The sequence below is a fragment of the Stenella coeruleoalba genome (genome assembly GCF_951394435.1).
Source record: "Stenella coeruleoalba genome assembly, chromosome: 4".
NCBI classification, from domain to species: Eukaryota; Metazoa; Chordata; class Mammalia; order Artiodactyla; family Delphinidae; genus Stenella; species Stenella coeruleoalba.
The window spans coordinates 111943841-112004163 of NC_137149.1; the positions used below are offsets into that span (position 1 = coordinate 111943841).

Genomic DNA, 60323 nt, shown 5'->3' on the forward strand with positions numbered 1-60323 from the left:
CAGTTTCAATACTATATAAAACAATAAATGAACTACTAACCAAAATGTGGTACAATACAAACCACTGGAATATTGTTATCCCTGAACAGTTCTTATTTTCTTACATTAAGAAAATTTTAACCTCCTACTGATCTAAAATGCCATATTGTTTCTTTTTATTTATGTCACTAATTTTCTTGGTTATTATGAAACTTCATTTCTGAATAAAATTTTATTTTTTAGTATTATTATTTAAGTTTCTAGGGAAATTATTCTCAGTAATGTTTTAAAATATTCATTAAATTCCTATTTACTTTAAATGTTAGCATTCTTTAAGTGCTCAATACAGTTTACACAACTAGAAGTTTAATCTGAAAATCTATAGGCTTTTAGTGTCTTTCATTTGAATTAACATTCCCTCATAATAAAAACTTAATGAAAGTTAATGGTATTGATATCTGATAATTTCTTTTTTTTTTTTTTTTTTGCGGCACGCGGGCCTCTCACTGTCGCGGCCTCTCCCGTTGCAGAGCACAGGCTCCGGACGCACAGGCTCAGCGGCCACGGCCCACGGGCCCAGCCGCTCCGCGTCACGCGGGATCCTCCCGGACCGGGGCACGAACCCGTGTCCCCTGGATCGGCAGGCGGACTCTCAACCACTGCGCCACCAGGGAAGCCCGATATCTGATAATTTCTAAAGAAATATGGGGAAAGCATACACTTTAAATAGACAAATACATTCAGGAGAATATTACCTGGCTTGATTCTCCCCTTTGGATCTCAGAAAGTAAATAGCACTGTATTTTCATCCAGCTCTGAGAACTCAGCTTTATTTCTGCTATAGGCAAAGAGGTGATTTCATTCAACTAGACAATTCAATCAGCACAGCTTGCTGTAAACAGGAAATAATATATTATTTAGCGTAGCAAGATGAAAATCCCATTTGAGGGAAATGACTTGCTGGGTCTTTGCAAACACCTCAATTTCCCTTTTCATTGACCTCACAAGCAATGCTAAGGAATTAGTATTTAGATTTCTTTTTAGAAGGTCCCAAACGCAGGTCACCTCTATATTCTCTTTTGAGTGCTACAACCTAGACTGGTAAGGAAAGCAGAGATTTCTTCTTATATGCCAACCAAGTGAAATGTTAACTCATCATTATCAGCCTCATCCATGTTAACCTTCTCACAAACATGAGGTGGGGAAACAAACGGCTCAAGGTAGGAAGTAAGTGAAAACAATGAACATTTATTAAGTCTTTTCTTATGTGCCATATTCTTTATATTAATTAACTAACTTCAATTCTCACAACTCAGAGGTGATAACAGTTAATCCACTATGCATGATAAATTAGAAGAAAATGTTCAGAATGCTTAAGTCAATATTTAATGTGAAATCTATGACACACACACTTAAGATCTCACATTCATAAAAGTAGCTGTACATTTTTCTATTTTTCCTTTTACTTCCCTGGAATTTGCAAATATCTTTTAAGCCCTGAATAGAATTCAATACAATAAATACTTAATCTTTTCTGTTTGGTACTGTGGGGGACACACAAATGAACTAAGGGAGGCCCTAAATCCCATACTGATACTGCTGGTAATTAGTTCAATTTCACGACAGATTCTCCTAGTTCCAGTAGTATAAAAAGGCTTCCAGTTTTATTTATGAAATTTTTAAATTTATCTGTAGCACTGATGTGATCTTACAAAGTGATCCACGACATCTTTCTTACCTTGCACATCCACTGCAGCAAGAAGGCTAATCCTCAGAGTGTGAAACCTCCTGAGTAACTGTCTGAAAGCCTAAGTTCCATAACCCGCTGGGTGCTCTGACATTCTAATACTAGACACGGGCATTTGACTAACTCCATAAATACTATGAATTATTTTTTTCATTTTGAAGATCTAATGAGGTTAATTGTTTCTAATAACAAACAGCTATTTCTTAAAGGAAAGATAATCTCTGGGAAACAATACATGATTTTAGGATCTGAGAAGTAAAATGTGTTTTTAAGGTTGATATAATACAGAGGTCTTGACAGAATTTACAGTTCTCTGAGGTCACATGAGAGCATGAACATGAGCATCTGAATTCTAGAGGTAGAGAGACTTCATTAGCTCTAATCCCAGCTCAGTCACATGCTAAATGAGTGGCAAGTTCTTTGATTTCTCTGAGTCTCAGTATTTTTATCTGCAAAATGAAGCTAATAACACGTACTCTGAATAGTTGTTGTAAAGATCAAAAATAATACTTGTAAAGATCCAGTAGAGAGGATACAACAGGTACTTCATAAATAGTAACTTTTTTCTCATCTATCATTGCATTGCATCATTGGCTGCAGTAGCATTTCAACTCTGAGAGCATATATTTGGTCTGTGATAAACTAGTTGACCAGTTCAAGTATGAGTCCGATTAATGAGGATATGCAGAGATCAAATAAATAGATTCTTTGGACATTTTCTACAAATTACCTTCCCATACAGCTGTCTTCTAAATATAAGGTAGATGACTCTGGATTAGCTAAGAGGACAAAAATTGCCATTATCATCTTTATGGCTTTAGTTTGGGAAATAAAAATAGTGATAATGACCTTGGACTCTTGTGGAATTTCCATAAGTAATGTATATAATTACCATGAAATGGACATCTTTTGATATCAATGAAATAGTAAAGTGAGATAGAATTTAGGAAGACACATTTCAGAGGTCTGCTCATTATAAAGCGCCTATGACTGTCACTTAAGCAAAAACAGATAAAGTATACTCATATTAAAACATATGGCAACATTCTTAAAGAAAATGCCTCAATGATTGCATGATTCTACTGAACTACTGCCTCGGTTGACCAAAAGTCTAACTTGCACAGTGCAAATGCAACTACTTTGAGCTAAAGATTAGTTTTAGAAGAAATAATATTTGCATACTCCCCAGTGACCATTCATTTTAAAACCCGAATCTAGAGGTGCAATCATTCGCAAAATCAATTATTTCATGATTATGGTACCTAGATGGTTTTCTTTTTATATTGGAGAATAAACATACTAATAACATGCACAGGTTAGGGAAAGTGATCATGGATCATCAGACTATACAAATGATCAGGACATGAAAAAGGGTTATGTATTTCACTGGTAAAAGCAATATGATTATTCGCTCTTCATTTGAAGCAGTTTATCTACAGTTCAAAAATGCTTTCAATGCTTTCACTGATTAAACTGTAAAGCATCTTTTTCATTGTCAGCAGAAGTGACCGGCATTTAATTATTAAAATAGACTCTTCTAACTATAAATAATTGAATTAATAGTTTTAAATTTAGTTTGGCTAAAATTGGTGAATTGATAAATAACTAAATAATGCAAGAATAAGAATTATCAAAACACTTTTGAGAACACAGTTCTGCTTGGAGGGCTCCATGGAGGAAGTGCCTCATTTTCAAGAAAGGGATGATGTTTCTTTTGTTTCCGTTCAATTCTTTCCTTCCTTTCTTTTTTTTCCTAAAGAGAAAATAGAAAACTATTTATATATAAATTTATATACAAATATGACCATTATTTTCAAATCAAGTTTCTTGCTGAAGAACAAAATAATCATTATAAGGTATTTAAATGTCATTTGCTAGCTTAATTGGTTATAAAGTAATTAACAGCTAGGGAATATTGCTAATTTATGAGCATACTATTAATAGGCGTTAACGCACCACTTAATTTTTAAAATATTAAAAGTGATAATATTTAAAAATTATGTAAAATAGGAAAAAAAGACCTGTAATCCCATAATTCAAAGAGAATAATTATTAGAAGTTAGTGATGACTTTCTGAGAACAGAGTCTCAGAAATAAATTTACTGGGTGCAAAGGTTGAATATGTGATGGCAGCAGAGGATACTTCACAGTGTTTAAAAATATTTGAATATTGAGGTTCATGTTTCTTTGCTTGTTATTGAGCTTGAGTACGTTTTCATTTCTTTAGTGCTTTTGTGAAGTTTTTGCTCTGTTATTTGGCTCTTCTAACTGTATGGTTACTGGTGCTTGTAATTTTTAGCAATTTACATTTTCATATAATAAATATTATCCTTGCAGCATTTTATCTACATTATTTTTAGTCCTTAATTTTTTACCAAAAAATTAATAGTTCAACCACAGACAACTAAACTGTTTAAAGAGTAATATAGTCAAAATTTGTGTACCCACTACCTGCCTTTTGAAATAAAACATGACCAATACTTGTGCAGCCCTTGTACCCACTCCCTCACCACACCTGCTTTCTCTCCACCATCCAGAGATAACCATTACTGAATTTAGTGCTTATAGTTGCAGTGCATCCCTTAATACCTTTATCACACACACGTATTCATCCCCAAACAACAAATAATTTTGTTTTGCAGGTTTTCCGAGTTTTGCAGGTTTTTTGAGTTTATGCTAAAAGGTACCATGCTATATATTCTTTTGCATCTGTCTTTTATTTATGACCATATTTCTAAGATCCATCTATATGGAGCTGTAGCTCTCGTTCATTGATGCACAGAATTCCAGTATATCAACATATCACAGTTTACTAATCAATTTTGGTGTTGAAGACATGATGTTCTAATGTTTTTTCCACACAAAGACAATGCTGCTGTAAATATATCCCTGTTTGATTCCTTGTGCTTACAAGCCAAGATTTTCTCTCCAAGTATATGCCTAGGAGTGAAATTGCCAGTTTGTAGGGTATGAATATGTTCGAATTTGCTGGACAATAATGATTTATTCTCCAAAGTTGTAGGAAATTACCCTCCAGCCGGCAAATATACTGATTTTTTATTAGTAATATGCTGTATTCTATTGTTTGGCATTTTATATTTAATGTTTAAATCTTCTGAAGTTTGTATTGCAGTAAAGTAATTGTTCGAAGTGATTTTATGTCCAAATGTCACAAATAATCCCAATTGTTATTGCCTCACATCCATTAATTTGTGTTCCTTTATTATATAGTACATCCTTACAGGTAATAGGTTCTGAAGCTATTATTCTACTTGTACTATACTATAATTTGTGCTCATTCATTCAATGTTAAGCACTGAGATCTTACTCTGGGTCAAGCAGTATACAGGGAGCCATGCATGAAGTGATTATAAAATACAAACACACAGGTTACTGTTCCTGTTCCTTAGGGAACTTTCAAAATCAATGGTTAATAAACAAGTACATAAACAACAGATAATTCCAAACTGTGTGAAATTCTATGAAACATATAAATAAGCTGTTGTGATTGATAAAAAATGAAAGGAAGTACTTACTTTCAAAGAAAAGTGGATTCAGGGAAAGTCACTTTGAGACGTGATGGGTAAGAGGAGCCACTGGTGATGTGCACTGAGGGGAGGGCACCCCACACAGACAGAAGAGTGTGTGTGAGGACTCTGACAAGTGGGGAAAACTTGGGATGGGAGAGGAAGCCAGAGAGCCAGTGTGAATAAAGCCTGGCGGGAGATGGGAGCGGGGTCCAGATGAGAATGACAAGGTATACGTGTAAGATCAGACGGGGCCTGGCAGGCCATGGTAACATTTAGAACACAGGTTTGGGGAAAAAAAAAAAAAAAGAGCTGTCAACAGGTGATTTGGAGAAGAAAGGCAGAATGCTGAGAGGTAAACCGGGGAACATGGCAGCAGAGGAGGAGACAGCTCAAGTGGAAGGGGAAATCGACTGTGCAGAATGCCCAGAGGTCTAGGAAACAGGGCAGAAAAGAATACATACCATAGTCTAGATGCTCTGGCAAAATCGTAACTCTCAAAGTTTAGTTTAGTTTCAGAAAAGGGATAAGATGGGGGTTTACTGAGGATGAAAAGGATATGAAGAACTAAGGAAGTGTAAACAAACTTTCCAGAAGTTTAGCTATTAAAAAAGATGAGGATCATAGCTGGAGGGAAATGAAGAATTAAGAGAGTTTATTTTTATTAAGATTACTTATCCTGAGACTTGATGGGAATAATCCAGGAGGGTAGGAGAATGCAGATTCACAGGAGAATGAAATGGTAAATTCATATTTCATTGCTTGATTGGTACAGTCCTGCTTCATATTATTTTGAAAATATTATCTTCCATCGTCTCACATTTTTATTATACCAGGTGAATTTTAGAACCATTTCGTTTCCCTGCTATACTCCCTTCCAAGAAATGACTGAGTATCTGAGGATTAATATGAAATCTAAACAATGATCTAGGAATACTTGAAATGTTAATAGCATTTGGCCTTTCATCCTGCAGCTTGGACTGTCTCTCCATTTCTTCAAGTTTCTGCTAAAACTATAAAGTTTAGTGGTTTCCTTGTATTCCAAAGAGCAGTGGTGTCACGGAACACTTGGACAACCCTGCCTCTGCAGGCTGAATGGCTTGGGAGGAGTGGTATTTGGTAAATTATTAGGTGTCTATGCTTCTTTCATCAGTACATAAATGGAATTGATAATATCACAAGAAGAATATGGTAATGTAAGGTTCCATTAACATGCAATTATTCACATACAACAGAAGGACTGAAGAGAGGTGTGAAATTTTCTTTTTGTCTTAACATTTTGCTCTTCGTAATGAGAATGTTTTCATCTTTGTTATTTCTAATAAACAGAGAACCTCCTTTCAGAATCCTAACTGAGAAAATAAAAGCTGTAATTGGACCACGGTCAATCATCTTATTACTTTAGAGAGAGGCAGGCCCTCTAGCTAGGTGAAAGAAAAGCAGTGACCATGCTGTGTCCTCAGAAACTGACTGAAAAAACCTCACTGTCCATTCCATTTAACATAGGGAGAGAGAGGAACTGGAAGCAACCTTGAGTTTGCTGGCAGGTGCTAAAAAGTTAGGGCAGAAAATAGGCAATTAATTATCAACCTTAATATCAATTTACATGAATCAATGTTATCTTGAGTAATAATTAAAAGAGGTTTCTTAAAAAGTCCTCTTGTCTGTTGTTTGTTGGGGTCTGAATCTTTTGCTTATTTTCTTATTAAAGGTAACTATGAATTAATCTGGGAACCAGCTTGAAGAAGCATCTTACCTGATCTTTGGCTACAATTTTCACTTAAAACAGTGACCCATCAATTGCTCACTCCCCAAACTAGGTTGTACATCAAAATTTTGAGATGTTACTTTACATGAAAATTGAAGTAATTAGCTCTTCTGTATAGGGGTATTTTTCCATTCTCTCTGCAAACGAATTTCAATAAGAAATTGGTAAGATGGGGAACAGAGCTGTAACATGTTGTACATGGATTTTTTTTTAGGTAGAGCTGTATTGTAGGGATATATTGTATACCAAAACAAGTTATTTTGTCTTAAGTCTTTGATGAGTTTTTATTTTCCAGAGGATTGATTAGAATGAGAAAGTGACTAACCACTGTAATGAAACATTGTGTACCTAACTATGACTTAGTCACTAAGGAAATTTTATCTCAATTTCAAGACAATGTGAAAATAAAACTGAAAACTGAAACATTTACATTCAGTTACTACTCTAAAAGATACTAGCAGAATTAGCATACGTCTCCTTAATATAAGAAGATTTTTAATTTTTCTTAGAACAAAGCATTATTTAAGAGTTTAATCTAAGGAAATCATCATAGAACACTACTATCCTCATTCAAATGACTGAACCAATTTTGATCGCCTTATTACTGTTTATCTGCATGTATTTAGCATTATAGCAGTACTAAAGTCAACACATAAACAACAATAAATTCTGTTGGTATTTTTATTAGGATTGCATTAAATTTGTAAATTACTTCAGGGAAAACTGACATCTTTATAGCATCATTATAAGATTGTTTCTATACAAGGACAGTTTTGTTCTAATTTCTCAGGTATTCATTTGTGTCCTTCAGAAGTTTTCTCTATATTGGTACTGCACATTTCCTAAGTTTATTCCTAAGTGTTGCATCTTTTTATCCTATCTTTAAATAGCCTGCTTTGGGTCCTGTGTGTGTCTCTAGCTACTACTGATTCTAAAATTTATGTGGAAAAAAACCCCCCAAGAATATTCAGAAATACATTGAATGAAGAGTTATGAAGGGAGATTAACCCAAACATATATGAAAATATATAAAGTCCTGACGATGAAACAGTGTTGTACTGGAGTATGTACAGTGAGATTGACCAATGGAACAGAAAGTTAAGAAATAAACAGACCTGAAAATATGGGAATGATCTAAGGTATCATACAATAAAGGCAGTACCTCAAATCAGTGGGTAAAAGTTGTGTTTTATGAAAGATGCATTTGGAAAAAATAAAGATGGAATCATATTTCCCATCATACACTAGGATAAATTCTAAGTGGAGCAAATGTTAAAATGTTAAATATAAAATCATAAAGTTATTAGAAGAAAAATGGGAGCTTTGACCCTAAGTTTTGGAGAAAGTCCTTTCAACTACACCTGAAAATCAGAAGCCATAAAAAAAGACTGACAGATTTGACACCTGAAAATAAAATAAAATTCTTCATGGAATAAAATGATATAAGACTTCCCTGGTGGCACAGTGGTTAAGAATCCACCTGCCAATGCAGAGGACACGGGTTTGAGCCCTGGTCCAGGAAGATTCCACATGCTGCAGAGCAACTAAGCCCATGTGCCACAACTACTGAGCCTGTTCTCTAGAACCCGTGAGCCAGAACTACTGAGCCCGCGTGCCACAACTACTAAAGTCCATGCACCCTAGAGCCCATGCTTCACAACAAGAGAAGCCACTGCTATGAGAAGCCCACACATCACAATGAAGAGTGGCCCCTGCTTGCCGCAACTAGAGAAAGCCTGTGTGCACAGGCGAAGACCCAATACAGCCAAAAATAAATAATAAATAAATAAATTTACTAAAATAATGATATAAGCAAAGTTGAGAGACCAAAAATACAATGGGAAAAAATTTGTAACTCATATCAGAAATGGTAGGCTAATTTCCCTAGTACATAAAAAAGCTTCTAGAAATCAGTAAGAAAAAGACCAACGAAAAAATGTTCAGTTTATGAATTGATACTTTACAGGAAAAATAATATAAATTATCCTCACACAAATGAAAGGATACTCAAGCTCAATCCTAACCAGAGAAATGCAAATAAAAAAATACTCTGGATGACATTTTTTTAACTTGCTGATAGACATGAATTCAAAAATCTTTGATAAGAAACCCTACTGGACCCTAAGCCCTGTGGAGAAATTTTGCACTTTTTGATTGCTGAACATGTGAATGTGTTAACTATTCACATAAAGTACTTATGCATCTGAAATGTATTACTTATTTACTTATTCAAAAATAAATGAATAAAATATATATTTATATTGATATTTTAAAATAGAAAACAGTATTTTGCTTGCCATCACTGAAAAGTAACTATAAACGTAAGTACATTGAAACAAAGAATATAAAGTCCTGCTAGATATCATTTCTCCCAACGTTCATACTTGATTGCTTTCATTAAAAAACCACTTAAATAAGACCTTCTCCTCGAGGTCATCAGAAAGATCAAAAGAAAATAAAAAATGGAATAACTTTCTCATTAAATACAATTTTACTGTGTGTCAGGACCAAGTTCCACCTAAATTAACCTGGTATACCTTCAGTAATACACTTGTCAGTACACTTTTTTATAATTTTAGGTAGGAGAATCATTGCAAAGGATGAATGGGCATGACTGGTAAGTGACTAAATGTGGGGATGCAGGTAAGGAACATTATTATGACTAAAGTTTTAAGCCTGAGTGTTTTAAGGAATAGTAGAATCATTAATAGAAATGATTAGATCAAATAAATTATGATATATGTAGGAGAGAATGAATTCAACAAGGTAGCTTCCAGGTAGAAATGGTCAGTAGGCATGGGACAAATAGAACTAGAATTAGGGACAGAAAAGTCAGAACAAGTACATTTAAAAGACACAGTGCATTAACAAATAACACCTACCAGCCATTTTTCATATTCATCAAGAGCTTGTTTATCTTTAGCTTTTTTCTCAGCTCTTTTCAGTTCTTCTTTTCTTTTCTCATTTATTTTCTCTTTTTCCTTTTCCTTGAAAACAGCTTCCTTTTTTTCATTCCTATGTAGGATAGTCAAAACACTGGCAAGTTAAAGGAGAATATATAATAAAGATTCCCTAATGTGTCTTTGCAATAATGAGACTAAGTGCATTAGTAACATTCAAGTAAATGAATTTTAGAAAAGCCTAAAGTGTTACTAATTTAAGATCTATCAAAACATTTATTATTTTGGATTACCATTTTTCAATAGCAGTTACGTTATCTTTCCTTTTCTCAGCAACAGTTTCTTCCTCTTTCTGTTTCTTTGCTCTTTCATATTCTTTCTCTTTTTTACTTTTCTCTTTAAGATATTCCATCTTTTTCTCTTTCCATTTTTCTAAAGACTGAAAAAGTTCAGTTACTTTATTTAATGTGAATATAATAAAATAGTAAAACCACAGTTAATCATTAATTTTCAAATATTTTAAAAATAATTAAGATATTCAAAACCATTGCATACTTGCAGTGCTTCTCTTTTTCTCACAGCATTTTCTTCTTCAGTTTTCTTCTTGGTTTTTTCCTCAAGCCTTTTTTTTGCAGCTACCTTCTTTGCTTCCTTTTCTTTCATGACTTTCCAGGCCTCAAATGATGCTAAGGCTTCTTCTCTCTTAGCAGCTCTTTTCTATTTTGGAAAAATAATAGACAGTAATATGTATATGTATAAATAGACAAATATAGATAGATATAGATATACATACATTCATTTTTTTAATTCCCTTCATATTCATCAAATTAGGTTTCAAAGCAATCTATTTAAAATAGATTTAGAGAAGTTAATTGATAAAGAATGTTATCTGAATTATTCACTGCATTTTAAAATGTCCTTTCTTAAACATTTATCAGATATTGATCTACTACCATGTATGGGAAGGAATTTTTTTTGGAAGTATACTGAACAAATGCTATGAAAATAAACTGTAAAAGGCTAATTGGTACTGCAAAGTGTTCATAATGCAATATTGCACTAAAAGAAAAATATCAGGAAAGTTACAGGCCAGAAAGGTAAAGTTATATACTTTACCTTTCTGGCCTGTAACTTTCCTGATATTTTAACTTTAACTTTACCTTTCTGGCCTGTCAGAGTAAGGTAAATTGGTCAAGTCACACAGTAAACTACAGATCTGTGCTTTAACCCTGAGTTTTGACTGACATCAGAGCATAAAATTCTTACTGCATAAACATATCCCAAGTGTTGAAAACATGTGCCAGATTAGAAAATATGTAGGTGAACATATAGCAAGTATGTTATTACTTTACTTACTTCAATCTAATCCCATAATATTCTATGTTTGCCTTATAAAATATTGCTTAGCATTAAATGATATAAAGCTTTATTATAGAGATAACATAATTTAGAAGTAAAAGTATGAGCTCCCTCACTGAGTTGTGAAGAGCAAATGAGGTGTCTGGCGCTGACTGTGGCAGGTAATGCTGCAAAGGCAGTGCCAGTGTCCAGGCACGTCCCCTGCAGGGCTGCTCCACACAGTGCTGTGCGCTGGGGAAATATGTTTCTATCCATGGTAGTATTAAAAGCACAATGGGGGCTTCCCTGGTGGCGCAGTGGTTGAGAGTCCGCCTGCCGATGCAGGGGACGCGGGTTCGTGCCCCGGTCCAGGAAGATCCCACATGCCGCGGAGGGAGAGGCCACAACAGTGAGAGGCCCGCATACCGCAAAAAAAAAAAAAAAGCACAATGAAGGGTTGTTTTTATTTTCTTTTGTTTTTTTCAGGGATTTTACTTTAGAAGATAGGAAAGAACTGGACCATGTTGTAGGAAGGAGTTAGAGGCAGAAGGTGAAGTACAGGAGAGACTGAAATGAGAGCCCAGCTCCAGTCAGTGGGAAGGATAGGGGCAAATACTCAGGTAGAGGCTGGTCTTGAAGATACATACAAAACTCAAGATAGAAAAGGGGAAAACTGAAGGTTAATGTCTGATGACCCTTTATATTCCTGGCTAAGTTGTAATATCAAAGTCAATTTTTAATAATGAAATAGGTACATGGTCACAAGAAAAAATAAGTTCATAATCAGTAGTGCCAAAGCTATTGCTCACATATAAATAATAAAAATCTCTGTGTATCCATGTTTTCATGTAAAACAGTTATATTTATATCAAACTAAAAATGTATAAAGTACCAGAGAAATAAAATCAGAAATCAATTCTTTTATATACAATTTATTTCACCATTTAAAAATCAGTTGATTTAAAAATATTAAACATTCAGACTATTTTACTGACTTAAAAATCCAGAATATTTTTTACTTCTATATTCAGAATACCTGTTCATTTTGAATCCTTAAGTTTTCACTTTCGATTCTTTTAATTCTGTGCATTTCATGTAAATAAACATTTTTCTTTTCTAACCACTCCTGTGGGAACAAGAAAAAGGCTATATGATATTCAAAGTTTTGCAAATGAATTAGAATTCTTATTTCTGAAATATATGATTAAAACTTTAAAAAAGCAAAACATAAAACTTATAGATTTTATATGTACTAGTATCATTCTTTTTCTGATAATATTCTAATATGTAAAGATGAGCAAGAATTAAGAAAATCATGTGTATATATGATTTATATATGTGTAATATAATGTGTAATGTAATGACTACATATATTAACATTTTCTCTGAAATTCACGTGGACAATTTTCCAAAGTGTACAATATTCTGTACAACAATTTTCCAAAGTGTACTATATTCTGTACAGCTATATATACTAACATTTTTCTCGGAAATTCACATGGACAATTTTCCAAAGTGTACTATATTCTGTACAACAAATAAGACAAAAAAAAAAGACTTCTTTTTTGGAATTGTGAAAAAATTAGGACAGCTTTCTTCTATGTAAGTTTAACTCAAATACAGAAAGTCTTAGGAAAGAAAAAAAAATTAAAACCCTTTTTGTTCATAACTATATAAACTTAAAGGAGAAAAAGTATAGAACATAGGTGTACCTCAACTACATTTTGCTTTTGCTGTATTTTTATCAATTGCCATGGCATATTCTCTTTCTTTAAAAACAACTAAGATCAGTTAAACAAAGCCTAGAAGGAGATAATTTAGTATACATATAAAAAAAAAAAGCTTTGGATTGCTCAGGTATTATAAAGGAAATAAATTAAACATTAAATCATCATCTCTGACAGGGTCATTTTACTTCCTGATAAACAAACCTTATGTAAGTGATTAATTCTTCTAATTTTTTAAAAAAATATTTTCCTTTTTACCTGATAAATAGCTGCCCTTATGTTATCTGCTCTGGCAGGTTTTGTACTCTGTTTCTGTGAGGGCTTTTGGTCCAAGACTCTCAAAGTCCCCAAATAGTGAGAAGTGGGAACTGTCAATGGAGTTCTCCTTAGAGAACCAGGTTTCCTTAAGAACTCAGAGGTCACTAATCTGAAAAGATCCAAATGAATCAAGATAAACTATTACAACTCCACTTGGTAGAGACAGATTCATTAGATTTTGCAAATACTATATTTGAAAACTACATCATAATTTAATAAATTATAATTACTTTGAAAATGATGTGTTCTTAGTATACAAAGACCCCTATTCAACCTAATTTAAATTTTATTACTTAAAGTTATATAGCTTCAATGCAATTTTTCTTTTAAGGTTTTGTAATTAAAACATTTTTAACAAACATGGACTCAAGTTACATGGGAAAAGACAATATTAATAAGTAGGTTTTAATAGTTTCTTATGTTATTTTGCTACATAAACCATCTTAAATATAAAGTTAGACTAGTAACCTCTATTTCAGGGTTGGTGGGAAAATCTGGCCCCCCATCTATTCTGGTATATAAAGTTTATTGCACCCTGGCTTTTTCATTTATTTGCATAATGCCAACAGTGTCTTCCCTGCTACAATAGCAGAACTGGGTAGTTACAACAGAGACCATATGGCCTACAAGACCTGACATATGTCCTAACTCACGAATTTACAGAAAATGTTTGCTGACCCCTGTTACATTTGACTAATGATAATTTAAAAGATTCAGAAGGTTTTGAATAGCATTTATGAATTCTTATCATTTTAATAAACCAACTTAGTCCATAGAACCTCTAAGTTTAAAGTACAATTTTTCATGTGTTGGACAAAGACATTTAATAGAGAAGGTGAATGCTGGACTTCAGCTTTATTACCACTGTATATCTTCTGTCTCAGGAAAAACAGGAGAAAGAAACTATATCCCAGGAGCAATGTAGAACATAGAGGATCCTTAATCAATTCCTTTTTATAAATGAATATATTCAACTAGGGGGATTTACCATGAAGTAACTACTTCATTCTTCTCATATGAAGAAAATTAAGTAACACCAAATGAAATTTACTGTACAGAAGTTAAACTAAAACTAGTTTTCTTGGAATGTAAACCCATAACTGATGGAAAATGATAACGTTATTACCTGCCAGATGCATTGGATGCTCTATTATTTGTTGACTTTTTATTCTTCATATTTCTATCTTGAATTATTTTCTATTAAATAGAAAAAGCCAAAGATGGATTACTCACTGTATCGATCAGTTAGACTTAGAGGCCAATCTTCCAGTAAATCGATGTTTTTTAAGCATCTACTATGTGTCAAGTATAGCTGGCACCAGGAACAAACAAGGATATTACATTTTAGGGAGGTTGACTGGCAATAAACACGTAAACTAATGTCACTCACGAAGGAGATAAACTAGGGTCCAGTGACAGTGACAGAGTGGAGTTGACGAGCCACAATAATGAATTTGGTCAGGGAAGGCCTCCCTGAAGGCTCGACATCAGAGCTCAGACAAATGATGAATAACAAAGGGCCACATGATGTTCTATGGAGAGCTTGATAATTTTGAGAAACCAAAAAAGGTGAAAGATGCTGAAGCACAGTGAATGGCAGGGAAAGCTGAGGAGTATAAGGTCCGGGAAGAATCGTATAAGATCTCCAGTGGTGAGGAGTCTGCTTTTTACTCCATGGGGAGAATCCAACAAAGAGACCTTAGAGGGGAATGATTAATCAGACTTCAGATCACTCAGTAGAGAGTAAGAGTAAAGCCAAGGATTCATTCAAAAGAAATATGCTATAATCTTACTTGTTATATATAAATCACCTGTTCTAATTTAGAATTACCTCTGTTAAACATTTCTAAGACCTGTCTATAAATTCCAGAATACCCTTCTTCCTTTTAAGGAAAAACTTTTCTACTTTACACGGACAGATGGGTGCTAACACTAAAGTGAGAGCAGATGTAAACACATCCCTAACTTGGCATTAGAGCTTTTTCGTAAGGAAACTGGTTAAGGACAATATACCTGGAATGTGGCTTAATGAACCTTCTCCATAAAATTTAATGAAAATTTAATACTCTGTTTATAAAAGTCCTGTTCAACCACAAGTTTTCAGCTGTTATCTTCCCTAGTAATAAGTATACATAGCCACCAATTAACTGCAGGAGAAACTGCATAAAGAAAATTTAGGAGAAATAGGGCTTCCCTGGTGGCACAGTGGTTGAGAGCCCGCCTGCCGATGCAGGGGACACGGGTTCGTGTCCCGGTCCGGGAAGATCCCACATGCCATGGAGCGGCTAGGCCATGAGCCATGGCCACTGAGCCTGCGCGTCCGGAGCCTGTGCTCTGCAACGGGAGAGGCCACAACAGTGAGAGACCCGCATACCACACACACAAATAAGAAAATTTAGGAGAAATAAAGACTAAAAATGCTCCCCATAAATTTTAACAGTATAGTACTCTGGTGCAACGTAGTGTAGGGACAAGTAATCCTACATATCACAAATCTGGTTCTCAAGGTAATAATAATAATATTCCTGATAATGATCCTGTCCATCCATTTAAATAAGTATGGATGCTAATAAACTTTTCTTAAAGATTTTCATTAAAATTTATAAAATATTTTAAAATGATATCCAAAGGAATATCCTTCACTAACTCAAAACCTTAGAAATTATTCCAGACAGCTGCATTTTTATAACATGAAGACCTACAGAAACATACCCACTTCTGGGTATGTATTTCTGAAACATTTAAAAATATATTATGATCATATACTTCTGTTAACTTTTAATGAAATGTTGGGTTTTATTATTTTCACTGCAAACCTTCCCTGAAGTTAAAATTCTATTGAATAAGAATCACTTGACAGTATAATACCATTATTTCCACGAATAATTCAGATGTACCTAACATGGAAGATAAAATATTTAAAAGTTCTATTTTGAATTTTAAGCTGTAGTATAGAAGGTACAATTTTATATAAATACCTTTGCAGACTCAGTGCATAAGATACTCTGAAGTTGAAACAGTGGTGGATCATCAACTGTTAAGTTACCATTCATAATCAGTTCAGCTTTCTCCTTTTCTTCTTCAAGGTCATCAGTAGTCACTTGACTTTCCTTGGGTTTCTCAAGTGTAGTAACAAAGTCTATCAAAACTGAGTTCTCTTCATTTTCAACTGATTTCAAGGAATTATGGTTTTCAGTGCATTCTTCATTCTGATCTATTTTGTGACAGAGTAACAGAACTAAATCTCCCTTCTGAATTAATAAGGTGGATAACAGATTCATTTGCTTTCTGCTAAATGAAAACTGTCTATAATCTCTTTCTTGCAAAATAATAAATGGAGAAAACTATCATATTCAACTTGAATAAACTTTTTTCCCAAGTGAGCTACAAAAGAAAAAATGGCTACTAAATCTACTAAAGCATTTGACACACCTTAGAAAATGGAATAACAACCCTAAACCATAGACATGCCACAAGCCCTTGTTGGTGTATAAACCAAGTAAGTGAAATGGCAATATCTATTCTATTCAAAAGCCTGTGTTTCTTAGCTGGAGCAAGAGGCACAGATTTCTAAGATACTACAGTTACTAGCAATGCACTTATAATATTGTACAGGTGTAGAGAGGACCAAGAATCAATGCAGTTCTAGAAGAGGCCACAACACAGAGAATAAAGCCATCCTTTAGAGTTTTACTCCCACTAAGATGCAGTGTTGCCTCTGATACCAAAAGGGCAGGAAAGGAAGGCCTAGTATTTACCCTCTCAGTGCTCAAGGGACAGGCTTAAGCTCTGGCATGGAGGATTCAGTTTTGCTTTTACAGAATTGCTTCTATTATTCTGATTCTACCACACTTTAGAATGTTCAACAGAAAATCAGTGCTTTCTGCGTTGATCACCAACTTTCAGTTCTACCAGGATCCACCTACTGGCCAACCTGTATCTTTACTGTCGAAGTTTTAATTATGAGGCTTTCATTCCAGCCATTTCTGGGGAACTCATTTTATATCTAGGTAAGCTAGATATAATATCACTTTATAATTCCAGTTGTACATTCATATTTGGAGACTACTCATGATTCAAAGTATCATTAATGGATTCTTTAGAGCTGCTAATCAAAGTACTCAGTGAAAAGAACAAGGACTTTGGAGCAAAAGATTCAAATTATGGCTCCATCACTGACCTCGGGTATGTTTCCCAATATCTTTGCACTTCAGTTTTTCTCATCCGTAATATGACAAAAGTTATACTACATAGTAAGCACTTAATAAATATAAGTTATACATCCCAGTCTTAAAAACAGCTATGCCTTTAGCTCTCATTAAGTTATATGTCATAAGACTAAGGAAAGAAACAATGTTAACTACTCATACTCACTTTAACTACTCATAGCACTTACTATGTGCTAACGATGGTTCTGTTCTACGTGCTTTACATGTATTAAAACTAATTTAATTCTCACAACCACCCTACTCTTATTAAGCCCATTTTGAAGAGCAACATACAGGGCCAGAAAGGTTAGTTACTTTCTCATGTAGTTGTACCTAGATTCAAATCCAGCTTAGTCTCACTCTAAAAGTTCACCTAACCATTATGCTGACTATTGCAGCAACGCCTACATAATAATAGCTCACATTTAGTGAATACTCTACTTGTGCCAGGAATTGAGTTAGTGGCTAAAATGCATAGTATCACTTAATTTTCACAATAGCCTTATGAGATTGGTCTTATTATAACTTGGGGGATTGAGGCATTGACAGATGAAGTTCTGCATCTACAATCACATGGTTAATAAATTGTATTTTGGGGATTAAAACTCAGGCAAACACAAACATATATTGTTCCTATAACTGTGTAAAGTATTATTTCTTTTACAAATAGCATTCTAAGCAATACAGAGTTCATAAATAAAATAAGGTAGAATAATTTGATATAATCACCTGTGATGGAGGATTTTTCCCCAGATACTGGTGAAGAGGAATTTCCGAGACTTTCTTTAAGGGATGATGATGATAGACTTGTTAACCATGCATCCTGTTTAAAGAAAATGTATTTACTAGTAAGTTTAGTTCTCAAGATTTGTGGGGGGCAATAGGATTATTAAAACTACTTCATAACTCTGAAATCTGCATTATTAGTTTTCTGCTAAACACCAAAAGTAAGTCAAAGGAGGTTATAATATGCTTTACTTTCAAGCCTTTATATCTTGATCATCAATAGGTCACTAAGAGCTATTCCAGTTCTTTAACTGAAACCTCTATGTTTTCAAAACTCCTACTGCTCTAAAATCAAATCTCAGAAATATTTAAGGTAAATATTTGACATGTTTTTCTCTAAGTATATATTTTCCTATAAAGTATAAAGGAAATAGTAGGTAAAAACCCTTAGTTTCAAACAAATATTACTTGTTGACCAAATGAAAGCAATTTATAAAACCAAGTAGACAGTTACTTCCAAATATTTTAGATAAAAAACTACATAGATTTCATACACTTTAGTTTTCCTCAAAATTCCTATATCTGAATTAAAATAATTATTATATATGAAATGAAGTAATTATATTTGTGTATAAATTAAACATCTCTTTATAGAATAATACTCTAGTCTAAAGGTGATGATATTATAATGTAAGAAGTTTGATTTTGTTGCATAGATAATAAATTTTAATTTTCTTTCCCATAATATTTACAAAGAAAATTATATGTCAAAAGCAATAGAGAGAAACCATCTGGGCAGATGGCAGAAGGGCTCAAACACTGGAGTCTACCCTGAGAAGGGAAGATTTACCCAAGGAGACTTACAAGTTAGTAGCCTTTTTCCTGAGGAAATTCCCCCAACTGTGCAGCTTAGTAGAAGGCTGCAGCATTACTAAGCTGGCTTGAGGGGTCAGAAGATAGAGTTTAGGACTAGAAGATCAGGCAATAAATTTGGAGAAGAGCTGCAGAAGGCATGAACCCCAATATCTGCATATAAATCCACCTCAAACACTTGGATCATCTATGCATGGCATGGGAAAGACCTCAGAGGGTCCTGTAAAATCACAGTAGCTAGAAAGTGAAAAATCTAAGCAGAGATTTCAGTCAATGTCCATGGGAAGGGAGACAGAGCTGGGAATTTGTCTAGCCATAATATCTTTGTGCTAGAGCACATGTTCAGAGGAACATAACAGAATCCAGAATCTCTACAACATATCATTCATAATGTTCAGTAGTCAATCAAAATGTTAATAAGTAAAAAAAAAAATGGTGACACATACTCATGAAAACAAACACAACAAAAGCAGTCTATAGTAACCAAGCCAGAGATGACCCAGATGTTGCAATTAGCAAACAAGAACTTTAAAGTAGGGATTATAAATATGTTCAAGCACTTAGGAGGAGATATATACATAGTGGCTGAATAGATAGGGTACCTTATTATTAGATACAGAAAATACAAAAAATACCAATCGAAATTCTAGAGTTGAACACTACTAAAATTAAAAAAAAAAAATCACTGATAGACTTAACAGCACATCAGGAATGGTAGAAAAAGGCAGTGAACTTGAAGACAGAACAATACAACTTAATCTAAAAAAACAAAGGGAAAAAAGATTAAAGAAACATGAAAGAAATTTAGAGATCAGTGAGACATATCAAAAATTTCAATGCGCATGTAATTACAAACAAGAGGGAGGAAAATAAAACAGAAAAAAATTTTAACTTCCCATCTGCATGGAAAATATCAGTTTACAAATCCTGAAATCTTGACAAAACCCAAGCAGGATAAATATAAAGAAAACCACACCTAAGTACCTCATAGTCAAATTGTGGTAATTCAAAGAAAAAAGACTAAACCTTGAAAATAATTCTGAAAGCTGCCAGAAAAAAACAAAACATTGTATAATGAGGATAGCAAAATAAATTTTTGCTGATTTCGTAACAGAAATAATAGAGGCCAGGAACAATGGAAACCTATAAAGAGCTGGGGATAGGAGAAGGAAACTGTCAGCCAAGAAGTGTATATTCAACTAAGCCATCCTTCAAAAATGAAGATAAAGTGAATATGTTTTACATAAGAAAAGACTGAGAGAATCGATCACTGGCAAACCAAGAAATGCAAAAATAAGTTCTTAAGATTGAAGGGAAATAACACTAGAAGGTAATCTGGATCTATAGGAAGAAATGAAGATCCCTAGAAATGGTATATGTATCTAAGAAAACTATAAATGTTTATTCTTTTCTTCTTTTAGTTCTTTAAAAGTCTAAGACAGGGCTTCCCTGGTGGTGCAGTGGTTGAGAGTCTGCCTGCCGATGCAGGGGACACGGGTTCATGCCCCGGTCCGGGAAGATTCCACATGCCACGGAGCAGTTGGGCCCGTGAAACATGGCGACTTGAGCCTGCGCGTCCGGAGCCTGTGCTCCGCAACGGGAGAGGCCACAACAGTGAGAGGCCCGCGTACCACAAAAAAAAAAAAAAAAAAAGTCTAAGAAAAAAAGTTTAAAAGGCTCTTTAAAGAAACGTTATAACTCTGTGTTGTGGAAATTATATCATATGTAGGTATAATATACATGACATCAACAGCATGATGGATGAGGGAGTATATGGAACTATACTGTTACAAGGTTTCTATTTTAAATGTGAAACAATACAGTGTCAACTGTATTGTGATCATTTATAGATGCATTTTGTAATCCATAAGACAACTACTAAAAATATAACGCAAATAGGTATAGTCAAAAGGCAACAGAGAAAACTAATGGAAAACTAAAACCTACGTGATTAACTCTGAATAAAAAGGCAAGAAAGAAGTTATAGAGGAACAACTTCAATTTTAAAAAAATAGATAAAATAAATAGAAAAAAAACAGCAACAAACTGGCCCTAAGTGTACTTACATTAAATGTATATGGACTGGATTTCCCTGGTGGCGCATTGGTTAAGAATCCACCTGCCAATGCAGGGGACACGGGTTCAAGCCCAGGTCTGGGAAGATCCCACATGCCATGGAGCAACTAAGCCTGTGAGCCACAACTACTGAGCCTGTGCTCTAGAGCCCGTGAGCCACAATTGCTGAGCCCGAGAGCCACAACTACTGAAGCCTGTGCACCTAGAGCCCGTGCTCCACAACAAGAGAAGCCATCATGATGAGAAGCCCGCACACCACAACAAAGGGTAGCCCCCTGCTTGCCATAACTAGAGAAAGCCCGTGCAAGCAATGAAGACCCAATGCAGCCAAAAATAAAATAAATAAATTTATTAAAAAAAGTATATGGACTAAACAATCATAAATGGAATAATGGATTCAGAAGTAGATCGCAATTAAAAAGCAGATTGTCGGACTTGATAAAAAAGTAATACCAAACTGCTATTACAAGAGTCATTTAAAGAAAAAGATTGTTTGAAAGGAAAATTATGGAAAAAGTTATACCATGCAAATACTGAAATGTTGAAATGTCAGGCAAAACAAACTGCAAGATATGAAGCATTACCAGAGATACAAAAATTTCATAGGGCTAAATAGGGTCAAGAACTAATAATGATGAATGTGTATGTGTTTAATTACAGAGTCATGGAATGCTGACAGAACAAAAAGGAAGTACAGAGAAATTCACAAACATAATTGGAGATTTTAACACACTCTACTTAGTACATGGCAAATCAACTAGACAAAAATTCAGTAAGAAAGGAGAAGATCTGAATGACACTACCAACCATCTTGACCAAACTGAAATTACAGAACGTTATATCTAACACCTGCAGAACACACATTCTTTGTTAATACAAATGAAACCTTTCACAAGACACACTTAGTCTGGGCCATAAAAAAAAGCCCAACAATTAAAAAAAATGTGAATTCATATAAAATATATTCTTTGATCATAATAAAATTAAATTATAAATTTATGCAAGAATATATCTAGAGAAGATCTAATATGTGGAAATAAAATCATTCACCATAAAATAACCATTTGGCCAAAAAAGAGATCACAAGGAAAATTAGAAAATGTATTTAAAGGAATGATAATGAAAATAAATGGCATCAAAAAAATTGAGTGCTGCTCTCTATTTACAATAGCCCGGAGATGGAAACAACCTAAGTGCCCATCATCGGATGAATGGATAAAGAAGATGTGGCACATATATACAATGGAATATTACTCAGCCATAAAAAGAAACGAAATTGAGCTATTTGTAATGAGGTGGATAGACCTAGAGTCTGTCATACAGAGTGAAGTAAGTCAGAAAGAAAAAGACAAATACCGTATGCTAACACATATATATGGAATTTAAGGAAAAAAATGTCATGAAGAACCTAGGGGTAAGGCAGGAATAAAGACGCAGACCTCCTAGAGAACGGACTTGAGGTTATGGGGAGGGGGAAGGGTGAGCTGTGACAGGGCGAGAGAGAGTCATGGACATATACACACTAACAAATGTAGTAAGGTAGATAGCTAGTTGGAAGCAGCCGCATGGCACAGGGAGATTGGCTTGGCGCTTTGTGACAGCCTGGAGGGGTGGGATAGGGAGGGTGGGAGGGAGGGAGACGCAAGAGGGAAGAGATATGGGAACATATGTATATGTATAACTGATTCACTTTGTTGTAAAGCAGAAACTAACACACCATTGTAAAGCAATTACACCCCAATAAAGATGTTAAAAAAAAAAATTGAGTGCTGCTAATCAGTGCATTAGAGGAAAATTTATAGTTTTCAAAGGTTTTGATAGAAAGGATGAAAAGCTTAAAATGGATGGACACATTTTCTAACTTAAAGGTAAGCAAATTAAACCCAAAGAAAATAAAAGAAAGAAATAATAAAGAGTGAAAATCAATGAAATTGGAAACAAACAACAGAGAAAGCTAACAAAGCCAACACTGGTTCTTTTAACAGAGTTAAAGTTTTAACAGAACTGAGCAATGCCTATCAAAATTTAACAAGAGAGACAGAAAACACAAACTACATATTAGAAATGAAAGATGGAATGTCATGATAATTTTACTGTCATCAAAAGGATAAGGGAATATCACAACCAACTTTATAAATTCAACATCTCAGATAAAGTGGATAAATTTCTAAATAGACATAAATTACCAAACTGATGAGAAAATCTGGATACCAAATATTTATCCCCCCCCCAAAAAAAATCAAACTTAGTGTCAAAGACCTCTCCACAAAGAAAATTCTAGGCCCAGATAATTTCGCTGGTGAATTCTCTCAATTAAGGGGAAAATGATACTAAACTTTTGGTTTCATACCAAACAAACTTTTAGAAAATAAATGAGGAAGAGACATTCCCCAATTCATAGGATACTCACACCTGATAACAACATTATAAGGAAAAAATTATAGTCAACTTCCATAAATATTGATGTAGAAGTCTTAACAAAATATTAAAAAATCAAATCCCACACAAAAATAGTGTACTATGATGGACTAGATTTTATCCCAGGAATAATGAGTTAATTTAACATATAAACATAGATATATATCATCATACACACGCACACACAAATGAAAGGTGGGAAGTGAGGTTGTATCGAGAAAGAAAATGTCACCCTTTCGATACCCAGCTGTGACATTTGCAGGAAGGTAAGGCAATAGAGAGAGAAGTGCAGTGTCATGTGAAAGCTTATACAAAGTTAAAGAGGCTTCAGCATAGTTGAATGTGGATGAAAATAGACTCTTCCGGAGCCAAAGATTATAGACATAGGAGAGAGAAGGGTTGGACAAAAAATAAATGGGAAATCCCTGAAAATGTGGGCTTAAAGAAGATTCAGAGCATGGTCAGGAAAATTTTATAATGAGGAATAAGGAAAATTCAGACTATTAAAAACAGAAGTATCTAAAATACCCAACAAAGATAATAGCTCTACAATATGGGTTATGTTATAGTCATTAAGGTGAACATAGTCTCAAGATCACCCAGCAACATGGAAACACGTCATGACCTAATGTTAAGAGATTAAACCAAAAAGCATGATACAAAACATTGTGAATGTTAAGATGACAAATATTATAAAAACAAGTATAGAAAAACAGCCCAAAAGTGGAGTAAGAATAATGAATATAGTTGTCATTAGGTGATGGGATTATGGGTAGATATTTTCCAATTAAATTTTCTGTCATAATATATGTTACTTTAAAAAGTTTAGGAATACTTTTTTCTTTAATCAAGGGATATAGAATACATCACAAAGAGCAATTAAAGTTAGGTATCACTACCAGTTTGAATAGTGTTCCCTCAAAATTCATGTCTACCCCAAATCTCCGAATGTGATCTTATTTGAAAATAAGGTGTTTGCAGATGGAATTAGTTAAGATGAGAATCTACTGGAGTAGGGCAGACCCTAAATCAATGACTGGTGTCTTGTTTTAGACAAAAGTGAGGGAAGACACAGAGACCCAGGGAAGAAGACCATGGGTTGATGGAGGCAAGGACTGGAGTGACGCAGCTACAAGCCAAGGACCACCAAAGATTTCTGACAACCACCAGAAACTGGAAGAAGCAAAGAAGGATTCTTCCCTAGAGCCTTCAGAGGGAACATAGCCCTGTTCACACCCTGATATTGGATTTCTGACCTCCAGAACTGAGAGAACTTCTGTTGTTTTAAGTCATCTAGTTTGTGGCAATTTGTTACAGCAGCTACAGTGAACTAACACAATATCCACTTGACCAGATGATTTTATTAAACATAAAATAATTGTTTGGTTTTGATAACACCCTCTCTTCACCTGACTTTCAGAACAAATTAGGACATAGCACATTGAAGTCAGGCAGACTTATATCAAATTGCCAGCTTTTCTGGTAAAGCTAACCTGCAGGATAAGAGTGGAATCAGAGCCTACTGTGCTCATGCTTCTGACCTGAATTGGAGAGATTCTTCTGTTTAGTTGTGATACAAAGGACTTCCTCTGTCTGCCTTTGTACCACCTCCCAGGGAGCAGATCTTTCTCACATCAGTAACACAGAGGAGTCAGGAGAAGAAGAAAGAAGCTTAGCCAGTACTGTTTAGTTCCTTTTCTCTGATCTGCTCAAGCAGATTGTGGAGTAGGAATGTTCTTCCCATACTTATCCCTTCTGAAATGTGAGGTGGAACTTCTCTAACCATAGTGAAATGTAAAGACAGGCGGCCAAGTGTTCTTCCCTAATAACAATACACAGTAAACTCCTGATGAAGTCCTGAAGGATCACATCTACATCCCTTCTGGTATATCCCAAAAAATACAGGACTGTGCCGTGAACATTCAGTATACATTTGTTGAGTGATTAAAACCAAATGAATAAAATGACATTGGCCATAAATTATACAATTCAAAGATATGTAAATAAAAACTCTTGCAATTAAAGTGTTGCATAGATTCAAAAAGGCAAGTTTTTTTCACATTTTACTTTCTCTGAAATTGGATGCATCGTATGTTACAGTTTAGCAGTTTTCTTCTTTCTTAGCAGTACATAAAATAATGCTGTATTTTTGCTGTATCTTACGATTGAGTTTTAGATCCAATAAAATATATTTTTAAAAACTTAAAATTATTTCCTTATCAATTGCTGAAGGAATCATGTAACACATACACACATGCACGCTCACACACAAGTATTCTTTTTCTCATAATCAGATGCAAAAACCTGAATTAGAAACACAGTTTAGCAGTAGCGCTAACCTCAGGGTCAAGGTTTTCAGAGAATGCATTTTTCTCAGCTTCTGGTTGTCTGCCATTCAGCCTTGGGAGGAATGAAGGTGCAGAATATGCCTCTAATTCTTCATGGAGGGCAGTGTCTTTGTCTTCTCCTAGCCTGTCTTTCTCCTCCCTGTGGCTGTGCTTTTTCAGCATGCTCCTTGGCCGAGGTGAAGGCTTAAAGTGGTTGTCTGCTTCAAGGCTGCTGTTATTTTCTGCAGAAAAATACAATGTTTTAATGCATTAAATAAAATTTAATACACTAAAAAATACATTTTTAAAATGACTATGGCTTCTCCTACACCGCAGGTGTCACCACACTTCCCTCCTGTGCCCAAGCACCTTGGCTTTCTATCCTGGAGAGTCTAGAAGAAGCCCACACCCTTCTCTACACAGAACTCCAGAAAGTACAAGTAGGTGATAGTTCATAATCAAATAATTTTTTTTAATGGCTGCCATCCTGGAAGTAACTAGTATACTTCACTTTTGTGAGTAAACTCATCAACTCTCATAGTATTAAAAAAAATTTTTTTTTAACAAACAAAACCAAACTGCTTCAGTTTCAGGCTTTATAAAATGAGGCAGTTCATCCATCAAAACCTTTATTGAGTATCTGCTGCCAGGCCCCATACACATCACTCACATTAATGGACCTCAGAATCAAGACACTGGCAATGGCCCTGTCCAAGGATTTTAGAGGTTGGGAAAGGAGACGATTCTAAACAAACAAAATTATAAGACAAAGGTAAGTGCTGTTACATGTATAAAGATGATGTCAGTACAGGGAGTAGAAGAACCAAATATCCCTGGAAGGAGGAACAGACAACTGGATAACTTGTGAGCTGCTGTTCTCTGAGTCCATAAAACCTCTCCAGCAGTTATTAAAATTTCTCAGTTACTATTTCATCACTTCTAAGTTTAAAACAATAATCTAATGCTGGTATACTTCCAGCCCTCAAAACATGATAAGAAACATTTTCCATGAACTTTTCCCTAAATTTTACCTGTTATACATATCCATCTCTCCATTGTTCTACCAATGTATTCTTCTGATGAAACTTCAAAACTGAACTAATTAATACCTTTATCCTTTTTATCTATAAGTCGAGTTATAAATCCTGCTAGAAGATTCTACAACCATAGGTAATTGGAACCACTATAAATGTTTCATTACCAATTTTAGGTATGTCCTAAACTCTGGTCAAATGTCCAATCCAAAATCCAAGAGTCATCTTAGATTCCTCCCTCAAAATCCAAAGAATCACAATACCCTATCCATTCTACTTGCTAAATTTCTCTCTCATTTATCCCACTTTCTACAACCCCACTCTCAGTTCCTCATCCACTCTTGCCTAGATTACTGCCTCAGTGATATTTATAAAACACAAATCAGATCACATCACTCCTCTCCACAAAATTTTTCAATGGCTCCCCATCAGCCAGTCTTACAGAATAAAAAGCTCATTGCCTCTGAACAATATAAAATGTTTCATGGTTTTGTCTCTGGCTACCTGTGCTGCCTCATCACTGACACACCCACTTAGTAATCTGTCCTGAAATGCTGGGCTCACTGTCCTTCTGCAGCTGTGCCACATGCCTCCTGCCACCAGAGCTTGCCACCCAAGCTCTCCCTCTGCCTAGGATGTCCACTTCCTGTTTCTCCTCCTGAAAAATGCTTGCCTGTCTTTGGAACCTCAGTTTAAGCAGAATATTGTATAATGCCTGGTTTTGAGTCATTTTTTTTATTGTGGTAATAACACTTAATAGGAGATCCACCCTCTTAACAAATTTTCAAGTGCATATTACAGTATTATTAACTAAAGGCACAATGCCAAAAGGCAGAGCTCTAAAACTTATTCATCTTGCATAACTGAAACTTCACATCTGTTGACTAGCAACTCTCATTTCTCTCTCCCTCCAGCCCCTCATAACCACCATTCTACACACTCTCTGTATGGGGTTGCCTATTTCAGATATTTCATATTTGAATCTTGTTCTGACACTTATTAGCATTGTAAACTTACACGAATCAGATAACTGTCACACACTCCAGTTTTCCTATAGGTAGAATTAGCTAAGATTTGCTAAAGTTCTCATGGGACTTGAGTAAGATAATACATACAAAGCACACAACACAGTGCCTGACACATGGGAAGTGCTCAATGAATATCAATGATTGTATAGACATTTCCTGTTCTGGTTTGTCCACCACTCCTGTTTTCTTTTTGGGTAGCCTCTCCTCCTTTCTATCCATGTGATTCTGTGGGTTAATAAATATCTCCTCCATACCTCAGTGAGAATGATGGGCATGTGATGTAGCCCTCTCCTTCCTGTGCAGCTTATCACAGAAACTTCATTTCCCCTGACCACAGCAGGCAGTCAGGAGGTCAGGATTTTTCTACTTGGAGTTGGTGGATATGCCTTTAAGGCCATGGAGCTGGAAGGATGTGATTTAGAGACCACTAGTGGCATTCTCTGCTGCCAAGTGAAGGGCTGTCTGAGACAAAGAAACCAAATGACAGAAAAATGGACCAAGGGATGGAATTAATGGGGCAGTGACAGTGCAGGAGAAGAGAATGAGAGGGTCAGGGAGGGAGGACAAAAGTAAAAAGAGAGAATCCTGATGATATAGAAATACCGATTCTCTACACTTAATCACACCTAAAGCAAGGACTTCTGACATCCATGCTCAACACAGGGATAAACTCTTTCCACTGATGTTTGAATTGGGTCATTTGCATCTGAGAGTCCTGACTACAGGTATTATTATTTGTCAGTTATAGCTATTGACACCAGCTCCTCTAGGAAGCCTTCCCTGATGCCCTCAGGTAAATTTAGATGCCCACTTTCCTGTGTTCTTACTATACCTTTTATACACCTTCCCACCAAATTGTAAAGTCTTTGCTATGGTCTGAATGTTTGTGTCTCCACCCAATTCTTATGTTGAAATCTTAACCCCAAAAGTGACGTATTAGGAGGTGAGGTCTTTGGAAGGTGATTAAGTCATGAGGGTAAAATCTTCATGAATGGGATTAATGCCCTTAAAATAATGCTCTACAAAGTTCCTTTGCCCTTTGCACCACATAAAGATACAATGAGAAGCCTGCAACCCGGAAGAGGGCCCTATCCAACCATGTGAGCTCTGTGATTTCAGACTTCCAGCCTCCAGAACTGTAAGAAATAGGTTTCTGTTGGTGATAATCTACCCAGTCTGTGGTATTCAGTTACAGCAGCCCGAACGGCCTAAGACAGTATTGAAGGATTGGTACTAAGTCTTTGTAATGCCACAGTGATAGCTACTATCACAGTGCTTGTAACAGTGAAACATATCGTACCCACAATAAATATGTGGGATAAATAAGATGATCTGCTTATGAACAAATGCTGAATAATAAAATGAATAGTAAAAGCATTTATAGAGTACTTAATTTATGCCAAGATTGCTCTAAGCACTTCAAATACATGAATTTAACTTAATTGCCTCAACCCCCTAGTGGTGGTTCAAATATTGTCTCCCTTTTACAGGTAAATAAAATGAGGAACAAAGAGCTCATGTGCCCATAGTCATAAACTCTAGTTTGTGGGATTAAAGCAGGAGCACCCAGACTCCAATGCTAATGTAGTCAAGGTTCTCCTGCTTTAAAGTTAAAATAAAAACAGCATAACCTGTAAAAATTACTTTCTACAATCACTACCAATGTGACCACTACCTGATAAAAGTGAAAGAGTTTGATTATTGTACTAGTTACAGCAGACAAGCAAGAACAAAGGAAACTTTCAGGTTCTAATATTTTTAGAAAGCATTAAGTGATACTCAGCAATATCTCACCACATTAAAAATATTAAGTTCTAAACTCTATAAGAAAAAAAAGTCTAAAAATTTAGAGAAGAATAAAGCTAAGCTCATTAACCACTTTCCTTCTTTAATGAATGAATTATTCATTTAAACATTCAAATACTTAACGAATTCTACATGCCAGGCACTAACCAGCAGCCTCAAGTTTTTTCTTCAACTTGAATAACCTAGGAATAATGATTTTAATATATTTTATACCAAAATTCCACTTCCAGAAGCATCATCAAGTTTTCAGAAAGAAAAAAAAAATACATCTATACATTATCAAAATGTTTTATTTTACAATCAAATGTAAATGATTACTTGTTTTGGTAATTTTTTTATCCTACATATACTGAATTGCAAATGGTTAATGATTGTTTAAAAATACAGTATTGCACATTTAGAATCCTGAGCTATCTTGTGGTCAAAATACAGTATTTCTCTAGTTATTTTAATTTGTCACAGGTTTTAAAAAAGATATTAAATGGGTGGATTATTGCTGATTATCTACCATAAAGTTCTAATTATGTACTTCTATCTATATCAGACTAATTTTTAGCTTCTATAACATGCTCACATTTTCTTATTAACCTAATGAAAAGCTTTTTAGAATCAGGACAAATAGGATAAACGTAATCCATAAAAATAGGTTTTTAAACTCAACTAAGACTAGGAAACACTGCATATTCTTTCTTGAAGATTTACCGTGCATATGTCTTTATTAACAGTTCCAAGAAGTTCATAAAGAAATTGGTTTAAAATTCCTATAACTCTGTGTTTTCCCCTCAATACCAATGAACAAACTGTGGAACATACTTTGGGAAATGGTGATGTAATGGATTATTCACTCTTTGATTACATTTCCCTTCTCTCCATTTTTGATTTTACTCAGTACACTGGGAAGGTACATTTTAGCAAGTTAATTGTGTTTCATTAGGCCTTGTGCTTACACTTTTGTAGAAGTTTATAGTTTGAGACATACTTCAGTAGATTCTTAAAACAATTCTGTAGGAAAGGAGAGCAGGTTTCCTCCCCCTCCTCATGAAGACAGTGAGGCTTACCCTACGGCTGAGGTCACACATAATTAACTTGCAGTAGTTTTTCCCCTAGTATCCCTGCTTGCTTTATCTTCTCCTCATTTGAAAGTGGATGGAATTGTGGGGGTGGAAAAAGGAGTGTCTGAAATATAGCTTTGCCTAAGGTTACCAGTGCTATTATGTAAAGTATGAAATACTTACCAGTACCATATTTAATGATGATATGAAGGAAAGAGGTTTTTGTGAAGGTTAGCATCAACTACTATTTTTTCTATAGAACATAAAAAGACTGGAAGACTCCAAATCCTTAAACTTCTATGCCCTTGTTTCTGCGTGACAGCCCAAGGGATGTCACAGCAGTTGGTGCCTGCTTCACTCCATCTCTGCTGCACTATGCACAGAGCTCAGTAGAACTGTGAAGAAACTACTGTAATCACACCAGGAACATCCCCACAGAAAATTGAGTTTTAGTGGGTTTTCCTGAGGAACAGAGAAACCAAATGGAGATTCTCTTTTCTTAAGGAAAATCTGGAGGCTTAAACAATGACAGCAACAACACCTGCCCCCACCACCCCCTTCAAATATACAAATGCCAAACAAATATTCTGGCAAATGGCTGTATGGAAATGATTATTGTTTTAAGGACTAGCCCCAATGCTGCTATAACCCTGATGTCTGGAGTGTGAAATGGATTAGAAAGGATTCCATTGTAGTTCCACTGCTAAAAACAAAATTGGAGCTCACAGGCCTAAGCACGGTTGGACCCAGGAGCTTTGGAGCCACAGCTGTGGATAACTGAAGGTACTTTGGCCAGCTATCAGGCACTAGCAGAGATATAAAACTGAACGTACAACTGGACATCAGAACTATGGTTTTTCTCTACAGTTCTATTATTTTTATTTATATCTGTAAAATTGAAAGGTTAAGTCTGATTTTTTTTTCTTAAATATCTACTAGCCACCATATGCAGTGGTTAAGAATCCGCCTGCCAATGTGGGGGACACGGGTTCAATCCCTGGTCTGGGAAGATCCCACATGCCACGGAGCAACTAAGCCCATGCACCACAACTACTGAGCCTGTGCTCTAAAGCCCGTGAACCACAGCTACTGAACCCATGCAGCACAACTACTGAAGCCCGCACGCCTAGAGCCCATGCTCCACAACAAGAGAAGCCACTTCAATGAGAAGCCTGTGCACTGCAACGAAGAGTAGCCCCTGCTCTCCACAACTAGAGAAAGCCTGTGAGCGGCAACGAAGACCCAACGCAGCCAAATATAAATAATAAATAAATAAATAAATAATTTAAAAAATCTATTAGCTACCATATAAAAGTATTTTGTGATTATCTTAAAGTAAATTTTCAAGAAATGCAATTACAGTAACCTAACAAATTACCTGAAGATGCGCTTTTGATTAGAAGAATTCTAGGTTTCGTTTCCATTTTAATTTTCTCTTTTTCAACTTCTTGTTGTTTATTTTGAGATTCAGATAAGGGATTTACAATCATGCCTTTACCACCATCAGGTGCCATCTCATCATTTTTGATAGAGACTACTTGCTCATCTTTCCTCACATCATTGATTGATTTCTTGGTTTTCAAAAAAGACAGTTTCGGAGAATTCTTTTCTTCATCATCTGATGTATGAAAATCATTAATCTTTTTCTTAACTGAATTTTCATCTACTGAGGTGTCAGAAAAATCACCTAAGGAAACTGAAAAACAGAAGAGAAAAAATATTTTCAATAGTGTATTTTAAAGTTTTAAAGATTACATCAATCAAAAAGATTACCTTAAAGACTGGAAATGAATTTACAACTGTGAATAGATTTGCAGCCCTAAAAAACAGCGAACTTTGGCAGGTTTTATTGGCATTAGTAAAATAAAAATTTCAGTTTCATTAATTTATTCAAAACATACTTATCGAGTATGAATAGTTTGTCAAGCCAAGCACTGTGCTTGCTCTGAGAAAACTCCTTCAAAATTTCTTCAAAGTAATAATCAGCCAGGGACATTTAAATTAGATTTTGGACTGTAAAGCTTTTCTTTTGTTTATCAAAAACTTCATAAAACCAACAATATTTGTAAATGGAAGAATTTGCTAATAATGTTTTTTCATAAAAATTTTGGAAATGCAATTCCATCCATACCACAGTATTAGATTTTACTATGAGAAGAATAATAAAGAATGCTTAACCGAACTATAAAGCAATGATTTAACTATTGTTCTGATTACTTTTACAGAGAACATTGAGAGTTATTCACTGAAAGTATAAAACACTGAATTTCAAGTTTAGAATTTTGTATGTTTATCCTGAAATGTAAAATATTAATATTTTACATAATCAAAAGAAACCAAATTAACCATACAATACTGATATATTGGGTTTTTTAAACTGATTCCCTTTCATAGCCAAAAAACCCTTGATTTATAAAAAGCATTATAAAAGTGATCCTAACGTGCACAAAGTTTAGTTCTATGGGCCCTAGTTATTACCTCATAGGGTTGACCTTAAAGATGAACTTGTTATCTCCAATATGGTTTACCACAAACAAGCAAATCTGCTGTCAGTTAAATTTTATTTTCATACATACATTCAGAAAAAAACCAAGGACAATCATACAACTTCTTTAAAATTAAGAGTGGCTTTTTATTCATTAAAAAGTTGGAGATCTAAAACCTGTGAATTCATAGGTATTATTTTAACATAGTGATTTTTTTTTCAGGGTTGGGCTAAACCTAACTAAAGAAGCAAAAATAAGAGAAGTGGTTTACTTTCCCATGTTCTCACATACCAATCTCATCACTGTCAAAGTCATCTGAGTATTCAGAACTTCTTTGTCTGGCTGAGCGAGCTGTAATTGCTTTTATTAGTTCATCCTGAAATGAGATAACTGAAATCAATTTCTACCCAAATGTGGAGGTCTCATATATTGAATTAATTCTTTAAACAAATAATGCTTGATTAGTAACTGCCTTAAAACTTAGGTTTCATTCATTTAACAGATATTCACTGAAAGCCTACCTTATGCCATGCACCCAACCCTTAAGACTCAATGCAGAACATCACAGACAATTCCTTTCCTCATGGACCTTTGGGTTAAATTAAAGAAGACAGACAACACCAAGCAAATGAATCGAAGGACTCAACTTAGGGTTCATTATAAATTGGCATTATGGAAGAAACTGGTATTCTTTATGATCTTTTGTTTCAGCGTATTGCTGTTAACAGATGTAATCAATACTGCAAATTTAGAGGCTGAGTTCAAAATTGTAGTGACTGGACAGAGAAAGCCTAAATGTTATAATGTTACACCGGGGGGGGGGGGAACATTTTTTATATGAAAATGGCAATTAGAAACTGCTATTCAACTTTTAAAAGCTAATTTAACTTTTAATATACTAAGAACCTAGTATTGAGTTTAGTTTGGTAGTCTTAAAGCCACAAAGAAGAGTTGGTAATACTGGAGCCCAAATACAATCATCTGAAAAATTTCAAAAGAAACATAGATTTACTCCAGCTTTACATAGGACTGTTGTATTGAATAGAAGCACTTTCAAGTCCAATATTCCCAATACAGTGTTTACCTTTTAAAATTATTCAAAATAAAAATACTTTACCTGGAAAGTAGTTCTTTTGGTGACTTTTGGACTCTTTGTATATGCCAAAGTTGTGTTAAAAACTTCATCAGACATCATCTAATTTTATAAAATGGCTAACAAATGATAGGGATAATTCAACCTCTGATGGTGGCTGAAATATATAAAAAACAAATCAGACTTTTTTGCATGCTTGAAAATTTCCATTACTACACTTAGTACTCCCTCCCTGCCCCCAAAGCCAAACAAAAACCAGAAAAGCATCATATGAACATTGAGCTATATCTTCACTTTTAAGTAGCAGAGTAATAAACAGAGTTTTTGTAAAGAAAAAGCAAATTCTACTATCAAACTTGTTTTCAGAAAAATAAAATTCAAACTGAAGTTATCCAAAAATATTTCTACAATTATTTTATTATCCTAAATAAGTTTTACAATTATTGCACTCATTTAAATAATGAGTGCAATAGGTTGTTGCCAATTAAAATAGAAACTTTTTCACCTCTCTTCCATTCAAAAAGTATAATATAGCCTACAAAACAGCCATACTTATTTAAAAGGCTACCAAGAAGACGACTGTCAGCATAAAGCACAGCAACGTTCCCCAACCTTTTTGGCACCAGGGACCAGTTTCGTGGAAGACAATTTTTCCACAGATGGTGGGTGGGGGGAATTGTTCGGGCGGTAATGCAAGCGATGGGGAGCGACGGGGGGCGGCAGATGAAGCTTCGCTCACTCGCCCGCCGTTCACCCACTGCTGTGCGGTCCGGTTCCTGGTTCCTAACAGGGGTCTGCGGCCTGGGGTTGGGGACCCCTGAAGTACAGAAGTCCCCTACATACCAATGAGTTCCATTCCGAGATTGTGTTTGTAAATCCAATTTGTTCGTAAGTCCAACAAATTTAGCCTAGGTACCCAACAGTAGTACAGTACAACAACTAGCATATAGGCGCCGGCATCAGGTGAACAGGCAAGAAGAGTTACTGACTGGAGGAGGGAGAGGTGGTGGGAGATGGCAGAGTTGAAGGATTGTCAGCAATAGGAGACGGAGGGCAAGCTGCAATTTCACTCATGCCTGACGTTGATGGCACATGTTCTGCTTCCTGGCTGCATTCAATTCTATCTACCCTCTTGCTTCCGGGCATCCTGGGCTTGAAATAAAGATACTGAACTACTGTGCCCTATACAGTACTGTACAGTAAAGTACACAAAAGTACAACCACTTGTAGAGGACGCACACACGTGACAGTGTACACCATACACGTGAACTAACGTACGTGATTGGACGTGAGAACGCAGGTTCGAATCTTTTAAAGTTCGCAACTTGAAGGTTCATAGGTAGGGGAATTAGTGTACATAACTAAGAACATCACCATTTTTTAAAAAAAGTTTACATACAGTGCTGGGAAAGAAAAAGATCGTAAATAGTGATATTTTTCCAGCCACTCTTCCCTCTCACAAGTGTTGAAATACTATTAGATAAAACAAAAAGGGCTTCCCTGGTAGCGCAGTGGTTGAGAGTCCGCCTGCCGATGCAGGGGACACGGGTTCGTGCCCCGGTCCGGAAAGATCCCACATGCCGCGGAGCAGCTGGGCCCGTGAGCCATGGCCGCTGAGCCTGCGCGTCCGGAGCCTGTGCTCCGCAACGGGAGAGGCCACAACAGTGAGAGGTCCGCGTACCGAGGAAAAAAAAAAAAAAAAAAAGGAAGCTTCTGCGATGGACTGCATTAAAATCTCTGTTAAATGGTCCTGTGGACGTTTCCAGTGTTCCAGGCAGAGGCTGCTCACCCTCCCCGCCGCCCTCAGCAGCGCGGGGCGGGGGACTGCTCTGGCCCGGCCAGATGGCCCCCTGTCCCTGCCCGCTCTGCCCCGTGTCGCCGACCAAGCACCCGTCGGTGCACAGCCGAGCGCCGCCTCCACCCCGATTCTCCACAACCCCCAAGTCCCGCGGTCTGTACTCACTCTGCATTTCTGCGGATGTCTCCTCGCGACCGGAGGAACCAGCTGTTGGCCCCTCTCCTGGGCCTGCGCCTGGCTGCTCTCTGAGACCAACTCTGCAGCGAGCGAGGAGGCGGTACTAAGAACGCAGGTGGGAAGCGGTTGCTAGGAAACAGCGTCTCCGGGAGGAAGTGACATACCGCGCCGCAGGTCTCTCGGGTACCTAACACCGCCCTACAGCCCGCCGTGTCACTGGTGCGACCGCCCAGACGAAGGAAATGACATCAGCCCTGTGGGTCTGGGGAGAAGGGTGCTTTATAGGCCGCCTGTGCTTCAGTCATTACCTAGGAGACAGGACCTGTCCAGCTCCCACCTGCGAGCTGAGAGCTGGCGCTTGTCAGTGGAGTTAGGATCTTCAGCCGCACAAAGCACATCCATCGTTCGTTTTGCCACAGTTGTTACAGACATGAAGTTCTGTGAATCGTAGTAGTGTACTAACGGACTAGTGCACTGACAGATGGGACAGAATAGCAAGACAGAGACGTTTGCAGGCTCAGGAGTCAAACTGCGCGTTTGAATCCTGGTGCACCTCCCTCTGTCCGTGTGACATCGTGCAAGTTAACGTCTGTACACCCCAGTTTCCTCTTCTGTAAAATAAATAAATAAAGATAATAATATTAATAGCCACCTTAATAGCGTTGCTGTCAGTACTGAATGAAATCATGCAGATGGAATACTTGGAAGAGTGCCTGGGATTGCATTCTGTCAATGTTAGATACTCTCTTTGTGCAACTCAGCCACAAAGGGCCTGGATAGAAGTCATCCCTTGTCGACACAGCTGAAAACCCATTCCAAATGTTTCTTTAATGTAAAGTTCTCCGCTTTGTATATGTACTCAGTGGATAATCTGGCTAAAATCAAACCAGTCCACAAAATGATCTAATAGGCAGAGGACTGTGTGCTGATAAGGTAACCAAAATCAACACCACTTAATTAGGATAGGTAATCCTTAAACAAATACTTTTCTTTAAAGACTTTAAAATAACAAGGATTTCTACTTTTTTTTAATTTAAAAGAAGCTCGATCCTAAATTGTCTGAATGCAGTTATTATTCACTGACAAGTAATTAAACTTGTTCCTAGTATTTTTCCCGACTCTGAAATTTATTTTCACTTGTTCAACAATTATTTATAAACAAATCACATTGAGATATAAGTTTAATAAATCAATGTGTTGAAAAACCAAATGTGCATAACAAGAAATACGAAATTTAGTGTAAAAAAACAGCCTATGCTTTTAACTATGTGCAGTGCAATTTTTTAAATACTACATTCAGTTTATGCGCAACTTGTCCTTGTTTGAAAAACTCAGTTTGATCAACATTTGCTTAACTTTGATGTTTTCAAACATTTTTGGATGTCTGCATCAAAGATTTTTCATTCACCACATACTGTTAACTTTCTGACCCATATAAGTTATTAACCAACAAATATGATTCCATCATAGTACCTGTGTCCACAAGGAAAGGACAATGTCCACATTTTCCTTATATGTGAAGTACTAATTTGCTTATGTTGAAATAGTTATATTCATTCAAAATGCTCTGTTCATTTTTTCATCCATTTGGCTAATATAGTTTTCACTTAGATACGGCTTAAGAAAATAAAATTCAAAAAGATATTAATAAAAAGAGCTTTAAGGAAAGAGTCTATCTTTTTTTACAGAACCCACTAGATTTTATTTTTAACTTAATTCAAAATAATTAATACAGGATATAAAAGCTATGCCATACGTAGCTATAGTAAATAAGACAGTTAACCTGAACTAGTTAATTTCTCACAAGCCCTAAGGCACAATGTCTTTCCACTATTATGTTAAGCAGCAGAATATTATGCATTTTATAAATATTTTCAGGTAGCTTCAGTATAATAATGTTAATAACAACATTATATAAACCTGAATTAATAGCATGATGTTTTCTGATGTATAGTTTGCAATAAATAACTGTTGAATGAATGAATGAAATCAAGAATAAACAAATAGCATTTAAAGCTGAAAAATAATTTTTGAAACATTCCTATAAAAGCTCATGGATACTCAAGAAAATGAAAACACTCCAACACACAAAATTTCAGTAGCTTATGTAATATTTTCTCTATGTTTCACTTTTCTAATATGTATTTGACCACAGAAGTATTTGCCTAGCAAACTTTTTTGAGTTTACTACTCTTTTCATTTCCAAACTTTGCCTTCATTCATTCATTCAATAAGTAAGTATACCCATAACATTTTGGGTCAGATTTGGTGAGTTCCAAGGGTAAAGCAGACTACGTCCCTGCCTGGGGATCCCGTAGACTAGAGAGAGCTGGAAGGCTGGGTAAACACATAATGACTGTACACTGTGAGAATTTCTCTATAGGAATACAAAGTAAGAAGCTCTGAAGAGAGAAAAATTCTTCCTGGAGGTTCTAAAGAGTTTTCCCAGAGAAAGTGAATTCAAGTTGATTAATGAATTTAGGAGATAAGGAGGGATTTTAAGCAGAGGAAATGGTCTATGAATATGGAGGCTAACACTGTTCTATCTGAGGGGCAAGGAGGGGAGTGAGAAGCTCCACTTCCAGATCAAGAAGCAAATGAAAAGTGACTCTTCTTCAAAATTTCCCTGCCTTCACAAGAACAGGCAAATTGTTAAGTCTTCTGACGGGCAGTTAGAGAAAACTGATCTTGTACTCACAGGCAGCGCTGGTTGAAAACATACAGCACGTGTCTAACATCTTGAGAAGTATGCTACAAAAGCAAATCCCTCTGGGTGTCAATTGATAAAGATTATATTTGCATTAAACATTGAATGCCTGTGTTGGCAGAGGATAGGAGAAAGAGTCCAGATTCAAGTGCACTTACCAATCAATACCAGGGCCGATTTGTGGGAGAAGAACAGCAAGAAGCTTATAGAAGGTGAATATCAGAATCTTGAAGAAAGACAAACATGACGAACTACACTGGCCATCTTTAGTCAAATATAGCAGTATGTATTTTGGGGCTGTTAAGCAGACATACATGAATACAGCAGGAGAAGCATGATTCCTCATAATTCGAACTCAGAAGCTGTAATTCAAACAAGTACCTACAGGGCGATTTTTTCCCCCATGTTAGTTTACAACTGCATTCAGCTAAGAGGTGCAAAGGTGACTTGGAGAGAAAGCACTTCCACTGCCTAAACAGGCTTGTGTTCTGTGCAGTAATCCTATGTGTCTTCTGAAAGCGAGAGGAAAGGAATTTCAGGCATGATGTACTTTTTCTGTAAAAAAACAAAACAAAACAAATCATTCCCAAAGGAAGTAGGACTTCGTGAATTGTTCCTGAACTCAGCAATATTCTTGCATCTCCAGCTAAATGAAGAGACAGACTTAGGTTAATTTCCTAGGGTGACTAGAAATGAATGCCTTTAAGACTGTTGCAAGGCTTGCATCCTACTGGGTAAAACATATGGAGTTTTGCAAGCTACTAGGAGGAACGGGAGAACATACCAAAGACTGGGAGACCGACCTTAGGCCAGTGACCAAGAGATGAAAGCATTGGGGAAGGACTGGTCTTTTCGAGACTTATATGGGCCACAGTTGAAATGCTTCTCCATAAGGTGTTTGACCAAGAATGGTTAAGACACAAGTTTTCACCCCTCCTAGCAGAAACAGATTCCTCCCCTATGTACAAGGCCTTTCTTCACACCCACGTGTACCAAGGCCAGGCACGGACGTTTCAGTGAAGAGTAATATTAGGAAGGATGGAATACCCAGTGCAGTTAGAGGTCTGGTGATGTTCAGCTGAGCACTGCCAAGGGTGGTATGAAATGGCAAGTGAAACCGTTTGTGAAAACAATTCGTAGGAAGAGGCTTTGGGTTACCAGGTTAGACCTGTCTCTCTTCCACGGAGAGTAGGGCTTACTTACTGTCTATAGCAGAGAAAGTCTAGGTGCAGAGACCTTTCCTTAGGTGGATGATCAAATGGAAGTCAAGTGCATGCGGAGCCCTGTTAAAGGGACAGCCAAGCAAGATAAGAGGAGTCACTTGAAAAATGCACTCGTCTTAGGGTAGCTGGTACAAGCAACCACTGTGTGAAATCTGTATCCTGCGAGCCACGGGTAGTCGGATGCATGATAGATACCTGAAATTTCACACATTGTATTGATTCACCACGTGAAACTCTTCGGTCACACCGGAAACAGGCTACTATTCGTCTGACAGCCTGCACTACAACAGTTTCCTCAGCTTAGTTTATAGCTGCCTTCAGGTAAGAGATGCAAGCCTGAGTTGGCTAGAAAGCATTTCCACTATTAAAAGGCCCGTATTCCGACCAGTAAATATTTTTGTCCTCTCAAACTGAGACGAAAGGAATTTCATTAATGGTGTACTGTCTCTGTCAAAGAGTCACCACCAGAGGAAGCAGGGTGTGAAAATGGTTGCAGAGTTCTGAAATACTCTTCGTCTTCAGCCGAATGACGAGAAGGGCTCAGCTTAGTTTCCTAGTGTGACGAGAGGCAAATGCCTTTAAGTTTGTATGAAAGACTGATGTCCTACTGGTAAAACATATGTGAGTATACCTAGCCACAAAGAGGATGGCTGAGAAGACACTAACCTCTGTGGAGACGCACTTTCGCACTTGGATAACGAGAGAAGAGCTGTAGGTGTAAGACATGCATCTGCTGCTTCTATGGCCTAAACTGAACACCCTCCTCCCTGTGGTATTTAACTGAGAATGAGAGGCAAAAGTGTACAACCAGCCAAAGAGAAGTAGCTTCCTTTCTGAAGCAGAAAGCCTTTCTGCAATGCTATGTGAAGGGCCTTGTGTTCCAGGTGGGTGAGAAAAAGGTAATGTTACAGAAGGAAAAAATCGCAGTGTGCATGGAGACCAAGCAGTGCCCAGGGGAGTTTTACCAACGGCAGCTTTCATTGCGAAAGTTGACAGTTTAGTGGAAGTATTTGAAAGGCCGAATCCTTAGTGTTACTTGGTTAGACCTGTCTCTCTTACACAGAGAGAAGGGCTTGCTTACTGGGTACTGCAGGGAAAGACTAGGTGCAGATACCTCTCCTTAGGTGGATGATCAAAAGAAATTCAAGTGCATGGGGAGCCCTGTTAAAGGGACAACCGGGCAAATTAAGAAGAAGCACTTTAAAAATGCATTCATCTCAGCATACACGATAGAATCGTCTAGAGTGAAGGCTGTGTGAAATGTGTATCCTATGAGCTGTTCTCCAAAGGCCACGGGTGAGTCTGATGCACGCTAGATCTCAGAAACTTCACACATTGTATTCATTCACCTTTTGAAACTCTTCGCTCACTTCCAAATAAGGCTACAACCCCTCTGGCAGGCCTACACAATGACGGTTTCCTCACGTTAGTTTGTATCTGTAAGAGGGGCAAGGGTGAGTTGGCTAGAAAGCGTTTCCACTGCCTTAAAAGATCTGTATTCCAACCAGAAAACATTTTTGTCTTTTCAAATTGAGAAGAAGGGAAATACGGGCACTGTGTGCTGTCTCTGTCAAAGAGTCATCCACAGAGGGAACAGTGTGTGAGAATGGTTGTAGAGTTCTGCAATACCCTTCATGTCAGCTGAATGACAAAAAGCACTCAGCTTAGTTTCCGAGGGTAACTACAGGCAAATGCATTTTACTTTTTTTGAAAGGCTGGTGTCCTACTGGTAAAATACATGTGCGTTTTCAAGCCAAAATAAGGATGGTTGAGAAGACACCAACCTCTGTGGAGATGGACTATCGTGCTTGGATCACGCTAGGAAAGCTGCAGGCATAGGGCTTTGGTCGCTGCTGCTTCTAGGGCCTAACCTGAAGACGCTCCTCCCGGTGGTATTTAACTGAGAATGGTAGGGAAAAACCTTCAACCTGCCACAAAGAAGTACCTTCCTTTCTGAAGCAGAAACTCTTTCTTCAACGCTATATGAAGGGCCTTCTCTTCCAGATGGCTGAGAAAAAGATAATATTACAAAAGGAGAAATTCACACTGTTCGTGGAATCCTGGTGATGCTCAGAGGAGTTTTGCCGAGGGTAGATTTCATTGTGAACGTTGACCGTTTGGTGGAAGCATTTGCAAGGGCCAAGTTTAATGTTGCCTGGTTAGACCTGTCTCTCGTACACGGAGAGTAGGACTTGCTTACTGGATACTTCAGGGAAAGTCTAGGGGCAGAGCCATCGCCTTAGGTGGAGGATCAAGTGCAAGGGGAGCACTGTTAAAGGGACAACGAGGCAAGATAAGAAGCAGCACTGTCTCAGCGTAAAAGGTAGAAGCGTCTAGAGTGAAGACTGTGAAATGAGTATCCTACGAACTGCACTCCGGAGGCCAAGGGTGAGTCTGATGCAAGCGAGATTTCAGGAATTTCACACATTGTATCGATTTGGCTTTTGAAACTCTTGGGTCACTTTGGAATAAGGCTACAATTCCAGCTTGCATACACTCTATTGCAGAGAAAGTCTAGGGAGCAGCACTCTGTCCTTTGGGGGATGACCATGTGGAAGTCAAGTACCTGGGGAGCTCTGTTAACTCGACAGTCCAAGCAAGATGTGAAGAGCCACTTGAAAACTGCACTCATCTCCGTGTACCCGGTAGAAGCAACCGCACTGTGAAATTTGTATCCTGCGAGCTGCTCTCCTTAGGTCATGGGTGATTCGGAGGTGTGCTCGCTTTTAGAAATTTCACACACTGTATTGATTCGGCATGTGAGACTCCTCAGTCACAATAACACAGGCTACTATTCGCCCGGCAAGCCGGCACTACAACGGTCTCCTCTCGTTAGTTTATAGCTGCCTTCAGGTAGGAGGTGCAAGCCTGAGTTGGCTAGACAGTGTTTCCTCTATGTAAAAAGGCCCGTTTCTGGAGCAGTAAACATTGTTGTCCTGTCACATGGAGACGAACAGGATTTCGCTCACGGTGTACTGTCTCTGTCATGGAGTCCCCACCAGAGGAAGCTGGGTGGGTGGGTGAAAAGTTGCAGAGCTCTGAAATACACTTCGCCTTCAGCCGAAAGACAAGAAGCGCTCAGTTTACTTTCCTAGGGTGAGTAGAGGCAAATTCCTTTAGTTTGCATGAAAGGCTGGTATCCAACTGGTAAAATATATGTGAGATTTCCTAGCCAGAAGGAGGACGGTTGAGAAGACAACGACCTCAGTGGAGAGGGACTTTGTGCTTGGCCTCAAGCAAGGAGAGCTTCAGGTATAGGGCTTTGGTCGCTGCTGGTTTTATAGCTTAAGCTGAACACCCTCCTCCCTGTGGAATTTAACTGAGAATGACGGGAAAAAGCATTCCAGCTGCCAAGGAGAAGGACTTTTCTTCCTGAGGCAGAAAGCCTGTTTGCAATGCCATGGGAGGGGCCTTGCTTCCTGGTGGGTGAGAAAAAGGTAATGTTACAGAAGGAGAAATTGCCACTCTCTGTGGAGCCCTGGCGTTGCTCAGAGTTTTGCTGAGGGCAGCTTTCATTGGGAACGGTGACCACTGGTGGAATCATTTGAAAGGCTGAGTCTTTAGTGTTACCTGGGGAGACCTGTCTCTCTTACACAGAGAGTAGGGCTTGCTTCCTGGGGACTGCAGGGAATTCTACGTGCCGAGCCCTCTCCTTAGGTGGATGATCTAATGGAAGTCAAGTGCGCCGGGCACCCTTAAGGGCACAACCAGGCATATTAACAAGAGGCACTTGAAACCTGCACTCACCTCAGTGAGCACGGTAGCATCGCCGACAGTGAAGGATGTGTAAAATGTGCATCCTACAAGCTGCTCTCCGAAGGCCATGGGGGAGTCTGACGCATGCTACGTCTCAGAATCTTCACACATTGGGTTGAATCGGCTTTGGAAACTCTTCGGTCTCTTTGAATAAGGCTAAAATTCCACTGGCAATGCTACATTACAACGGTTTCCTCACGTTACTTTGCACCTAGGACAGATGGTGAAAGCAAAGCTATACAGACAAAATCTCACACAGAAGCATATACATACACACTCACAAAAAGAGGAAAAGGGAAAAAAATAATCTATCTTGCTCCCAAAGTCCACCTCCTCAATTTGGAATGATTCGTTGTCTATTCAGGTATTCCACAGATGCAGGGTACATCAAGTTGATTGTGGAGCTTTAATCTGCTGCTTCTGAGGCTGCTGCGAGAAATTTCCCTTTCTCTTCTTTATTCACACAGCCCCCAGGGCTCAGCTTTGGATTTGGCCCCTGCGTGTAGATCGCCTGAGGGCATCTGTTCTTCACTCAGACTGGACGGGGTTAATGGAGCCGCTGATTCGGGGGATCTGGCTCACTCAAGCTGCAGGGACAGAGGGGTACGGATGCGGGGTGAGCCTGCGGCGACAGAGGCCGGCGTGATGTTGCACCAGCCGGAGACGCGTCGTGCATTCTCCAGGGGAAATTGTCCCTGGATCACGGGACCCTGGCAGTGGCGGGCTGCAGAAGCTCCCGGGAGGGGAGGTGGGGATAGTGACCTGTGCTCGCACACGGGCTTCTTGGTGGCTGCAGCAGAAGCTTTAGCGTCTAATGCCCGTCTCTGGGGTCCGCGCTGATAGTCGCGGCTTGCGCCCGTCTCTGGAGCTCCTCTAAGCGGTGCTCTTAATCCCCTCTTGTAGCGCACCAGGAAACAAAGAGGCAAGGATAAGCCTCTTGTCTCTTCGGCTGCTGCAGACTTTTCCCGGACTCCCTCCCGGCTAGCCTTGGCGCACTAACCCCTTCAGGCTGTGTTCACGCCACCAACCCCAGTGCTCTCCCTGGGGTGTAAGCTCCGAAGCCCAAGCCTCAGCTACTAGCCCACGCCAGTCCTGGCGGGTGAGCAGACAAGCCTATCGGGCTGGCGAGTGCTGGTCGGCACCTATCCTCTGTGTGGGAATCTCTCCGTTTTGCCCTCCGCACCCCTGTTGCTGTGCTCTCCTCCAGGGCTCTGAAGCTTCCCCCCTCCACCACCTGCAGTCTCTGCCCTCGAAGGGGCTTCTAGCGTGTGGAAACCTTTCCTCCTTCACAGCTCCCTCCGACTGGTGCAGGTCCCACCCCTATTCTTTTGTCTCTGTTTTTTCTTTTTTCTTTTGCCCTACCCAGGTACCTGGGGGAGTTCGTTGCCTTTTGGGAGGTCTGAGGTCTTATGCCAGCGTTCAGTGGGTGTTCTATAGGAGCAGTTCAACGTGTAGATGTATCTCTGAGGTATCCGTGGGGAGGAAGGTGATCTCCGCGTCCTACTCTTACACGATCTTCTCCTGTCTCTAACTTCTAATTTCTGGTAGGAGCAGATATCTGCCATCAGCAGATGGCATACATACACTGTTAGTAATCTTCACAACCATTTGAGCTGGCTAAACTGAGTCAGCAAGGTCAGAATTATTGAATGAATGAATGAATGAGTAAAAAGATCACTAGCTTTAACGTATCTGGGAAAGTAATAGTCTAACCAAGTTTCAATCCACAAGCATATATTTACAATTCTGAAAACTTCCACATAATTACAAATGGGACAATAGTAGTCAATTACTATTTGGATAAAGAACAGATACAAGTTAGCACAGCGTAGTTTACAAACGTACAATTAGACGGAAGAAAATAAGGTCACTTCTATATAGTTATTTCTATGGTTGTTTATTTCATGTTGGTCTCCTAACCTGACTGTAAACTCCCAGAAGGCAGGGACCACATCAATTTTGCCTACCGCTGTATTGCCAGCTCCAAGCAGTTTTTTGCATTCATGGTAAAAGTAACTGACTATTTCTTTATTTCTAGTATAGTCATCCCCAGACATTTATACACAGAGATACATATTACTTTCTTATAAATTACTTTATTCTTTATTTAGAGCTAGGGCATTCCATTGGGTTTTTTTAATTAATTAAGTAGAAAAGTAGATTGTATTTATCTATGAATTCCATTTGTGGATAGCAAAAGAGGTAGTAAAAAGTATTTGCTATAAAAAGGGAAAATGGAGTACGACGGGGTTGAGAGCCAGGGCTCTATATGGTGAATTCAGATTTCTGGAAGAATACGGTATTAAGTTTCGCTCACCTTTTTTGAAGGAACTTTGACAGCAATGAAACGGGTCCCAGGCATCTGCTAGTCAACTGGGAGATAGTCTTTCCACCTGTTAATATATTTTTTGTTAGGCAAATTTTATGTTAGGCTGTCTCCCTGCATAGGATGAATGCGCTTTGAAAATGGAAATCATATCCCTCTATGGTAGGTCCCTCTTCTTTCTGCTTTGCATTTTGCTGCTCCACTTATTCAACCCCACCTTGTAATGACCTATACTTCCCTTGTTCCTGTTCTCCCATCTTGAAAACAGATAAAAGGCAACAGAACAATGCAACGGTCTCAACAAATATCAGGGATATCTAAAACCAGAGATGGCCAGAACTTCTGTATCCCTGATAGAACCTAGCCCACTGTTGACTACTAAGGTATCATATCATTAATACATGCGTGTTGACTGAAATAGTTTAAACTCAATTCTTCCACTTCATAATTTACTTTTAGTCCTTATACAAAACCTGATAATAAAATTCCTTAATGCTAGGAATCACAGTGAAAAATAATATATGAACTGACTTCTGTAAGATGAGTTAGAACTAAGGTTAATTCAGTGTATCTGAAGCACAGAAAGTGAGGGCAATAGTGGCACAAGATGGGGCTAGAGAAGCAGAGAGGACTCTAGACCACGCAGAGCGTTAAAGGCCAACAGTTTGTTTTCTATTCTCAAATCAATGTTTTTGAGCGATGTCTATGAGCAATGTTCCAACTTGCTTTTAAGGTTTCTAGTGTGCAGGATGGATTGGAAGGAAACAAGATATATGGACACTAGTTAGGACCTAGTTGCAACAGACAGGCAAGTTCAGTATTAGGATGTTGAGGAAGAGTTGACAGCTTCGGGAGAAATTCAGGAGATAAACTGAAGCGGGCTTAATGGGGTATGAGATGGAGGAAAGGATGGTCTTAGGGAATTAAAGGGTTTACTACACACATGTGCAAAGTCTCAAAATTAATCATCTGAACGTACAGAGGTAGATCTCTCAAATGACACCGGTTAGGAAGCAACAGTACGCCCTTTACCATTCCAAGGGACAACACAAATCAGCTATCTCGATGGAAAATTCGGCGCTACCGGTGCGTTTTTTCACTCAAACTTAGTTCCAGTAACTAGTACGCACATTTTCTGTGCCTAAACAACACAGCTTGAGGAACTGAAGGGGATTCCATGTTGGCAATTAAGGAGTGTCCCCAACAATGACAGTCCCATCTTAAAAAGCAGTCCCTCTGCATTTTACCCGAGGAGCCATGGCCAGAGCCTCCCTTGTAAAACGATGGGGAGAAATCAGAACATCACACACTGTCCCTTTCAGCTACTGTGAACTGAACCGCGAGACGACCAATACCCCCTAGCACAGCGCGGACGGGGCAGCCCGCGGGGGCAACAGTCACAGGAGACAGCACAGGAGACGAAGCCCAGGCCCAGGGGCTCTGGGCTCCACCGGCAACGCCCAGGGGCCAAGGCGTATTACCTTTCCGGGATGTGCTTTCCGCCCTTCCTCCTGGCCGACGAACGTCCGGAAAAGCCGCGACGCTGACCACAGCGCCCGCGGGCATGATGCCACTGGCTCACGTCACCCCCAACATACTGCCCACCCAACGCCAGGAGTGACAAAGTCGCCAACCCGCCGCCCCCGGTGCCAGCACAAGGCCACGAACCACAGGCGCCTAGGCACAAGCCCACGCAGCTCGCGGACCACCTTCTACTGCGCATGCGCCACCGCCCGTCGAGATGACGTCATCGCGCAGGCGGATTAACGCGCTTGATTAGTAAAGAGGATTCTGATGCCTGCAATTTCCCTCCTTAGCCGGAGGCTGGTAGCACACGTCCATTAGTTCGTGTGTGTACCCTTCAGAATTCCAATCATACGGGACATGGAAAGTTGTCCCACTCTCCCAGTATCTTGTGTGGTTCTTTCAGATATTTCCCAAGTGCTTACATTCACACTTGTATCTTGTTTGTAAGTATTTGTACCTAACAGATATCCTGTGTTTTATAGAAGAGCAGGCATACTATATACTACATACTATATACATAGTCTACAATGTGTCTTGGATAGTGACGCTGTTATCTTTCTAAAATATAAACTTGGCTGGATTGCCCTGTTGCTTAAACATCTTCACTTAGCACAGAATAAAGCCCAAGTTTTTAGCATAGCACTGAGAACTCTTCATAAACAAATATCAGTCTGTCTCTCCAACTGAATTATAAGTTCAAACTATGACTTACAAGGACCTACATCATCCACCTCCCTCCTTTGCCCTGCCAGCCTAGCCTCCCTGATCTCATCCTCTACTGCCCTGCCCTCACTCACTTTCCCCTGTCCAGCCACACTGGCTTCCTTACTATTCCTCAAACATGCCAAGCACAATCGTGCCTCAGGGACTTTGCACATACTATTCCTTCTGCTTCAGAACACACCCTCCCACCCCATCTCCACTCTCCCAGAACACACCCTCCCACCCCATCTCCACTCTCCCACATATCCAATGGCTTGTTTCTCACTTCAAGGCTCTGCTCAATCGACATCTTAATAGAGGGGACTTCCCTGATCACCTACCACATTCCCTCGCCTCTTCACCTTCTTTTGTTATTCTCCAAAGCATTTACCACCACTTGACACTCCATATATTGACTTATTTATTCATCTCTCTCCCCCACGAGAATGTAAAGTACGTAAGGGCAAGAACTTTGTTCTCTTGCTACTTCCTACAACAGTGCCTTCAACTTAGCAGGTGTTATACAAATATTGGCTGAAAATGAATGTATGAATTCTTTGCCCTTTCACACTACCCTCTAGTCACACCAGAGGCTGCCCCTCCAGAGCACAAGTTCAACCTGTGCCTTTTGTACCTGTTCCCAATACCTGGGCTGTCCTTTCCTCATTCCGGCAAAATCCTCTTCCTCCAAGCCCAGCTCAAACGCTGTCTCCTCAGTCAGGCCCTTCCTCAATTTCTCCTCTATATTCCTGCTGCACTTGATTCTTTTATCATAATTAACCCACTTATAGTCACTACATGTTTATCTTCCTAGATAACTGTAAGTTGCTACTGAACAAAGACTTCTACTCACCTCTGTATCCCCGTGCCCTAACAACAAACCTATAAGGCTCTCGGTGTTCACTGAAACAATTTATTTTCTGAGTCTCTACCAATTCTAGGGAGTGGACAGTATAGTCTCCTCCTCATTATCAGTGAGCCTGGCATCTGTGGGAGGGGCTTATAGCAGAGGAAGTCACCAATGGATCATAACTAAGGTCCTGAGACTGCCATGGCAGAGAGCATGGTGAAGTTAGCCCACTGCATGCAGACGACCCTCAGAGGAGTCAGCATATGCAATGGGCTACACTTGGTATAACATGTGAACAATCAAGGTTTACAAACGTGTTCTCATGCACTTGTAAGGATCTTCTAGCCCACGCGGAGCAGACAGAACACACACAAAGGAGCCCGGAGGAAGTGAGTAGGCCGGCAGCTGCACCCTAACATCTTAAGAGGTAACATTTCTGTGACTACAGTTTACACAAATCAGATCATTTGCCTCCTTTCTAGACACCCTGGTGATCACAGGACAGGCCAAGCCTCTCAAGTTTTAAAGCTAAAGTACAGGGTAGATCTGTGAATAGGGCTTAAGATATTTAAGAGCTAGTACCTGCATTAAGCAACCAGGTTATAGAATGAAAATTTATCTTGAACTTCCAGTCTCTCCCTCTCTCTCTCACCTCCTATCCCCTATCTTCCCACCTCCATCTCTATTCCTTCTCCCCTACTCCCTGTTTTAGGTATATACGTGCATCATTTTATGTATACACGGAATATTTACTGTCTGTTAGATTTACTTAATAAAGTGCACACTCCTCAGGCTAAATTTAGAAAGAGGACAAAATGAACACTTTCTCATGGGGGTCAGTGGTGTTCCAAAGACAAAAGATTCCTCAGTCTTAAAACCTGGCAAACACCATGTTCCTTCTGATAGTTAGATGCTACAGAAAGGCAAGTGGATCCCTGAAATTCACACGCCATTAAGACCTACTATCAACAGAGTAGATCTTAAAGCGGAAACAAGAAAACACCAGCCTTTTAAGTTCTTCCTGTCTGAAGATGAGAATAAGAGGTGGTAGCGTTCTTCCTCACGTGCACCCAAAGTGTAAAAGCAGCAAAAATATCTTAAATACATATGATGAGGAAGCCACTCTTCTGGTCCACTCGGTTTTGTTTTGCCTCTAGGGATCTGTCTCACGCCGAATCTTTGCTTTTTGTTTTCTCTTTTATATACGCTAAGAACCTGAGAGTCTTAACCTTTTCTTCCACCTCTCAACCAATAAATAGGACAAAAGAACATTTTTATGTTATGTATTTTCCATTCAAATTTTTAAAAAAGAGATAAGTAAGCTAGTTCAGTTCATATTTCTCACAAAAATCACTTTCCAAACTGAATTGTTTGTGACCATAAACAGGAAAAACACCGTACTCTATTAGCACCAGTTGACATTTCCACCTTCATGTTACCAAACACAACAGGCCTAATGTCAGAACTATTAAAAATGTTAAAAATCCCCAACCCCACTCAAAAGGCATACCAAAGTTCAGGTAAAGGAAAAGGAAAAAACAAACAAACATGAAAACAACTCACCATTATCTTTATTTTCTTTCAGAAACCCATTAACAGCGCACTGGAAGTTAAAACTAGTGTCGTCATCTGGCACCTGATGCCCAATTGTACAAATTTTTAAATAAGGAATGGTTTCTGCTAAGTCCTATAAGGCAAAACCATGAAAATATGTATTATTTCCTTTTTAGGGAAAGAATAAAAAATTAATTAGAGGAGGCAGAATATAAACCAGGAGAGTACATTAAACTTAGTATGTCAGTCATTCTGATAAGAGCCATTTTTTCCAAAGCTGCTTTAACCAGTAATTATCACTAGATTTTCCTTAAAACTGCAGAATGGACAGCTACTAGGCATGCAAAAGGAAAAGCAAATCTATGTGAATGAATGCACATATAACTCAAAATGATATAAACAGTTCTACCTACATTTATGTTCTATCTTACATTTCAAGGGCCATAAAGCGGCTGTGATTTAAGTAGAATAGAGTCAGAAGAACTTGGATTCGAATTAGGAAATAGAGCCAATTTCAGGCATTGTTGAGAACTGGTATTCTTGGGGTGGGAGAAAGTAGACTATCCATAGAAGACAGAAAAGGATAAGTGAAAATTCTCTAGTTCTGAATTTAAATGGAAAGTAGCAGTATGAACCTATGACATATTTTAAAAATATTAAAAACAAACATACATATTTCCTAGCTCTGACCACTGAAAAAGTCTAGAAACAACTGATGTCATGTCAAAAGGACTCAGGAGTCCCTGGGAAGCTCCAACTGGCCAAAGATAGGGCCTCAGTTAGAATGATAACTGTAATGGAGTCCACGGTGATATGAATAAATAAATTTTACAAAACTGGTCACCACTGGAGGATATTTGTGAATCAACTCATTATTTTGAAAACTGTTAAATAAAAGAAGAGAATCATGCCTCTACAACTGGGCAACCAAATAGCTGATGAGGCGAGTCTTCTCAGAGAAATATACGCAGCTAATAAGTGAAGAAAAGAACAACAGAATTCACCATTTTTTGAAGCCTCAACTGAATTAATGGATGTTGGTATGAATCATCAGTGACTGCTAATATCACAGAAAGAGACAATTATCTATGTCTCCATGGAAGAACACATCATCACCTAAGACACTGTCTTGCCAAAACAAAACATGCAAGCTACATTCTGATCAACTACCAATTTACAGGAAATAAAAGGATTGAAGAATACGTTACCAGCACATGGAATGTAATCATCAAAATACACATGGGACAAATTACCTGGTTTCTTTAAAAATAAAATTCAAGGAGGAAAAAAAAAGTGAGAGAGACATGGAGGGAGAACCTAGAGATTAAACAAAACTTCAGAGACCGAACAATCAACGGCAAAGGGTGGATCTTCTTCGGATCTAATTCAAAATTCTTAAAAACAATTTTTTATGACATTTAGGAGACAACTGCAAATTTGAGCACTCACTGGGTATTTAATATTAAAAAATGATATTAAGGAATAAAAGTCCTATATTTTAAATACACATTCCAAAATTATATAGGTGTAATTACATGTTGTCTCGGAGCTGCTTCAAGATAATATGGAATGGGGTGAAACAGGTGGGGGTATAGATAAAACATGACAGCCATCAGTTGGTAAATATTAAAGCTGGATGAGTTCATGGGTATACAAGGAACACTCACAGTATTTTTATACTTTTGTACATGTTTAAAATTTGTGATAATCATTTAAAGACAAGACGACACTGCAGAAAAGAGTCTGGCAGTTTCTCAAGGGTTAAACGTACATCTACCGTACGATCCAACAACTCTGCTACTACCTACACTGCACATCTAAAAGAACTGAAAGCAGGGATTTGAGCAAATATTTGTACACCAACGATCACAGCAGCATGATTCACAATAGCTACAAGGTGGAAACAACCCAAGTGTCAATCACCCGATGAATAACAAAATATGGTATATACACACAGTGGGATTCATTAAGCCAAAAAAGGAATGGCATTTCCTTACATGCTATAACATGGATGAACCTTGAAAACACTACGTTTAGTGAAATAAGCCGGACATAGAAGGATAAATATTGTAGATTCCACTTACACGAGGTACCTAGGATAGGCAAATTCACACGGACAGAAAATAGAATCGAGGTTTCTAAGGGCCGGTAGGAGGGATAATGGGATTGTTCCTGTTTGATGGTTACAGAGTTTGTTGAGGATGATGAAAAGGTTTTGGTTATAGACAGTGGTGATAGTTATACAACACTGTGACTGTATTTAATGCCACTGAACTGCATATTTATAAATGGTTAAAATAAATATGATTTATGTATATTTTACCGCAATGAAAAAAAGAGGAACAACTGAGTTGAAATTTCAACTCTTCCTTGTCCGAGAGTCAGTTTCATCGTCCGTAATTGTAGTTGTCTATCCTCTGAGCTTAGTGCAGAGTAAGCACTCAGTAGGAGGTATCAGTACTACTTCCACTTCAACAGCAAAGGATTGTTGTGAAGATTCACAAAGTCAATGGATATGAAAGAACTTTCTAAAGGGCAAACCGCTGTACAAATATTAACAAACATTAGGTGTTACTGTCTCCCAAGGCCATGGAACAGGTCAGAAGAAGGGTAATTCTTTTGCACTGGTATGTCCTACATGGGCCAAGAGAATATATGGGTTTCTGTACTATATCAGAAGGTATTAGGAAAAGAAAGCATAAAACTTAGAGAACAACTGTCTTTTACCCCGATGCTTAAACACGCTCAGGCAACTGCTTAACATAAATGCCAAAGACATAACGGACATACCTTTCTTTCCTTTTAGGCTACTACTACTCTTACTAAAAATTTACTGCATTTTCAAAATACAGAACATGGAAGCTTATAGCACTTCTTAAGCATATCTAGAGCCTACTGCCAAATACTATAGTTCAATTCATATCTTTAATCTCATTTTGAAACAGCAATTACAAATGTGTATTTAAGGAAACCACTAGCTTCCCTTTTGGAACCCATGAAAGAAGGCCAGGATTCACCTTAGCATAAGATGATAACTACTGAACTACTATGAATTATCAGAGTATCAGAAAGAAGGTCATTTTCAATTACGGGTTCCATTTACCTCTGGCTTATAATAGCGGCGAGTATATGTTAAGTCAATAATCAGCCCAAGTTCTTCGTTGTGTTCTTGGAGTTTGTTAAAAAAGATCCAAGGGGGAGGAACATTCTTCTGGAGCAAGATTCTTTTCAAATCTCTGTCAGAAAGAATAAAATAAGAAAGAACATGCGTTTAAAATCCTTTATTATATTATCCATTTATTCAAACCCTGTGATGCTAAAATATGAGCTTCAAAGTAAAGTCTCTTCCTCTGGAGTTTACAAGCGGTATTACGATCCTTTCTTCCAGAGAGATTAGACGGCAGAAAATAAGCTCACTTCTATATAGTTATTTCTATCTTTGTTTATTTCATGTTGGTCTCCTAACCTGACTGTAAACTCCCAGAAGGCAGGGACCACATCCATTTTGCCTACCGCTGTACTGCCAGCTCCAAGCAGAGTGCCTGTAAATAGACACATAAATAAATACGTCTTGAATATCTACCTATATGAAGGATGGCTTTCACTGCTAAATATTCTTTTATGTATTTGGCTTACTTATGTACTCTGTTCGATTGAGCTCTTTAGTTATTCAGGTGCCAGCAACACACTTTTCATTTTAAATTAGCAGACTAGTTTTAGAGCAGTTTGAGATTCACAGCAAAACGGAGCAAAAAGTACACAGTTCCCACTTATACCCTCTCTCCTTCATCCCACACAGCCTTCCCCATTATCAACATGCCATACCAGTGTGCTTCCTTTGTGAGAATTCATGAACCAACACTGACACATCATTATCAATCCAAATGCATAGTTTATTGCATTCATGGTACAAGTAACTGACTATTTCTTTATTTCTAGTATAGTCATCTCCAGACATTTACATACAGAGATACATATTACTTTCTTATAAATTACTTTATTCTTTATTTAGAGTTAGGGCATTCCATTGGTTTTTTTTAATTAATTAAGTAGAAAAGTAGATTGTATTTATCTATGAATACCATTTGTGGATAGCAAAAGGGGTAGTAAAAAGTATTTGCTATAAAAAGGGAAAATGGAGTACGACGGGGTTGAGAGCCAGGGCTCTATATGGTGAATTCAGATTTCTGGAAGAATACGGTATTAAGTTTCGCTCACCTTTTTTAAAGGTACTTTGACAGCAATGAAACGCGTCCCAGGCATCCACTGTCCAACTGGGAGATACTCTTTCCAACTATTAATATATTTTTTGTTAGGCAAATTTTATGGTAGGCTGTCTCCCTGCATAGGATGAATGCGCCTTGAAAACGGAAATCATATCCCTCTATGGTAGGTCCCTCTTCTTTCTGCTTTGCATTTTGCTGCTCCACTTATTCAACCCCACCTTGTAATAAGCTATACTTCCCTTGTTCCTGTTTTCCCGTCTTGAAAACAGATAAAAGGCAACAAAACAATGCAACGGTCTCAACAAATCAGGGATATCTAAAACCAGAGATGGCCAGAACTTCTGTATCCCTGATAGAACCTAGCCCACTGTTGACTACTAAGGTATCATTAATACATGCGTGTTGACTGAAATAGTTTGAACTCAATTCCTCCCTTTCACAGTTTAGTTTTAGTCCTCATACAAAACCTGATAATAAAATTCCTTAATGCTAGGAATCACAGTGAAAAATAATATCTGAACTGACTTCTGTAAGATGAGTTAGAACTAAGGTTAATTCAGTGTATCTGAAGCACAGAAAGTGAGGGCAATAGTGGCACAAGATGAGGCTAGAGAAGCAGAGAGGGTTCTAGACCACGCAGAGTCTTAAAGGCCAACAGTTTGTTTTCTACTCTCAAAACAATGCTTTTGAGCGATGTCTGTGAGCAATGTTCCAACCTGCTTTTAAGGTTTCTTGTGTGCAGAATGGATTGGAAGGAAACAAGAAATATGGACACTACTTAGGACCTAATTGCAACACACAGGCAAGTTCAGTATTAGGATGTTGAGGGAGAGGTGATAGATTCAGAAGAAATTCAGGAGATAAACTGAAGTGGGCTTAATGGGGTATGAGATGGAGCAAAGTCTCCATGAGCAAAGTCTCACAATTAATCATCTGAACGTACATGAGCACACATGAGCAAAGTCTCACAATTAATCATCTGAACGTACAGAGGTAGATCTCTCAAATGACACCGGTTAGGAAGCAACAGTACGCCCTTTATCATTCCAAGAGACAACACAAATCAACTGTCTCGATGGAAAATTCGGCAGTACCCGTGCGTTTCTTCACTCAAACTTAGTTCCAGGTCCTCTTACTCACATTTTCTGTGCCAAAACAACACAGCTTGAGGAATTGAAGGGGATTCCATGTTCGTAATTAAGAAGTGTCCCCAACACTGACAGTCCCATCTTAAAAAGCAGTCCCTCTGCATTTTACCCGAGGAGCCATGGCCAGAGCCTCCCTTGTAAAACGATGGGGAGAAATCAGAACATCACACACTGTCCCTTTCAGCTACTGTGAACTGAACCGCGAGACGACCAATACCCCCTAGCACAGCGCGGACGGGGCAGCCCGCGGGGGCAACAGTCACAGGAGACAGCACAGGAGACGAAGCCCAGGCCCAGGGGCTCTGGGCTCCACCGGCAACGCCCAGGGGCCAAGGCGTTATTACCTTTCCGGGATGTGCTTTCCGCCCTTCCTCCTGGCCGATGAACGTCCGGAAAAACCGCGACGCTGACCCCGGCGCCCACGGGCATGATGCCACTGGCTCATGTGACCCCCAAGGTGCCGCCCACCCAACGCCAAGAGTGCCAAAGTCGCCAGCCCGGCTCCCCCGGTGCCACCACAAGGCCCCGAAACACAAGCGCCTAGGCACAAGCCCACGCAGCTCGCGCACCTCCTTCTCCTGCGCATGCGCCACCGTCCGCCCAGATGACGTCCACACGCCCAGACGCTTCATTGGTAAAGAGGAGTATGACGCCTGCAATCCCCTCCTTAGCCGGAAGATGGTAGCAGAGGTCCACTAGTTCGTGGTGTGTGCACCCTTCAGAACTCCAATCACATGGGACATGGAAAGCTGTCCCACTCTTCCAGTACCTTGTGTGGTTCTTTCAGATATTTCCCAAGTGCTTTACATTCACACTTGTTGTATCTTGTATGTAAGTATTTCTACGTAATGGAGATCCTGTATTTTATACAAGAGCTGCATACCAGACAGAGTCTACAATCTGTCGTGGATCGTGAGTTTCCCAGTCAATTTTTGCGTACATCCATCCCATTCTCTTTAATAGCTGCGTCACATTACATAATTTACACGGCCAGTCCGATACTGATGGACTTTTAGTTGTTTTCAGTTTGGGGGTATTCTGTTTGTTTGTTTGTTTGTTTTTGTCCTCTGTTATAGATAGGCTGCAGTGTGAACCTCTTTATACATGTGTATAGCTATATATAAATTTCTAGACATAGAATTTCTGGAATGAAAGAAATGCAAACTTAAAATATTGAAAGGTTTTCAATCAATCTAATCTGCCTAATCAACCTTCAAAAATACTCTATCAACTTACACTCCACTCACAGTGAAACATTTATTGGGTTTCTATTATGTGCCTGGTATCATGCTGGAGGTTGACAGTATGGATTTACATTTTAGACAATACCAAAATATGCTTGAGAGAGATAAGAGTGGAGCTCAGGTATAACATTTCCTCACAGTATCAGGCATAGGGATCGGTACCTGTTAGAAAAACTATGAATCCTGCCACAAGTGGAACAGCAAAGAACAGCATGTCCTACAGTAGGTCTGAAGGTATAATAGCATACTAAATTCCATTGTTATTTATAATAACAAATGTTTTTTGTTAGTTTTACTTTTCAGTTTCTAGTTTCTGAAAGTATCTTACATACACTGTTAGTAATCTTCACAACCATCTGAGCTGGGTAAACTGAGTCAGGAAGGTCAGAATTATTGAATGAATGAATGAATGAATGAGTAAAAAGATCACTAGCTTTAACGTATCTGGGACAGTCAATAGTCTAACCAAGTTTCAATCCACAAGCATTTATTTACAATTCTGAAAACTTCCACATACTTACAAATGGGACAATAGTAGTCAATTACTACTTGGATAAAGAAAAGATACAAGTTAGCACAACCTAGTTTACAAACTTACAATTAGGCACATTCAATTTGGTGCTAAGTCATAAAATATTCTTTTGCAATTTATGAAAAATATCCAATGGGCATGTAATGGCCAAAAAGTACAAATGATACAAATATCTATAGACATGACAACGTACAAATTGTGACATAAATCTATCGGAAACTAGAAAATCTATGTTGGTCTTATAGTTCCAGCTTGCTAAAAGATACAGGCTTTGGGTGGGAACACAAAAAAGTCCAGACCTGGCCATAACGGGGTTTCCAGAAAGTATGCGAACTAGCAAAGAGTAGGCCTCCGGATGGGAGTGGGTCCAACATGAGATGAAACAATGCCTTAATGGGTATGTAGTATGCTGGGACGGAGAAAATCTAGGAGCAAGGGATATATGGAGAATCAGACAGCGAAGTATTTGACACTAACAAAATCTACCAGTATCCCATAGGGCCTCAGGTACCATGCAAGGGTTTGAGGGATTCCAGTATTTAATTAAATCAAAATGTGACAATGGGAGGAATTAAGGACAGCCTCAGGGGTAGACGAACTGGGGATGTTACACCAAGACATGTCTCAGTCAACCTGATGGGTTCAAAATGCTGGGACAAGACAATACCCTAACTGTAAGAATAAAGGTTTCGGTCAGGGTAGGGCCTCATGTTCCTAAGTGCTGAAATAGAGCTCTTTAGTTTCTTCCTCCTACATGGAAGATTCTTTTAGAGGTTAAGATGATGCTGAGCCTGCAAGCTAAAGTTAAATGGCTGGAACTAGGGAGAGAAAATAAGTTACATAGGCTCGGAACCAGGAAAAGCCTAACTAAGGGTTTGCCTAACTAAACAGAATTGAAAGTTGGAACTGCATAGTTTAATAGGTAAACATTTTACTGATACCAAAATGTGTCTTACCACACTCCCCCCAATCTCACACCGCCCACCCTAACCTGCAGTGGCTACGGGTCCCTTGATTTCCATGGAAATACAGAGAAAAGAGACACTGATCTGGCTTGCAGGTATTTAGTAAGTTGTTAGCCTCACATCACATACTAGTATCATGTAAGTAGGCCATCTGAAGTAGGAAGCTTAGGGGAAAAACCTTGAAAAACACTTAAAAGCTTAAGCCACATCTCTATACTAACAACACCTTTCACCATTTCTTCTCAGATAAGCATCATCCCCATCAATGAAAAAACTCGTATCTCATAATAGGAAAAACAGGCCTAAAAATTAAATGTGTGTCTTTGGAGGTCCCATCTATGGGACATCTTCCTGGTACTAGAAAAGTCCCCAGAAAGATCAATCTTTGCACCCCTCCCTGAAAGCTTACCACCAAGGAAAATGACTAGATCCATAGATTTCCTCCCTCAAACCAGCTTACCTCACGTATAAATCATTAGCAACTCGGCCCTTACTCACATTATCACAGTCACAAGAGTGGTTAGGGAGCAAAGCACTAACCACGGGAACTGAAACAGAGGCAACCCAGGCCAAGTTGGGCTGATGGCAGATGTCTGCTCCTTACGCTTGGGTACATAATGTGACTCACCGCAATGCCTTTTTCACAGACCCCCTTTAAAGTTTCTCCACAAAATCCAACAGGTCAAGTTCGTTCATGATGCTTCAAGATAAACAATCGTCAAGAGAAAAACATGCAGTATGTCTTACAATGTTGGAGTCCTTAAAAATATGACAAGGAAATAACCATGTAGACAAAACCAGAGCATTTCAAAAAATCTGTATTCTACAAACATACCAGTGAATGCTATTAATAAGGTAATATGACATAAAACAAAATGAGAACTATATGTAAGACTGTTCCCTTTAGTGTACAGAATTCATGGCAATTGCTGCACTATCGAGCTACTTATATCTATGACTGTCTGTCCTGGTAATACAAAATGAGGCCAAAGTGTGTCAACTTGTTTCCCACAGAAACCACAAAATCTACATGAATCTCTTTACTCCTGTGCCCTTTCACCTTATCTGCTCCCAGTTCTCCACGAAATGTCCTCTTCCTTCTCTAATTATTCTCCTCTTCATTTTGCTAGGCCTTGCACCCAAGCATGCAAGACAGA

General features: G+C 38.2%; 2 protein-coding genes across 3 annotated transcripts; both read right to left on the reverse strand.

The window, feature by feature from the left end:
• Window positions 1–690: 690 nt before the first annotated feature.
• Window positions 691–47889, reverse strand: LOC307185772 (microtubule-associated protein 9-like). Its single transcript, XM_079920282.1, has 16 exons — window positions 46410–47889; window positions 37880–45650; window positions 36395–37017; window positions 34456–34588; window positions 33630–33714; window positions 32231–32548; window positions 25945–26174; window positions 18242–18335; window positions 16283–16518; window positions 14431–14501; window positions 13245–13413; window positions 12296–12385; window positions 10477–10638; window positions 10215–10360; window positions 9904–10036; window positions 691–3479 (listed from the first exon to the last, which is right to left on the reverse strand). Exons 4-16 carry the CDS (start codon window positions 34531–34533, stop codon window positions 3357–3359), a joined length of 1935 nt encoding a protein of 644 aa, XP_079776408.1. The 5' UTR covers window positions 34534–34588; window positions 36395–37017; window positions 37880–45650; window positions 46410–47889; the 3' UTR covers window positions 691–3356.
• On the reverse strand, window positions 45672–57103 carry LOC307185771 (RNA/RNP complex-1-interacting phosphatase-like). Of its 2 annotated transcripts, XM_079920281.1 has the most exons (4): window positions 56770–57103; window positions 54155–54287; window positions 51061–51184; window positions 45672–46485 (listed from the first exon to the last, which is right to left on the reverse strand). In XM_079920281.1, exons 1-4 carry the CDS (start codon window positions 57009–57011, stop codon window positions 46406–46408), a joined length of 579 nt encoding a protein of 192 aa, XP_079776407.1. In that variant the 5' UTR covers window positions 57012–57103; the 3' UTR covers window positions 45672–46405. The 2 variants fall into 2 exon arrangements, 1 of the variants encoding a protein (XP_079776407.1); XR_013828168.1 differs by lacking the exons at window positions 45672–46485; window positions 56770–57103 and adding an exon at window positions 55270–56762 and having other exon boundaries at window positions 49691–54287.
• Window positions 57104–60323: the final 3220 nt, after the last annotated feature.

What these genes read in the sequence shown, in the direction of transcription:
- LOC307185772 (XM_079920282.1), bottom strand. Translation starts at nt 34,533, where the DNA reads ATGATGTCTGATGAAGTTTTTAACACAACTTTGGCATATACAAAGAGT. An exon ending in GAAAAAGAGAAGCACTGCAA is followed by an intron (nt 10,361 to 10,476) that starts GTATGCAATGGT and finishes GAACTTTTTCAG; the next exon opens with TCTTTAGAAAAATGGAAAGA. An exon ending in GTAACTGCTATTGAAAAATG is followed by an intron (nt 10,037 to 10,214) that starts GTAATCCAAAAT and finishes TATCCTACATAG; the next exon opens with GAATGAAAAAAAGGAAGCTG.
- LOC307185771 (XM_079920281.1), bottom strand. Translation starts at nt 57,011, where the DNA reads ATGCGCAGGAGAAGGAGGTGCGCGAGCTGCGTGGGCTTGTGCCTAGGC. An exon ending in GGAAAGCACATCCCGGAAAG is followed by an intron (nt 54,288 to 56,769) that starts GTAATAACGCCT and finishes TCTTTCTGACAG; the next exon opens with AGATTTGAAAAGAATCTTGC. An exon ending in GAAAGAAAATAAAGATAATG is followed by an intron (nt 46,486 to 51,060) that starts GTGAGTTGTTTT and finishes ATATATTAACAG; the next exon opens with GTGGAAAGACTATCTCCCAG.